The 60,948-nt window shown below is 46.1% G+C and overlaps 3 protein-coding genes across 3 annotated transcripts; 2 read left to right on the plus strand and 1 right to left on the minus strand.

The window, feature by feature from the left end:
• The first annotated feature begins 642 nt into the window (after nt 1-642).
• Nucleotides 643-24,425, plus strand: GLRA4 (glycine receptor alpha 4). The gene is made up of 9 exons (XM_027837348.1): nt 643-713; nt 4,673-4,806; nt 5,197-5,264; nt 5,885-6,108; nt 6,578-6,660; nt 7,701-7,841; nt 11,948-12,162; nt 17,202-17,351; nt 24,135-24,425. Exons 1-9 carry the CDS (start codon nt 643-645, stop codon nt 24,423-24,425), a joined length of 1,377 nt encoding a protein of 458 aa, XP_027693149.1.
• Nucleotides 24,426-47,723: 23,298 nt separating this feature from the next.
• Nucleotides 47,724-55,312, plus strand: GLA (galactosidase alpha). The gene is made up of 7 exons (XM_027837236.1): nt 47,724-48,001; nt 49,909-50,083; nt 51,176-51,353; nt 53,100-53,191; nt 53,873-54,034; nt 54,360-54,557; nt 54,939-55,312. Exons 1-7 carry the CDS (start codon nt 47,763-47,765, stop codon nt 55,221-55,223), a joined length of 1,329 nt encoding a protein of 442 aa, XP_027693037.1. The 5' UTR covers nt 47,724-47,762; the 3' UTR covers nt 55,224-55,312.
• A 376-nt stretch (nt 55,313-55,688) lies between these two features.
• Nucleotides 55,689-58,679, minus strand: RPL36A (ribosomal protein L36a). The gene is made up of 5 exons (XM_027837249.1): nt 58,485-58,679; nt 57,688-57,793; nt 57,411-57,478; nt 57,042-57,164; nt 55,689-56,587 (listed from the first exon to the last, which is right to left on the minus strand). Exons 1-5 carry the CDS (start codon nt 58,662-58,664, stop codon nt 56,567-56,569), a joined length of 498 nt encoding a protein of 165 aa, XP_027693050.1. The 5' UTR covers nt 58,665-58,679; the 3' UTR covers nt 55,689-56,566.
• Nucleotides 58,680-60,948: the final 2,269 nt, after the last annotated feature.

Below are 60,948 nucleotides of genomic sequence, written 5' to 3' on the forward strand. Positions count from 1 at the left end.
TGTTGAGAAAAGGGGAGAATAAACAGCTTGTTTGGATTTCTCAGGGCTGGAGAGTTGGAGATTGGATTGAAACACCTACCACACCTCCCCGAGCTAAGCCTTAGCAGTCCAAGCTCCTCCCCAACACAATGACATGCTCTGAGCCCTACTCCAGCTGCTGGCTACTGTGCCTTTAAATTGCTGCTTTCAGAGGGTGTATATGGGGGGAGGTAGGAGGGAGGGGAAAATCTTCCTCCCAATCTCCCTCCTCCCTCCCCTCCAAGATTCTCCAAGGTTTGGAGAGTGATCGCTGCCCAAAGAGGATTCCTCCCAGCTTCCCAGGCAGCCTGGGCCCTCCCTCCACAGCCTGGGAGTCCGAGGCATCGAAGCAGAGTCATCTATGACATGATCATCTAAATGAGGACAATTGTAGCCCCCAACCAGTGAGGACAGGGAAGGAGAGAAGAAAAACAAGGAGAAGAAAAGAAGAAGGAAGGAAGGAGAGGAGGAGGAGACGGCCCAACTCCCTGGGCTGGGGAAACAGGCTATGTCTAGGCAGCCCAAGTTGGAGGAGGGCTTCTGACTTCTGGCATTCCAAGGGGGGGTTTCCTCTCTTGCCTCCGAAGCGAGGGAAGAAGGTAAGGGCATCAGTTGCTCTAAGGAATGAAAACTCTTACTCCTGGAACCCTCTCCTTCCTCTTCTTCTGGACCCTACAAGAGCAGGTCCTACTCAGGTGAGCAGAGCACGGGTTAGAGCATGTGGCTGCATGAATAACAAAATCCCCAAACCCAATCTCACCAGAGGTTGCATTTCCAAGGGAGGTGAACCGGGGTCCCCTGGGGATTCTGGCCCCAGTGCTTTCATCTAAGTTGATGGGAAGCTGAGAGCCTAGTGGCTCCCTGAGGAATTTGAGCCCAAGAGACCCCAACAAGGCTGAATGAGCTCCCGAGTGGGATAGCACTGTCGAGGAAGCTACCGCATTTGGCTGAGAAACTTAGCTGTAACATTGGCTAGTCAGGGCAGTGAGTATGCTCCTGGACATCTCCCCTCAGTCTCTCCTCTCACACCCAGATACCCAGCAATACTCACTAAAGGCAAAAGGAAAATCATATATGCTAGATGGGCAAAGGGTTCCTTCCCTTCACCAAGGAACAGAGATTTGCCAAAAGCCTATATCTGGAGGAGTCTAAAATGAACAAACCATAGGACACCCCCCTCCTTGGCTTGGGGACTGCCTGTACATGACTGAGTACTGTCCCTGGGGCTGGAATAAACAGGACTCACTGCCTGAGAGGGGCCAAAATCCTTCCTAGAGTCTCCCAGTAAGTATCCTTGCTTGCTTGCCGAACGGGGTGCTGGATTACAACTGGGAGAAAGTCTGTGTTGTTAGGCAATGAGCAGCAGAAAGGGGATATGACTGGGGACAGAGTGGACTGGGTAAGGTCCCTCAGAAGCCAGACAGGGGCAGGACCAGGGCCCTCCCTCAAACCCTTGTCCGTGCTGTTCATTGCAATGACTGAGGGCCTGTTCGGAGATCCTTCCCTCCCTAAACACGTCTGCTGGCCCCTTGGGCAGCCAGGGAGTGTGGAAGAGCCAACTTCCCGAGGGGGTGAATGAGGACTGACGCTTCAGCGGGCATCCCGCTCCTAGCCTTGCTCCCTTCAATGAGGGGCTGGCAGCTTCCAAAATGGAGACTCCAGCTTCCTCTTGGAGGCATTTTTTTTAGAAATATAGAAAGTCACATTTGGCATCAGGGCCCTTAGAGGTCATTTAGTACAGCCCCCTTCTATTTACACAAGGAGGGAAACTGAAGCCCAGAGTGGGCAAGGGACTTGTCCAAGGCCACACGGTCAGCTAGCAAAAGAGCTAGTGCTTCCCAGGAGGCCTCGTCGGAGCATGAGCTTCTGCTACTTCCTAACCCTTCTCAGCAACAGGGCCTTTCTAGGAATAAAGGTGACTAGAATGCCTTAAGGACACTACCTCTGGTGAACTCTGGGCCTCCCTGCCCTATCCCACCACTTCTGCAGCAAGAAACCTGAGAGAAGGAAGCCAAGGTAGCCCTGCTAACAGTGTCAGGGAGAGCTCAGCCTGAAGCTGACGTGGAAGGTGACCTGAGTGGGGGCCAGTGTAGAGCTCTGGTGCACAGGAAGGCTCTGACTCAGTGTTCATGTGGTGGGCAGGTGACCATCAGCTGGCAATAGCACCTGGGAAGTAAGCAGGGACCTCCTTCTGCTTGGTTCTCACCTCTACCTTCTTCCCTGGGTTTTCAGAAGGAATCTCTGGCCACCTGCTCCAGCAACCCTGGCCCTCACTCCATCAGTGGTGTGTGGAGGGGTGGAGGTGGGGCCTAGACTTTTCTCACCTGAAGTAAGGGGTAGAGAGAGAAAGCAGTGCGATCTTCAGAGAAGGGCTCCCTCCAGGAAAGGGAAGACATTAGTGTCTCCCTCTGATACATCTTGCTGTACCCTAAGCTGATGACTGGAGTTGGTCACTGGTGCTGTTAGGTGCTGGACAGCTGGGGGTGAGGAGCTATTGGCTTTGAGAAACTGGGGCCCAGAAGAATGGCAATCCCTAGGACTCCCAGTCCCCTCCATGGTTGCTACCACGGTGATGGTGAGAAGCACCCATTGAGGCTAGCTGGCTGGCAGCCTTTTCTGCTGCCCAACTCCTTTGTACCTGAAGGTTTTGGTGAGCCCATGGACACTACTGAGAGGCAACATGATGTAGTGGGTAAAACACCAGATTTGGAGCCAAGAAGACCTGGGTTCAAATCCCACCTCAGATGCTTATTAGCTGTGTCATCCTGGGCAAGTCTCTTAAGGTGTTGGGCTTCATCCCTTGCCCCACCCCCATAAAATGAGGATGTGGATTCGCTGATCACTACCATCCTTCCAGCTCTAAATCTATGATACTATTCCATCTTAATTGGCAAGAATGAGGGCGGATTGAGGGGATTGCAATGCTCAGAGAGTAGGCTTGTCAGAAAAGGTAGATGTTAGATGGAAGAAGCCCCAGGTCCCCAGAGCAGCTGCTAGCACTGTGTCATCAGCCCCAGGCTGGAATGGAAGAGAATGCAAGGTAGGAATGCAAGGAACTGGGGCACCATCCCAGCAGAAAGCAAGTCAGAAAGCAACTGAATAGCTGCTGAACAGCCTTGGGGCTGGGGGCGGGGGTTGGCAATCTCTAGACTGGCTTTTGCATCGCATGGGCTATAGCTAACAAAGCAAAGCTAGTCTTTGTCTCACCATCCCCAAAACACCTCTGCTGCGTTTGGCCTAGGCACAGCCAGTCAATTGGGTGGCTTACCCAAATGCTTTAGACTGTGGCTCCTAGGCCCCATCTGACTTTGCCATACACAAATGCCAACATCCTAGGACCCTAGGCCAGAGGTTCCTGTTCAAGCCAAAACCGCTGAGGCTTTAAAAAATTACCCGACAGGGCACCCTATGGCGCTAGCACCCCAGCAATTCTGCCTTTTCTCTAACTGAGCCCAAGCCCTCAGCCTCTAGAAGGATGCTGTCCATGGGTTCTTTGGGAAGTCCCCACCCTTAGGCTTGAAGAATGAGAATTGGAAGGGATTAGAGAGGTCACCCGGTTTCCTTCAATCAGTCAGCCTGGAGTTTCTGTCTGAGCTCTGAGGCCAACATTCCATCTTCAGGAGGCCCAGTCCATCAATTGTTGGGAAGTGTTTCCAGCCACGCAGACTAACTTTGCCTCTGTGCAGTCAGCTTCCTCCCAATACTGCTTCTGATTCTGCTCTCTGGGACCACAAACCAGCTCTTCAGATATTTCCAGCTAGCCATCTTGCCCCCTCCAAAGCTTCTCTTCTCCAAGATAAACACCCCCACCCTCTTTAACAAATCCTAATGTGACAGGGTCACCAAGATTCTCTGTATCCTGGTCAACCTTCTCTGAGTATACTGCAGCTTACCAATGTTTTTCCTTAAATAACAAAGCTGGGAGGAGGGGAAGGTTTAAGGGGAAACATGAACTCAGTTTGGGACATGTCCCATTGACATCTCAAACTCAACATCAGGCATTTAGAGTCATGAGATTGGAGCTCCGAAGAGAGATTAGGGCTGGAGAGGTGGATTTAGGAGTCATCTGTGTAGAGATGATAATTGTACCTAATGGGAACATATGAGCTTACTAAAGGAAGCAATATGGAGAGAAGAGAAGAGTGCTTAGGACAGAGCCTTAAGGAACACCCACATGTGGGGGAAAGAGAAAGATGATAAATCAAGGAAAGAGAACAAGAAGGCATGATTAGAGAGGCAGAAGAATCAGAAGAGATCCCTGCTCAGGAATCCAAAGGAACCAGCATATCCAAGAGGCAACCGTGGTCAACAGTGGCCAAACTTGCAGAAAGGTCAGTGGATGAATCATGGTGTTGCATAATTAGGGGTTAGGGTCACCTTCGAGAGAACAGTTGCAGTAGAGGGGCAGAGTCAGAAGCTAAATGCAGAGAGACCGAGTGAATGGGTGGACAGAATGCAGAGGTGTGTTGTTATGAGTGAAATGTGCCTTTGCTTTGCATGATCCCAAAGCATTTTCAAGTGAGGTTTTGCTCTCTCCAGGTTGCAACCTGATGTACACATCGGCAGCTCACGGTTCACAACCTCAGGAGGAAGGCTGAGTAGAAGCAATGGGGAGGAACATTTAGCCCACCAATTTTCAACCTCCCTTCACTAGGTTGGCTTCAGGGAAAGAGGAAGTCAAATCTGCCTCCGAGAGCATTCCTCAGCCCATGTCACCCTCTGATTTCCTGGACAAGCTCATGGGACGAACTTCTGGGTATGATGCTAGGATTCGGCCCAATTTTAAAGGTAAATTGCCTTTGGTTTTTACAGGAGGCCTGGGGACACACTAGTGCCCAGCCAGGACCTCTGATTTCCAGCAACATCAAAGGGAATGATGGTAAAGGTAGTAAAAGGTGGGATCCTCTGTCTATCCTTGCTCTTACAAGCTCAATATTGCCCTCAGGCCCCTATGGATCCCACCCAGTCATTGCCATCTTCCCTAATCCTTTCCAGTTCCCATCACCGACCCTAGCCTTCTCTTCCCCTGCTCAGCTATCTATCCACCTTTGGGAGAAGAACCAGGAGGGCAAAGGAGAAAAGAAAAGGAAAGAGGGGAAAGAGGGAAAGGGAGCTCATTGGCTGACTCCATTGTCCCTTAGATGACCCAGTAATGACACTGTGGTTTGGTTTCCTCAGGGCCCCCCGTGAATGTGACCTGCAACATCTTCATCAACAGCTTCAGTTCTGTCACAGAAACCACGATGGTAAGTGACACTCCCCAACTGCCAGGACTCCTCATCCTCCTTTACTGCCAGGACTCTTCCTTCAGCTCCCAATTCCCCCACAACCCCCTCACTGGGTTTCTCCCTCCTACTGTAATACCAAGGCAAGAAAGTACTTTCTACTATCATGGACTCTCAGCTGAAAGAGACCAGAAGAATTATCTAATCCATCCCCTTGCTGAAGGCATGGATTCCCCCTTAGATGCCAAACCTTTCTTCGTTTCTCTTTTCTCTTTCTGACTTCACGGTCAGGAGCACAGGCTCTTTACCAAAAATGGCCTGTGGATTCCCCAAATTGAAAACTTACTATTCAAACCCTCGGAGACCTAAGGTCCTATGGCATGAGGCAGACACCACAGAGCCCTGGGCATCTAAGCATCAGGGGGCCAGAAATTCGGTGGGACAGCTCAGCTCAGCCCAATCCAGCTCACTTCTCCAGTGGGAAAGTCCCACTTTCTTGATGCTCTAAGCCCACTTCCACAAAGAGACTCGACTGCCCTTTAGAGGCCCGAGGGCACTGAAAGCTGACCCTGCAAGGCCATGTCAAGGTGTCCCAGTTGTATCTGACTCGACTGTTTCTTCCCCTTCCCCTTCCCCCTAAGGATTACAGAGTGAATGTCTTCCTTCGGCAGCAGTGGAATGACCCACGCCTAGCCTACCTGGAATACCCAGACGACTCCCTGGACCTAGACCCTTCCATGCTGGACTCCATTTGGAAGCCAGACCTATTCTTTGCCAATGAGAAGGGTGCCAGCTTCCACGAGGTGACTACTGACAACAAGCTGCTTCGGATATTCAAGAATGGGAGTGTGCTCTACAGCATCAGGTGTGGGCCAGAACGGGAGAGAAAAATGGGGGGAAGGGGGAAAACAAAGGATCAGCAATTCCTTTTTGTGTGTGTCCCAAGTAGGTCAGTCGAGGCTGTTGGCTTGAAGCTGGGTGGGGCACATAGCGTGAAGATGGTTGTACCAACATCACTGTTAATCCTCATTTGTCAGGGCAACATACACAAGCCAAAGGCGAGAAGGCATACCAGGGAGGTGGAGGTCGAAATAGTCAGGAAAATCTGGGTTCGAAGCTAGCCTCTGACATTACATAGTTGTGTGACACCGGGCAAGATATTTTACCAGTCAGCCTCAATTTCCTGATCTGTAAAATGAAAATAATACCTGCAGAGTTTACTTTACAAGGTTATCATTAGACTCAAATGACATACTGTATGACAGAGTCCCTTACAAACTTGAAATTGCTATATCAGCATTCATGATCATTATTATTATGTCTGGTTCTGTCAGGCTAACTCTTGTCTTGTCCTGCCCAATGGACCTCAAGAACTTCCCTATGGACATCCAGACGTGCACAATGCAGCTAGAAAGCTGTGAGTATTTGGGGAACAATGAGGTACAATGCGAGGGGTACCCCTAAGTATCTCCCCATCAGCCTGCTACCAGGCTTAAGATTCCCCTCCTTCACTCTTTGGATTAAGGTACAAGATCCCCTTTCAAATGCAAATGTGGTCTTCTGAGAAAGAGACTTGGGAAGACCTTAACAAACATTCCCCCAGGTGAGCTGTGACCTGAAGAGGAAGGGAGGGCAATGTCTAGTGCCTAAGACCCTGCCCAGCCCTGGTGGGGCATAGCAGTAGAGGAGCTCACTAAAGGGTAAGGGGGGAGGGGTAAGCCCCAATTGCATTTGCTTACAATTGTACCTCTAATGCAGACATTACACAGCTACAAGGTATGACCTCAAAATAGAATCCGAGCAGAGTTGAGACATGTGGATCACGAGATCTTCTCTGCTCCATTTATGTTGTATGCCTAGGATCCAAAGCATTGCCAAGTATGTGAGATGCTCGCTGCTTGTCTGTGCACCTTGTACCCACGTACAATGGAGCACTGAGGTCTTGTACCTATGCCCAACATGTTCTGTGAGGCTCTCCATGTGGTGTGATCAGGCATCAGCTATTTCTATGTCCCAGTGTGCCAGGCTCTATATGCATGCCTTGTTTTGTGGAAATTGGATCCCTAAGGATGGTGGGCTTTAGGAAATCCTAGCTCTGACGTTGATCCTCTGGAGTTTGCATGCGGTACTCGCCACACATGCTCACTCAGTCAGGTTCCAGATACCCAGGAGGATCCCATCTGCTCTCTTTGACATCCTTTCAAGAGGATATCTGCCATCTGGGCACCTCTCTGGAATGGAAAGGGCAAGCCAAAGAGCTGGGTGTTGCAGCTCTCTCCTCCAGAGGTCCTAGATATCAGATGGGACAGCTTCTCCTGGAAAGCCTTGATCAAGAGAGCAAGAAATGCCTAACCCTTATGCATCAGCCTCTTCCATGGCTACCTCCACTGTGTGTGCATGTACACACACACACACACACACTATGAAGCCCCTAACCCTGTGTCTCTCCTCTTTCAGTTGGTTACACTATGAACGACCTTGTGTTTGAGTGGTTGGAAGATGCCCCGGCTGTGCAAGTAGCTGAGGGGCTGACTCTGCCCCAGTTTATCCTGCGGGATGAAAAGGATCTCGGCTACTGCACCAAATATTATAACACAGGTAAAGCCCGGAACCCCTCACTAGCTCTGGACCAAATGGCCTGAGCTTGGCCACTGGAGCCCATGATGACTTCTCTGGCTTCGGGATAAACTGACCTTTAGAGTTAAGCAGCAGAGAATCATCTACCATGTTGTGGGGATCAACAAAATAGGAGGGATGGAAGTGATGTGGCCGATGGCCCAGTCATGCCCAGCTAAGACACAGGGATGCCCTTAAGAGTCAGTGTCTTTGTGCTATACTGAAGGCAAGGGGCAGGCTCTACCCAGCAGAAATGAAGGTTATGACTGTGGCCTCCCCATTGCTTTTTTAATTTTTTTATTAATTTATTTACTTTTAGTTTTCAACATTCACTTCCAAAAGATTTTGAGTTTTAAAATTTCTCCCCCTCCCACTTCTTCCCCCTCCCCAGACAGCATACAATCTGTTATAGGCTCTACATATACACTCATGCTAAGCATATTTTCCCATTAGTCATGATGTAAAGAACAATTAGAACTAATGGGAGGAACCATGAGAATGAAGCAATAAAACAAAACAACAAAGGAAAAGGAGAGGAAATAGTATGCTTCCATCTGCATTCAGACTCCATAGTTCTTTCTCTGGATGTGGATAGCAATATCCATCGTGAGTCTTTTGGAGTTGTCTTAGATTCTTGCATTGCTGTGAAGAGCCAAGTCTATCGAAGTCAGTTACTGTGTACAATGTTCTCCTGGTTCTGCTCATTTCAGTCTGCATCAGTTCATCTAAGTCTTTTCAGGTTTTTTTCAAGTCTGTCTGCTCATTTCTTATAGCACAGTAGTATTCCATTACATGAATATACCACAACTTCTTTAGCCACTCCCCAATGGATGGGCATCCTCTCAATTTCCAATTCTTGGCCACCACAAAAACAGCTGCTATAAATATTTTTGTACATGTGGGTCTTTTTCCCATTTTTATGATCTCTTTGGGATACAGTTCTAAAAGTGCTATGGCTGGGTCAAAGGGTGGCCTCCCCATTGCTGCCAATCATCTCCTCCTAATGGCTTCTTGACTGAGCTCTAAGGTGTAATCTCCAAAGCCAAGATACAAGAAGCACTCCCAACTAGACAGGTAAGAGATTCTAGAGGGAAAATGGAAAAGAGAGAGGGCCCAAGGTCAAGGAAGAGCTGAATAATTCATCATGGAAGGCTTTCCTTTCCATAAGCCCAGCATAAAATATGGCAAGGAGAATCTGGAAGAGTCTGTAAGAGTCTGTGATCAAAAAAATCTAGAGCTTAAGGGAAGGGTGGGCAGAGCCCAAGGAAAGAGTCTCCATTCCAGGGAGTAGATGGGATTGGCAAGAGTGTCTGGCACTTCCCAGGGACAGGGGAGTCCTGGCCACATCTCTACCAGAGCTAAAGAACAAATAGTGATCTCCCACCTCCTCTTCCATCCAGCCAACCACACTTTCCCACTAGGACTTGCTCTCCAAACTGCCATGGCAGCAAATTAAATCTATTGTCAAAACAAACAAAAACTAACAACCAGGGAAATACGTAAGGTTCCTATACAAGAGGTCTGCATCCTAGTGGGCCAGCTGTTGTTGGCAAATTGGACTGGGGAAGTCTAAGCCTCTGAAGAGACACATCTGGTATTTGAGTCGCATTACCTCATTGACCTGGGCTCATTAGTGTCCCCTCGTAGAATTTGAATTGCCTATGGGGAGCAGGCAGTCAACAAGCATTTACTAAGAAGTTACTATGTGCCAGGCAGGCACTGTGCTAAGCTCTGGGGATACAAAGAAAGGCAAAAACAAGGTCCCTGTCCTCAAAGAGCTCCCGGTCTAGTGGGGGAGACAATGTGCAGACAAGATATGTCTAATATGAACGGGAGGCCGTCAGAGAAGGGAAGGCACTAGAGAGAGGACGGGAAGACAAGAAGCAAAGGTGAGGAGGGAGAACGTTCCAGGCGTGGGCGACAGCCTGCAAAGAGGCATGGAGTCTAGAGATGCAGTGATGTAAGTAAAGAGCAGCAAAAAGGCCAGTGTTAGGGATCATAGTCTGTGGTGGAGAGTAAAGTGTCAGAAGACTGGAAAGGTAGGAAGGGGTTGGGTTGTGAAGGGCTTTCAAAGTCAGAGGATTTTCTATTTGATCCTGGAGGTCAGAGGGAGCCATTGAAGTTTGTTAAGTGGGACAGGGAGGAGGGGAGAGATGATGGGATCTGTGCTTTTTTTCATTCTGGCAGCTGAATGGAGGATGGATTTGAGTGGGGAGGGATCTGAGGCAGGGAAACCAGTTAGGAGGTTATTGTGATACTCCAGGCATGAGATGATGAGGGCCTATACCTGGATGGCAGATGTGACAAAGTTTGGCAACAGGTTGGATATGTGGTGTAAGTGAGGGCAAAGAGTTGGGATAACACTGAGGTTGTGAGCCTGGGTGACTGGGAGAATGGGAGAATAGAGTGATAGAGAGCCCTAAGGAGGAATGGGGAAGTGGAGGAGAGGGAAGGGGCTGAAGAGAAAGATGACAGTCCAGAAGCAGCTGGTGATGTGAGACAGGAGTGCAGGAGACAGATTAGAGTTGGGTTTTGAGATCTGGGAGTCACCTTCATGGAGACAGTAATGGAATCCACATGAGCAGATGAGATCATCAAGTGAAATAGTATAGAGGGAGAAGAAAAGAGGGCGCAGGACAGAGCCTCATAGGATACCCACAGTTAAGGGGCATGACTAAGAGGAATAGTTAGCAAAGAGACCGAAGCATGGGTCAGACTGGTAGGAGAAGCAAGAGGTTGCAGGGTCCCAAAAACCTAGGCAGAAAAGCAAAGAACGTCCAGGAGGAAAGACTGATTGCCAGTGTCAAAGGCCAAAGAGAGGTCAAGAAGGACGAAGGCTCATTAGATTTGGCAATTAAGAAATCATTGGTAACTTTTGAGAGAGCACTATCAGCTGAATAATGAGGTCAGAAGGCAGATCATAGGTGTAGAAGACAGGGAGAGGAAACAAAGTGGATGTGCCAACTATAGATGGCTTTCTTCTTACAGGAGCTGAGCTGAGAAGGTGAGGAGAAACACAAGACAATAGCTAGTGAGGATGGTTAGATCAAGTGAGGACATTTTAAGAATGGAAGAGAAATGGGCAAGTTTGTAGGCATCAGAGAAAGAGTCAATAGGTAAGGAGAGATTCAAAATGAAAGAGAGAGGAGGGGGAGAGAAGGAAAGAGTGGTGAGGGGGGATCTGCTGCAGAAGAGAGAATGGGACTGTATCAAGGGACATGTAGAAGGGTTTGCCTTGGCAAGGAAAAAGGCCACCTCTTCACAAGAGACAAGGATAGTGGAGAAAGTAGTGAGGGAAGATGTCTGGGTAATATGGGATGAGGAGAAAAAGAAAAGAAGGAGCTCTCAGAAGGTGGTCTTAGTGAAATATGAAGTAAGATCCTTGGCTGAGAGGATGAGGGTGTGGGGAAGAGTGACAGGAAGGGTTTGAGAAGGGATAAAAAGGTTTGGGGAAACTACTATGGTCAGATGGGTAGCAAGTTAATTACAGAGGAATTGCCTTTCAGTAATGAGGGCCCAATTGAGATTATGTAACATAAATTTGTAGTGGACCCAGTCAGCACAGCTTATAATTGTCTCCATCTCCCTTCAACAGCAACTCTCGGAGAGGTGGCAAAGAGGCCTCTGGTAGTCCTGAGATAGCAAATTAAATTGGGCTAGGGGCCTGAGTCACTGTCTACATGGCTCATTAGAGTCAAAGCAATAAGTCAGCAAACATTTATTAAGTGCTTACTATGTGCCAGGCACTAAGCTTCTTAGAGGACTCTAGGTCACCCCTGTGAGGGTGTGTATGTAGTGAGATTGGGGCAGAAGACACAGAATTGTGAAGGTCTCAGCCATACATGACATTTATCCACTAATATTCCAATGTCAGCCACCGAAGTAAACACTGACCCATAGGCCTACGACCTAAATTAACTCAGTGTGGTCACTTTTCTTTGATCTATTTGTAAGCCATGGGAGGGAGACAGAGATGGTATGGGAGTTACTATGTTGAGTCTGGCCCAAAGAGACACAAGGCTACTGCCAGCCAGCTATATATAGGCCCGAGAGGGCATCGGAGGGGCTAATCTTCTCTTTTCTGACAGGAAAGTTTACTTGCATAGAGGTGAAGTTCCACTTGGAGCGCCAGATGGGTTACTACCTGATCCAAATGTACATCCCTAGCCTGCTCATTGTCATCCTGTCTTGGGTCTCCTTCTGGATCAACATGGATGCCGCCCCTGCCCGGGTGGGCTTGGGTATCACGACGGTATTGACGATGACGACCCAGAGCTCAGGCTCCCGAGCTTCTTTACCTAAGGTGAAGGGATGCATTGGAACATAGCTTTGCACAGGATATGTCTCAGCTAGCTCTTATGTTGGCCCATGTTTGAATTCAACTCAATCCAGTTCCAATGAACAAACATTTACTGAGTACTTATCACATATGTGTATGAAGTAACTTGATGTAGTAGGTAGAGGGCCAGCCTTAGAGTCAGAAACACTGGGTTCAAATCCTATCTCTGAGACATATGGCTGTGTGACCCTAGACAAATCATTTTGCCTCTCCGTACTCTAAGCCAGTGGTGTCAAATTCAAATGGAAACCGATCCCTGTTGGTTGCATAGTGACTTAGAAAACCACAAATTAACATTACCTATGTTGAATCACATTTTATTTACTTTGTTGAATATTCCCAATTACATTGGAATCTGGTTCAGGCTGCACTGGGGAGTTTTGCTGGAGGTTTGATACCTCTGCTCCAAGGCTCTGAGTGGCAGAGAAGGTATTGATCTACATTGCTAGAAGGAGTTTGCCTGTACCAATGAGATCCTAGGTCCAGACAAAGATAAATAGGTATGTGCGTGATCCCATTCTTGGGGGGGGGGTTACTATTTAGGATTAAAAATGCTGGAGAGTTGGGTAGTAGAAAAGCTCAATGTTTGGGATCTTCCTGGTCCAGTCAAAGGAAGAAACTACAGGCATTACAGAATCCTAGACTTTTAGAACTAGAAGGGACCTTAGAGTTCATTGAATCCAAGCCACTCGCACCTTACTGATGAAGAAGCTAAGACCTAGAGAAGGGCAGTCACATCTTACAAGCAAAAGCGTTAGACCTAAAAGATTCCAGTTATTGCAATAGGCTTTGGAGTCACCTTTCACTAATCTCTCTGATCCATTTCTCTAAATCAAACCAAATTCCAACGGGATTGCCTAAATCCCGATGCTCTGCTGGCATTTTGTTGTCATAAATATTGCTTGAAGGAAGTGGGTCTCTGACTAGGGCTTGGAACATTTTTTTGTCACCCAAACGTTTATTGTCATGGGACCTGTTGCAATGACATTTACCTGATATCTCCACAATCCTTATGAAGAGAATTCAAGGACCCCCTCCCCAGCCCACCCCCAGAAAAAAACCTTACGGTCAGAAAACCAAGAGTAAATCTGGTGACTTGATCAGGTAGCTTATTCTTGTACCTGTCTATTAACACAGGCCCCAGACCCCTCCCAGTCCCCAGCTTTCCAATATCCAGAGGCAGGGAGAAGTGAGAGAGTCTCCCAGGGCCTCAGGTCAGTGACATTCTTTGATGAGCATAGAAAGTCACTCCCTAGAAATGCTCTCTTGGTTAATATAGGGAGAGGGGTTTCTGATATTTTAAAAATAAAACTATAGCCCTACTGTATAGGCCTAACAGAGTCAAGGAAATGCCCTGATGATTTTACAAAATAAATAACAAATGAAAAGTTCTAGGTGGAGGGAGTGGAGGGATACAGGCCAAAGTGCAATGGCAGGGAATAGAAAGGAGACCTGGGAGCTGTGAGATGAACTGATCAGGATTGTGCATGGCCCTCTTAATGAAACATCTGCTGGCCTTCCTGAACAGCTTCAGATTGAGTCATACAGAGCCCAAGGTGAAAATAATGGAAAAGGGGGTACAGAGCAGCCAGACTTCAGACATACGCAATTCATCTGCTCCCAGAAACCACTTACTTTGTTTTCTCATTTGGAAGGAAATGGATTTTTCTTCTTCTTCTTCTTCCTCTTCTCCTTTTTTCTGGTAGCATTTGGCATCTCCTGGTCAGATTCTAATGGCTTTTCTATGGCTCTGTTGGCCAGAAAGCAAGCCACAAATGTGCACCCCAACCCAAAAGTGTGAGGAGCCCCAGAGAGCCTTTTCTTCAGGTCATTCCTTACAAGTGACTATTTCCACTACTCTGGGACCGAAGAAAGCATCCTGCGCTCCATGCCCAGGTCCTGATGTAGTTTGTGAAGGACAGGACCACAGTCTCTCCCTAAAGGGCTCCAGGGACCTTTGCTTTGAATGAAGGGGCTTTGAGAAGATCATAGAGAAAAATGTGAATGGTGCTCCAGTGTTGGGGAAGGCTGGGGTTCAGAAAAGAAAAGGAGAGGGAATTTGCTCCTGGGATTCTTCTAATCTACCTAACACAGTCACTGGCTTTGGTCCCTCTGAGCCCTTAGCCCCTGGTAACTTTCATGGTTTCTGATCACAATAGCCCAGCTAAGAGCACCAGAGGCCTGGGATGTACTTTCCCTTCCCCCTCCCCCGGAGTCATAGAGCTGAAACAGGAGACTGGGTCAATGAAGGAGAGGGGCAGATAGCCTAGGATCTAGGTGATGAAGACACCTCCATCATCAGTCTGGCTCTGAGAATCAGGGAGGTTTATCTGCAAATGTATAGAGACGTAAATGAAAATAGATAGAGGAGAAGGATCTCCATGGCACAGAGAAAAAGACATGCGGATGTTCTGGAGTGTGCAATAAAAGAAATAAAGGGAACCAGGACTGGGAGAAGACAAGGTACAAAAGGAGAAGAGTGCTTCATAAGTACAGCAGAGGGGCCAGGGCATTGGTAACCCTAGATCTAGGCTGAGCACTAGAGTGTATACAGCTCCTTTCCTTCCAAGATTTTCCAGCACTTCCCAGATCTTGCCCAACACTAGCTCATTATTTGATCTCCATCAGCATTGACTGAGGCCCCACAGCAGTGCATGGCATTAAGATTAACTGCTGGTGACATCAGACAACATCACTACCTTTTAATAGATGGAAAAGTAGAGATAAAGTGAGATGCAGTACTATTCAGGGTCACACAGCAAATAGGTATCAAGGCTAAGACTCAAAGCAAGATCTAACTTTCTCATTTTAGAGATGATCTAATCCAATTTCCTCCTCTTACAAATGAAGAAACTGAGGCCCAGAAAGGTTAAGAAACTTGCCTAAAGTTGTACAGTAAGTAGTTACTAACTATATTACATGTCAGAGCCTGGCTTCAAGCCTGTTAAGCTAAATTCCCAAATGGGATCTTGAGTTTTGTGCTTTAGCTTCATTGACTGGAGTATAGAGTAAGTGAGGGGGAGTGATATGAAATAAGTCCAGAAAGGCAGAATGAAGCCAGACTATAAAAGAGTTTAGGTGCCAAACTGAAGAGTTTATATTTTATTCCAGAGGCCATAGGGAACCACTGAAAATTCTCGAACAAGGGAGTGACATGGTCCAACCTGTGCTTAAGGAAGATTCCATTTGTTGCCCAGGATAATTGTGAGATTAAGGGAAATTCAGGCTGGTAAAAGCTGGGGGAACCATGTAGTAGGGCCTAGGCTAGCAAGAGGTAGTATGGTGCAGTAGAAAGAAGCCTGGCTCTGGAGTCAAAGGTTGTTGTTATTCAATTGTTTCAGTCGTGTCTGACTCTTTGTGACCCCATTTGGGGTTTTCTTGGCAGAGATACTGGAGCGCTTTGCCATGTCCTTCTCCAGCTCATTTTACAGATGAGGAAACTGAGGCAAATAGGGTTAGTGATTTGCCTAGGGTCACATAGCTAGAAACTGTCTGAGGTCAGATTTGAACTCAGGAAGATTAGTCATCTTGACTCCAGGGCTAGCACTCTGTCCAGTACACCACCCAGCTACCCCAGACCAAGATACCTTTTCCTCTTAGAGAGCTTCTAATGGTAGAGGTGAAGTGTCAGATGCTAGGAATATTGGCAGGAGGGTGGGGGTGGGGTACTTCCTCCTTTGTTGAAATTAATAAAAGTCAGCACTCCCAACCACTACCCCAAGCTCTGCCTCTTCCCCAGGGAGAGCGAATATGCCCCAGATAAATTGCCAGTTTAATTCAATGAGGCAATAATTTCTGATGCACCTACTATGTGCTAGGCTCTGGGAATACAAAAACAAATTGAAAAACAATCCCTGCCTTCAAAGAACTTGCATTCTGCCAGGTGGAGGGGGGCAGGGTGGGGATGCATATGTAAATAGATAAATAAATAAAAATTTATGCAAATAGAAAGCAGTAGAGAGAGACTAACATTTGGGAGACGATCTAATGTAGGAATTAGCTTGAGCTGAGTCTTGAAGGGAGTTAGGGATCCCACGGGGGTGAAAGGAAGGAGGGAGTGCATTCCAGGCATGGGCACAGCCTGTGCAAAGGTACACTTGTCTTCTCAGGGGTGGGGATGGGAAAGGTCACATATGGGGAACATCAAATAGGCAAGTTTGACTGGAATATAGTATTTGTCAGAGGGATTAATGTGTAATCTGTCTGGAAATATAGGTCTTTTTAAAAGCTAAATGGAGCATTGCATCCTAGAGGCAATAGGGAGCCACTGAAACTTATTGAGGGAGAGAGAAATGTGATCAGGCAATTTCTTAGGGAGGAAAAAGGTGAGGAATGGGACCTGACTGAAAAAGCTTAGCTCAGTGCCTCCCGCATAGCAAGTGCCTAATAATTATTCAAGAGGGAAGGAAGGGAAGGGAGGTAGATAGGGAGGAAGAAGTAAAAGTGAGGAAATTAGAGAAAAATCAATACTAAAATGAAGTGGTCCATTAAAAGAACACGTTGAACGACCTTGATGTTCTACGGATCTGAGAGCTTTGTGGTGGGGTAGAAACAAGAGACTGGCAGGGAGGATTCTTGTCTTGGTTGTAACTAACCAGCTATGTGACCTGGAGTAAGCCATCTCCCTTTGGTGTGTCTTGATACAAGAGAGATGAGCTCCATGATTAGTTCTTTATTTCCTCATCTATAAGATGGGGGTCCCCATGTACCCCAAAGAGGTGTCATGGGGACCAGATGAAAGCATGGATATTCAATACTTTGAAAAGTGGCAAGCATCATGATGTTTTTGTGATGGTAATACTCTCAGTTAAGAAAAGGGCAGCAGGAACAAAGGGAAATAGGACGAGGAGAGATGTATGAACACCTGGGCAGTGATATGTGTCTTTGCAAACATCTTTTTAAAAAAAAAGAAACCAATGGAGAATGAAAGGGAGTGGCAGGACAGCTCAGATGGGGGCAAGGGGGGCAAGGAATCCCGATGGACCCAGCAGTTGGTGTTGCAGGTGTCCTATGTGAAGGCCATTGACATCTGGATGGCAGTCTGTCTGCTCTTTGTATTTGCTGCCTTGCTGGAGTATGCTGCTGTGAACTTTGTCTCCCGCCAACATAAGGAGTTCATGCGCCTTCGAAGGAGGCAGAGGCGCCAGCGCATGGTGAGTATTTCCGTTTGCAACCCGGCATGCTGTACCCCACTATCTCTGTCCTCTTCTGACTTTCGTCCCCCAGCTTCTGACACTGTTTTTTTCTTTTTCTGGTGAGGCAATTGATGTTAAGTGACATGGCCAGGGTCACAAAGCTAGTAAGTGTCAAGTATCTGAGGCTGAATTTGAACTCAGGTCCTCCTGACTCCAAGGCCAGAGCTCTAGCCACTGCACCACCTAGCTGCCCCCTGACACTTTCTTATCCACATGAGGGACTAGGATATTAGCTTGGGTGTTTTCCCACTGGAAGGACCCAGGCCATGTTAGCATCAGCTATCTCTGGTGTTAGTCAAAAGGGACAACTTCTTCCCTCCTTTAACGGTTAGCAGACCCAGCAGTCATACAGCATGCTCCTACCTCCTACTTGGCTAAATTTGTGACAGCCTCACATTCAAATGTCTTACTAACCTCGTTTATAAGCCATGGTGTTTAGTGGAAAGAACACAGGAGTTGAAATCAGGAGATCTATCATCTATGCCTAACTCCACCATTAGATAGCTATGTGACCCTGGGCAAGTCACTGTCTCTCAGACTGGTTTCTTTTATCAATACAACGCTTTCCAAGGTTGCTGGGAAGATTAAACTATAAAATGCTACACAAAATGTGTAAGGTTTTCTTGCTAGTATGTCATGTTGCCCCCAAGTGATTGTACAACTTATGGCTGTTCACTCCCCCCACCCCAGGCCCCTGGGGTGCTCCTGCTTGCTGCAGGCTATAGCTACTAGATGCTAATTCAAGGGCCAAAAAGCATCTTTAGAGGTGAAATGCTGCTGAAGGGACTCTATAACCCCCTTGGGTGTAAACTCTGCCAACTTGCCCTGCTCTGGATAAGAGCTTTCATTATGGCCCCTGGAGGAGAAACAGAAGCAGTTAGACTAGGGATCTTCTCCGGCATTTCTGTTCTTTGTTCCCTTTTCTCCCAAGAAAGAAAAAAAAGTTTCCACCTGGGAGAACCATTAGATGGACTGTGTTGTCATGACAACGGAGATGGCCTGTCTCCATGCCCTCTCTGGAAAGAGGCACTTGTGATCACCTGACAATCTGGTCCCCCTTTCCCCTTCCCTGCCCCAGAGCCAGGGTGTTGGGGGGGGGGGTTGTGTTGTCATGACAACAGAGATGGTCTCCCTCCTCTACTTTTGGAGAGCAGAATGTCAGGCATGTTGTTATGACAACAGATGCATTCCCGAGACACTCTTCTGGGAAGGAAGTGCAAAATGATGAACAAAGGAAGGAACCCTGGGTGTTTTGTGCAGAGGGGCAAAAAGATTTGGTTTCTTTGGAACTACCAGCCTGCTAAGAAGCACTGAGCTCTGCTTAGAGCTCACAGCTTCTCCGTCTGCCTGATCTCCAAACCTTGGAGCCTGAGGCAGCAAACCCAGAAGATCTGGGCTTTCAAACCCTGGAGATGTAATGACAAGTTAAGGATCCCAGTCCCTGTGCCTAACGTCTGCCTGGAGAAGGAGGCTGCATCTATGGTCTCATCGTGTCTGCACCAATTGCTTCCCCTCCAGCCACATGGGCTTTTCTCCTTCCTCCCTCTCGTCCTGCTCTTTGACTCTGATCTGTCCTCTACTAGAGCTGAGGAGCTCACAAACCAAATCTAAAGTTTCAAATTGCTTTGGGATTCACTGTAGACAGTACCCTCTCTCTCTCTCTCTCTCTCTCTCTCTCTCTCTCAGCCTTTCTCTTGTACTGTTTCTGGGTTCTTACCATCCATTGTCGCTTTCCTCCATTATCAGAGCCCTGGGTGGGGCTCCCTCTAGTGGTCAAATCCATTCTGGCACCTCCCCATAATTCATTGCATGCAGGAGTTAAAGCTGGCTCATAGGACCTCAGCTCTACAGCTGGGAGGGACCTCATCAGAGGCTATGAATCCACCTCCTCGTTTTCCAGAGGAGGAAACTGAGGCCCAGGGAAGGAAAGGGACTTGCTCAAGGTCACACAGCTGTGATTTGAAACTCCTGGAGTTAGGGGGCAGGGTGTGGGAAAAGGATAAGTGTTTATTAAGCACCTACTATGTGCCAGGCACTGTGGTAAGCACTTTACAAATACTATCTCATTTCATCCTCACAACACTGGGGGGTGGGGTAGGTGCTGTTATCACCCCCATTTTACAGTTGAGGAAACTGATGCACACAAAGGTTAAGTGACTTGCCCAGGGTCACACAGCTAGTATGTGTCTAAGGCCAGATTTGAATTCAGGTCTATCTGACTTGAGGCCCAGCACTCTAGCCACTGAACAACCTAGGTGCATTCTCTAGCATGTCACATTTCCTTTCCTAGTTTTCAATTCCACCCACCCACCACCACCACCTTGTAGACCTTCCCAGGCCAACCCCTGCTCCTCTAAGAAGATCTAGACTGGCCTAGTAAAAGGACAGGAAAGGAAGATGGTGGCAGAAGCTCTAGGCCTCCCTCTCTCATATCAAGCTATTTCTTCCAGAAAACCAAAGCATCTGGCAGAGCCCTGCATCACTCCTCTGTCCTGTTTTTGTTTGCTCCCCAACTGTTGGAGTGAAAAGGGGATGAGCATGGAAGGAGCAAGCTAGCCTGGAGTGCCTCTGGCAGCAGACTAGCCTGCCCTGCTATGACATGGCCTGCTGGAGCTCCAGGCCCAGGCAAGGCGGTATTAACTCATCTCTGCCCTCTCCTTTCCCAACCGCCCCCACTGCCAGGCACCCCAGGGTCACCCTTCCCAACAAACACCATTCCATCTGTCCCACGAAGCAAGCAGCCATGAAAAAGTCTTGAACCGTGGGCCTGGAAGTGTCCTGGCTATGGGTAAAGATTGTAACAAACACGACCAGGGCGGGCTGAGGTCTGGGCCTCTTCCTCTGGGGCAGCTCAAAGCAGGTGTGACTTTTCAGTGGTTGTCCTCTTCAGCCACAGCTTAGCTTCATTAGGCCGCTAGAGTGGAAGCTCCTTGAAGCAGAAACTTGTCTTTGTATTCCTGGCTCCCGGCACAGTGGACATAGTGATTGCTGAATGGAGTTGGTTGGAATTCTGGTTAGAAAGTGTTCTATTCCTGAAACCCGGTGGAACCTGCCAGACACGTGCTGTGCATGCATGGCACCACATCTATACCCTCTGATGTCCACCAATGTCCTTTACTTCTTCAAAAATCAGGCAGACTCTCCTCTTTCAGGAAACCTTTCAGGATTAACTCAAAATTCCCAGCATGCATGCCTTCTCTGTAGTCTCTTGCTCACTTTCAGGCTGCTTTCTGGCTTGTCTCTTTTAAAAGACAGTGAGTTCCTCGAGGACATCGATAATGTCCATATTTTTGTGACCTCTCCCCTCCCCCAATGCCTGATAACAGCAGCTGACATTCATATAGGGCCTTAAGGTCGACAAAATATTTTACATCCATTATCTCATTTTACCCTCTCAATAATTCTATAAGGTGAGAACCAATTATTATTCTCATTTTACAGATGGGGAAACTGAGGTTCAGGGAAGTCACCTGGCTTGCCTAAGGCCCCACAGCTAGAAAGCCTCCCTTGTGCTCTTTCTGCCTGCCCAAGACAAACAGATTGATTAGTTCATCAGAGAATGAGTCTGGTCATGCAGAGAAATCTAGTTGGGAGCTGTCAGGGACTTCCGTGACCCCGCCAACCTCCTCCAGAGCCTCAGTCCTCTCTGTCCACCTCCCCTTTCCCCCCACTCCCAGCAGCAACAGCTCACAGGGTACACTGAATTCTGTCTTCTCCTCCTCTTCCCACATTCTTACCCCAACATACACACATACACACACACACACACAGGAGGGCAAAAAAAAAAAAGGGGGAGGATGATGGTCAAAGCTGTCCAGGATTCACTCTCCCTCTCTTCCTCCTCCCTCCCTGACTTAGAGCCACCAGATCTCTGACTCTGGCTCGGCCTTTCAGCCCCTGCCCACTCTCCCACCTCTGAGGCTACAAGGGCAAATGGGATGAGGCTCCCATGGGCACCTTCACTCTCCATTCTGTGAACCATGCCCACTGCTTCACCTGTGACAAGGCAAAAGGAAACAATCGACTTTAAAGAAACAGCTCAAGCCCAGACCAGGAACGTTGAGCTGGGTTTTCCTCCTTCAAAGTGCTTTGCCAACAGACCCATTGTGGGTCTATCACAGCAACTCTCATTGTGAGGAATTGCTTCTCTTACTTCTTTCTTAACCTCCCAATGACTTCGGAGGGATCCAAGGTTTCTGGGCCTCAGTTTCCACATCTCTAAAATGGGAATCAATATTAACTTCATCATAATGTAAGGCTTTATTGGAGCAAGCTGTAAAGTGCTGGGAGGCCTCTAGTGTTACAGAAATTCAGGAAGTAGTCTGGTATTCCTCTGGGGCTTACCGTAGGAAACAAAAATATCTCCCTGCCTTCCCCCTGGAGAGCAGAGTCTGGGTACCATACAACAGCTCAGTAATCATGCAGATATTTTCTAGCTTCTCTCTAAGTAGGCTCTGGTTTGATCATGTCACACTCCCTTCCCCAAGAACTTTCAATGGCTCCCCGTTGCTCCTGGAATGAAATAGAGACTCCTTGACCCTTCACCACATGGCTCCACTCTCCCTTTCCACCCTGATTCCATAGGACTTCCCTTACTATACTCCACATTCCAGCCAAACTGACCTGTGCACTGTTCACTGAACTCAGCATTTAATCAGCATGTTTTTGCATGGGTATCTCTCTTCTTAATTTTTAAACAGAGAATACTGAATGTCATGTAACCTTTTGTGCATCACCCAGGGGCACAGGATGGCAGATTTCGGGCTGGAAGTGCCCTTAGTCCCTTCTAGTCCATCTAGTCCAAACCTCTTCCTTCATATACGAGGCAACGCTGGCTCAAGGTCATACAGGTAGCAAGTGACAGAAGCACGATTTGAACTCAGGTCCTCAGATGCCAAAGCCAGTAAGTGATCTTTTCACTTCTCCATAATGAGAATCAACTGTTGTACTGGGCTTTGTGTAATACAGATCATTGAGGCATGGAGGACTGTCCTTCCACCCTTCCCCTCCCAGACAACTGGGCTTTAAGAGTGCTTCTGTCTGGGGCAGCTAGGCAGTGCAGTGGGTAGAGCTCCAGCCTTGGAGTCAGGAGGACTTGAGTTCAAATCTATCTCAGACATATGACACTTACTAGCTGTGTGACCCTGGGCAAGTCACTTAACCCCAATTGCCTCACCAAAAAAGGCAAAAAAAAAAGAGTGCTTGTGTCTGCTTTTTGTAGTTTTTCTGTTTCAATCAATCAATATGTATTAAGTAACTACTATGTGCCAGGCACTCTACTAAGCTCTCCTCCCTCTGTGTCAAACTGGCAGCTGTCATTTCTTCCCCCTTTCATCTACTCACACATTTCGAGCTGAAAAGGCTATAGGAGACCATCTAGTTTATACACACACACACACACACACACACACATCCTTTTTTATTGTTAGGAAACTGAGGCTCAGAGAGGTTAGGTAATTTGCCCAAGCTCATGCTGGTAGTATACACAGCCAGGATTCGAATTCAGACCCTCTGACTCCAAATTCACCATCATCATCACTATATCACTCTTGCCTCTATCAAGCAGATTGAATGTCTCGCTCTATGGTGCCCCCTCTCCCACCCACCCAATTTGCTCCTTCTATTCTGCTGTGAGCCAGGAAACCAGACAACCAAACTTGTTCCAAGTATCATGGTGTTGCAATGAGCGTCATCGTGACCTGAGAGGGGGACTGAGCACCTCTTTTTCAGTGTGGGGATCCTGGGAACCTTTTTGCTGCTGTCATGTTTATCGCTCCCCGCTAAATTTGTGGCAGGCTTCCAGAGAATTGTATTGTGTGGGTTTTGTAGATACCATGGCCACATGTCCATAATGATGATGGTGATGATTACGTCCATGGCAATGGACAGAAGTCTAGTTGAGTTAATAATGTACGTATTGCTTAGGCTGTGGGCTCTCTGAGGGAATTAGCTGACATCCATCTGGGGCTACCCGACCGACCCCACTGATCTCATTGGATGGCCGTTGGGAGGTATTCACATCCCTTAAGTATAGGAGGCTCATAGGACAGTGGAGCACAGAGTTACAAGGGAGGGAACCTCGCAGCCCAACCTCACCTTACTCCACAGATGAAAAACCTGAAGCCCAGAATCAACAGTCAGGAAGTGTCTGGGCTGGGGTTAGAATCCAGGCATTCCTGACTCCAAGTCCAGTAGGCCATCCATGCTGCCTTCCCTTGGAGGTTTGCTTTTTAGATAGAGAGCAAATAAGCCCCCGCCCAGGTAGACTTCTACTTCCTTTCTTGGCCTACAAGTCATGAAAACCACGTTCTCAAAAACCTAAATGTTTCCCAAGAAACATCACCCAATAGGTTTCATCATTCTGCTTATCACAAATTAGAGGAACCTGGGGATTTATATTACTCTCAGACATCTTTCCAAGTGGCTCAACACTTCCATTAGTTTTGAATGTCCCTAATTATCTCTTGGTAATTATTGTGATTATTATTATTAACTTTGTAAGGGGGAGACCTGCAAATAGGAGCATAGCATAGGCTACGCTAATGATGGAGAAATGCATAGACTATGTACCATCCAACCCAAGTGCTTGGATGTATGTTCCTAAGTAAACTGCAGACATAGAGATCTATATCTTGACGTGCTATGCATATGGCTTCACAAGAGGAACAGATGTATGCAGTCTGGTCTCTGTCCCTATTGTGATTTCAAACTCTGCCTGCCTTTTCTCACTTGCTCCTGCAGGAAGAAGAAGTCATTCGAGAGAGTCGATTCTACTTCCGGGGCTATGGCCTGGGCCACTGCCTGCAGGTCAGGGATAGAGGTCCCATGGAAGGCCCAGGTATTTATAGCACCCCACCCCCAGTCCCTCTCCTGAGGGAGGGGGACACTGCACGGAAGCACTATGTGGACAGGGCCAAACGAATCGATACCATCTCCCGTGCAATCTTCCCTTTCACGTTCCTCATCTTCAACATCTTTTACTGGGTTGTCTACAAAGTTCTTCTATCAGAGGACATCCACCAAGCACCATAATGAGGGCAGGTCACTTCCGGCTAAGCCTCCAGGAGGAGGCGGGGCTGTCACCTTCCTTCACCCTGCATCAGAACTTGGGACAGTTCCTTGACCTCCCATCCAGAGTACTCAACTACCAACCTACCAGCTATGTGGGTATATGCTGCTGCTGCTGCTGCATGGTGACAAAAGTGGTTGTACTTCTAGAGAAGGCTAATCTATCCAAATCCAACCAAACTCCAACCTCACTCATTCTCTCCTAAAGTTAGGGTCTGCCATTTTCCTGGGGCTAGCTAATAAGGTCTTCTTTCTCTTCCAAAGGCTCTTCTTCCAACACTCCATTAAGGGGGTACCCAGGTCCCTAATGCTAAAAACCATAGACTCTGTCCTCTCATCCCAGTGCACCTTCACCTCAGCATGGCCTTACAGGGATGCTGGGCCCTCTTCCCTTAGCATCTGAACATGGTGCATCCTACCCATTCTAAAGCATGGAAACTAACAGTGTGCCCATCCATACCCGCTGCCCTTCATGGCCAGTCATGTATATATACTCAAAGGACCAGAGAGCCTCCATTTGGGACTATAGAAGGAAGGGAAGCTGACAGCCTTTCCACCACCCATTTACCACAGAGCATGACTAAAAAGCCCTGTATTGAACTAGGGGAATCAGTTGAGAGATTTTCACAAGCATTAGAGAACCCAACACTGGGCATGGATGGAGGTGGTGCTCTAGACTTCTGGAAAAATCTGATCTTGACAACCCAGATAGGCCTCATTATTTAACACTCCTGGAGTCTCCTAGCCATGGGAACACTCACTCTGCTGTTCCGGAAGGCCTTTATCCCTTCAGAACTAGCATGGCAACAGTAGCTTTGGGTTGCCTAAAAAGAAACAATATTTTTTAAAGGATCTGCCTGATCTTACTCAGTGGCACTTGTAACCTTGCATAAGACACCAGGCCTGAGCCAATGTGTGCCTGAAACCCTAGGAGTTGTGGGAAACAGAGAATGTCCTTGGGTAATTTTGGGTTTGCTCTTTTTATTCCAAACCCCAAACTCTTTGATATCCAAAACTCTCCTCCCTTGTGCTTGCATCACCAAAAGATGCACCTGGCCTCTTGGCTGCTGACTTCATCTCCTGCTGTTGGCGATGAGTTAAGACCTTGAGAGATCATGCACTCCTTTTGGCAAATTGTTCACAGCAACACTCCAGCCCTGTCCTGGACAGGGTGGCATCCAAGGCTCTGGAGCAGGAATGGCATGTAATGGTTGCTATGCTGTGCCTACAGGATCATGTCTACCTGCAGGGGGTGGTGTCATTGGTAGGAGCATTTGGGGGTCCACTAATCTAGTGGCCATGTTTCCTATTCTCCACCTCCCAAAACACACACACACACACACACACACACACACAGAGTGGCAGCTGAGAACAGTACCAGAGCTAGGAGGATGAGGTATACAGTACACACTTCAGGGTTCTATTTCTGCTGCCTTCCTATCAGCCCACATGGCAGCATGGGTCCAGCACCTTGGAGTCTACAGCATGTGCAAAACTGTGAGCTAGAAAGGCTGAATATGATAGAAAGTGCTGAGACACTGGCTGAAAGAGGTGAACTCAATAAATCTTCCTTGGCGTTTTTTTGGGCATAATCAATCTGGTTTTTTGGAATGACACATATACCCTCTCTTTTACTACCATGTTCAAATTCCAAAGTCAATAAACCCCAAAGTCAATCCAGTGCTGGGCTCACATTCTCCCCTGGTCAAATGAGGTTGTCTGTTTCTTCTCATGTGTTGCTATGGGGGCCTCTCTGCCAGCATGGCAGCAACTCATGGGTGACAGGGTTCTGGACTTGGTTGGAGTCTGGAAGACCTGAGTTTGAATCCTACTACACTAGTTCTATGACTACGGGCAAGTCACTTAGCTCATCTTAGCCTCAGTTTCCCCATCTGTAAAGTGGAGATAATAATAAACCTTACCTTCCAAGCTGTTACCAAGAACAATGGAGGTCATTTATGCATGGCACTTTGAAAACACTAAAGTGAGCTATTATCATTCCTTCTCTCAGTTCTCTGCCATCCAGGATGGCTGGCTCAGAACTCACTGGTCAGTGGGAAAGTAGAGAGTAATCCATGGGATTTCTACTTCGGCATACAAGGGACAATGAGCCAGCAGGAAGGGGTTGAATTGGGAGGGAAAGAAGGAGCTTGCCCATTTCTGCCCAGGTAGTGGAAGTCAATGAGACCACACAAGGAAAATCTCTTTTGAAAAGAATCAGAGACCACCCCTTTGATAATCTTCACGATGGGTCTGACGGGGTGTCAGGCTGCCACGGCCCGAGGGCAGGGGGAGAGGAGGGGCACTATGGAGATGAGCTGATTCAACAGAGCATTACTTGTTAGCGATCTGCTCCAGATGGGCCAACTGCACAAATCTGCCCTGTTGCAAGTCTTGGAGAACAATGCTCTGGAGACAGCAATAGCCCTGAGCCATGGCGCCTGCCCAACTGGGACCCAGCTCGAGCAATCAGCTGGTACTAGGAGGCCAGAGAAGTCAAAGTACGGGCCAGCAGAATGACCTGAGGGAGTTAACAAAGTGACACAGAGGCTAGCCTCCCGCAGAGGGCAGTTGCGGAGGGAGTGGGGAACAAACGGTCTTAATTGTGATCACTGCCACACCCCCCATCCCCACCCCTTCACCCAGAAGCACTCTAGAGGAGCCACATGGTGGAAGAATCTAGGCCATATGGCTTTCACTCCCCTCCCCCACCCCACTCCCCTCCACACACATACTGAAGTTTTCCGTGGCTCCTTGGGCCTTTTCCTTCCCTTTGGGCAAATCTGACACCTGGCCATCAGGTCTGGCACACCGTCCTTGGACTCCCTTAGCCTCCCAGTGGCCACTTACATGATGAAGTGGCCAAGTGATATAAGAGCCCTCCATGATGTCATTGCTACCCATGTACGTGCACTATTTACTCCTCTGAAGGGAGTGCACATGGAGACACTTTGAGTTTTAAAAGAATGTCTTTTTAAAGGGGGTGGGGGGAAACTTCCTACACCAATAAAGTGTTTCTGGTGTTTTCATTAATTCAATGTTAATATTTAATGCCAGTTTAATATTTCATATTTTCCCTTCCCCAAGAGAGAGTTTACCTCTTGCAGTCGTCAGGGCTGGCAGCATCTCCACCCCCCTCTCCAGATTCACTCGGCTCCTTAGAAGAGGGATGTGCTTCCCCTCACTCTACTCTTCTTCATCCAGAGTGCCAGTGAAGTCAAGGGAACGTTTTAAGTGGAAGATAGAACTAGAGAATGGGAGCCACATACCCCCACCCCACCCCTCAAGTCTTCCTTTTCCCTAGTCACTAAAGCGCTGAGACTCTTTAAGGTAAGAAGCCAAATACAGTCTCCAGGAGACACCCCAGCCCCCTTGCTAAGTCACTTTAAGGCTGAAATCTTGCCCAGAAGTGGCTATTCTAACTGCCCAGAGACCCTGGCCCCACAATGCACTAGCTTGCCTGCCCCCATGATCACTCCAAGGACACTGGAGGTCCTTAATTTCTATTTCAGTCTAAGCCCCCCAATGAGAGGTCTACTCAAGCTGCTGACAGATAGAGAAATCAGCCTCAGCATCCTCAAAAGGGTTCATAAAGCAAGCACCAGAGCCCTGCCTTAACATAGAAGATTTGTCTTGTGAGCTCCCTGATGGCAACAATGGTCTTGTACATTTTATGCGCCCCCTTCCCACAGTTCCAATGACAGGGTTTTGGATATAAGGAGCATGAAATTATTTTAATTGAAGGAACATTGGATGTGTTCCAACTAAGTTTGCTATAAAGGCAATTTCTGTTAAATGGATCCTTCTTTTCCCTCCCTCCCCTACTTACATAGTCAGTCAGCTGTTTTTTCCAGGAGGAACTATACATACATACATATATATGTATGTATGTATGTATATGATATAATGAAATCATATGCGAAAAGGCTGAGAATCAAATACTTCAAGGAAAAGAGTAACTTTTTTCATAAGATGTCAATGACGTGCAAAACAACAACGCTCCTTCACTGTATTCCAAATCAATCAAAAACATTATAACTCTGGCAATGACAATTTAGCTCAGTACCAGAAAGAAATTCTGGCAGTCTGACCAGCTGCCTCCCCCCCCCCACCTTCCAGACTGTTCACGCTGTAAAGGAATCAATCCGTAAAGCATTAACAATTTGGCTGATTTTCACCTGCCTTAAACCAACTTCTAACTTTGGCACCAATGTACTTTTGACTTTAAGGCAAAAACTTCTCCAAGTCATTTTGGTACATTTCGTCGGAATGTGTTAGGACAGAGGTGTGGACTGCACCACGTAAGATCACTTTCCATACGGGAACAATGCATTCCTGGAGCCACAGAGCCTCTCACAGATGGCACAGCCACCTGTTGGTGGTTTTTGTATGGGCCCTTCATGGCTACTGCTTTCAATAGGCAATGTTCTTCAAACAGCCTGGCTATGCTGTGGAAGGTCATACCTTCCCCTCCCACCAATTCTCAGTATGTAGTGTAGTTCTCAGAGGCCTTGGGGTCTCATTTAATGAGATGGCCTCAGCATACTTTCCACTGAAGAAAAAATTGCTAAAAATTGCTCTTTGGGGGATTGGAACAGCCTCTATCCACGTGTGGCACATGCCCAGTCCAGCCACACTATGCTAATAAGGACTCCATTCCATGGATACCTCCTCTTTTAAGCATTGGCATTACATGGAATCTTGGTTTGTTATTTCTGATAAATAAAAGCTACCTGCAGTCACTTGACTGGCCGAAAGTTGAGGCTACTTCTCTAAGGTGACCCCGGGGGACCCTTAATTTATCATTGTCACCCTTCTCTGAACAGTTCTGTCCCTATTACACTGCTGCCTTGGCCATCCTATCTCTTTACAGAACCCAAAGTGACTTGGATGGGCCCTCCCCACCTGAGACCTGCTAAAAGAGGAAAGGTACGATGGACCAGGGGAACAGGGCCTCCCCCACCCACCCTGGGGCTGGCTACTACAGCTTTCTCTGGCAGGCTCCAAAGGCCTGGCAGTGGAAACATGAGACAAGGTATAGAGGATTTTAAATGTTGGCATCATAGACAATGGATGTGCCTTGAAAATATTATTGATAATTGAGTCTGTCCACCTTCAGCCAAGCAAATAAAGCCTCTCATCTAGCCAGCCCAGCTTGGGAATAGCAACAATAATTTCTTCTTTCCCATCTCCCCCTCCCCTTCCTCCATTCAATAAACTCCAGTAACTCCTTATGGCCTCCAGGATCAAATAGAAAATTCTCAGTTTGGTATTCAAAGCCCTTCACAACCTGGCCTGCTTCTAGTCTTCTTATTTATACCTTCCGTCCCCCCACAGATTCCGCCATCCAGTGACACAAGACAGCCTTACACAAGACACTCCATCTCTCAACTCCATGCTTTTTCATTGGCAGTCCTCCAGGCCTGGAACTCTCTCCTTCTTCAGCTCTACTTCCTGACTTCCTTCAAGTCCTAGCTCAAATCCCATCTTCGACAGGAAGCTTTTTCGGATCTCCCTTAATGCGAATGTCTTCCTTTTGTTGATTCTTTCTGTCCAGTTTATCCTTTTTGTACATAGTTGTGTGCATGTTGTCCCCCCCCATTAGAATGGGAGCTCTTTGAGGCTAGGTATCGGTCTTTGACTTTCTTTGTATCCCTAGTGCTTAGCATAGTGCCTGGCTCATAGCAGACACTGAATAAATAAATGCTTATTGACTAACTGATTTTTGAGGGGGAGAGGGGTTACCCTCTTTGTGATCTCCCCATGCATTGCCTTCCCAACAACCCAGAGAACAAATGCCAGACCTAAGTGTTCAGTTAACACTGGTCTAGATGGGCCTGATTGGGCCAAGACAGCTGCTGCCTGTCTCCTCTGGGTGACCAGTTGTTTCCAGGATCTGCTTTGGGACTTTGAGTCTTCTTGGGGGTCACATGCTTTGCTTCAGCTCTCTTGGGGAAGGGCAGGGAAGCTCCTCTTTTATTCATTAAGAAACCAAGTTAACATTCTTCCTCATTCTTTAGAAAAGTCTCTTTTGCTTCTCCCCACAGCCATCCAACAGAGGCATACTCCATAGTCCAATTTTTAACTTTCAGGAACCCTTTCCCAAGCTCCAACACTGACAATACTTTTCCTTTGTCATTATCGTCACTTTCCAGTAACTCCTCAATACCTTCTTTTCCACCATGACAAAGAAATACAGTTAAATGGGGGGGGGGGGACCACATTTGCCATGTCTGATAACACAAGCTTTATTCCATACCTATAATCCTGACTTCTTTGCTAAGAGGAGAAAGGGATGTATCAGCATCTATCCTCTGGAATCAAGATTGGCCATTGCATTAATCCAAGTTCTTATGGTTCACTTTACATCACTATAGTCACTGTATGTATTGTTCTGTTTACTTTGCTCTGCAACTGTTCAAACGTGTTTTCGCAAGTTCTTTAAATCTGTCATGTGAAGAATGAGCCATTCCTCAACTGCTGGTCACCCACTGTTTCCCCTTTTTTAGCTACCATGAAAAGCTACTATAAATATCTGTATATACATAGGTCCTTTCCTTCTGTTCTTGCCCTCCTTGGGATACATGCCCATCAGTGGTATTGCTGGGTCAAAGGTATGTATACTTTTGTGACTTTTCTAGTATAATTGTAAATCACTTCCCAGAATGGCTGGACCAATTGCCAGTATCACCAACAATGCATTAGCGTGCCTGCCTTCCCACAGCCCCTCTAACATTTTGAGGGGTGAAGGTTACCCCCTTTGTGATTTCCCCATGTGCTGCCTTCCCAGAAACTCAGAAAACAAATGCCAGACCTGAGACTTCAATGAATAAGAATAGCTAAAATACAATGAGATATGTAGTGCTTCCTGTGTGCCAGGCACTACGCTAAACACTTTACCATGATTATCTCATTTGATGGTCTGAATGGGTCTGCTTCAACAAGGATGTCATTGCCATCTTCGTCCCTTTTTCAGATGTTAACTTCTCCCTAGAATGAGTTTAAGGAATTGCTGCCATTGGATCTCCTTTTTCCAATCCTCACACTACCTACCAACCAGTGACCCCCCAATTAGAGGGCATGATGGCAGGGTAGCAATAAGGAAGGAGAGATACTTTCATCCAAAAGCTGCCTGGCTTAGTGCAGGGTGGCATGAGTTTCAGTCCCAAGGCAAAGCCCCTCTGCAGGCTCCCCACAATGAACTACCTGAGATTTAGACAAAAGCAACCAAACAAAAGTGGTAAGAGGTATAAGGGTAGGAATTTGGCACGGGTAGAGGTGAGAGAGGAAATCATTCCAGGCCTACACAGAGTCCACAGATAGAATTCCAAACCTTAACCTAACCCTAATTCCATTGCAATCACATATCACAATTTGTTCAGCCACTCCCCAGCCGATCGGCAGCCACGGGAATCTGAATGAGAGAGAAAATGAAGTTGGGGGGTGGGGAGAGGATGGTATAGGTACAGATTAGACTAGATAGCCTCTGTCATCCCTTCCACCTCACATGCTATGGCATGGCCCAAGATCTCTGGTTCTAGAGGGATCCGTGAGTAGACTTTGTGTTTGTGCTCTTGGGCAGTCTGCCTGATCCCGATCAATGGAGAGAATGGGCTTAGCGGCTGACCCTAAAACATTTCCCTCATGTTACACTCCCTTAAATGGCTTCTCATTGCCTGCAGAATGAAGCTAACACTCCTCAGCTTGCCAGTAAATGCCCTGGTCCCACCCTGCTGATTTAACTGAATCTCCCCCTACTCAGCAAAGCTTGACATCTACCCCATCGAGGCCACTCTAACCACTGGCTAACGAACAGTCCTTGTTGTTCCTGGGCCTCTGGCCTGTGTCTTCCCTTTTCTCCACATCTCCAAATCTTGCCTGTTCTTCAAAGCCCATCTTAAATCTTATCTTTTTTTTCTAAAATCAAGTGTTTTATTAATAACTTAACATTTGCCATCAATACTACCAGCTGAAGTTGCTTAGAAACTATTGGCATTTGAATTCATTTTTATATCTACACAACAATTTCAGTCACTCCTAAGTCCTTATCAGGATTCTTCATTTATCCATTCAAAATATTCCATTCATTCTACTCATTTTTCCTCTTATCCATTCAATGATAGCTACTCTACACTCTCTTTCTCTGGTTATGTATTTGTTTTTTGCATTACATTATTTCATAAAAATTTCTTTTTTAGATTTTTAAAAAATAATTCTTCATACTTGTCTGTCTTAATTGCATTAGAGTATTCCACTACCTCCATGCAGGCCCCACAATCTGAGACATTCTATTGGTTTCTGGATTTTTTGCAAGTTCAAACACGTTCATGAAAAGCTATGGAAAGAGAGAGGGTTTGGGGTTTTCTGGGTTTTTGGGTTTTTTTTTGGTTCAGTCAAGTCTGTGCCCCACAGTAGAATTACCGGGTCAAAGGCTATGACCAGTTGGGCAACCTTTACCACGTAGCGCCAGATTGCTGCTATTCAAAGACATTCTACAAGCTTGTAATTCTACCAGCAGTGAACGAACATACCTGTTCCTCCATACCAACACCACCCCACGCCAGTGTTGAGTTCCATTGCTTTGAACTACTTTTGCCAGTTTGATGGGTGCAAAGTTGTACCTCAGACTTGTGCTAAATTGCATTTCTTCGATCAGCCCAGTGCCAAGTAATCTCTCCCTTCTCATTGCTCCCTCATCATACCCTGTGTTGTGTTGTTAGTTATCTTTCCATGCACGCCTATCTTGTCTTACCAACTAGACTGTGAGGTCCATAAGGATAGGTACTGTGTCATACTTCTCTGCATCCTCAATTGTACCTAACACAGTGCCAAGCACAGACACACACACACACACATATTAAGACAATCACAAAATAGATTAAGGCATTCACTAAATGTCAGTAAAGCACTCAGTAAGACAATCAGTAAATGAATGAATGAGACCCCAGAATCAAATCTGGCTCAGTTTAGGGACTCGAGAGGGAAGAGCAATGTTTTCCTCAAAATATTTTTGCCACTTTGTACCCAAAGACCTGGGAATTCAAAATGATGCTTCCTTCCCACTGGTCGCAGCTCCTTCCCACTGTCCTAACTCCTCCCTTATCCTGCTCCCCGCCTCAACCCCCTCATTGTCTCCCATCCACGCTGGGCGCTGGGTGGGAGCCAGGATTAGAAAATGGTCCAGCTGTCCCCAGTGACTTACGCCAGCCTGGACTGCTCTGCAGTGCCACGAAGGGCCAGGACTTTTGTTTACAGCTGGTATCAGGGAGAGGCAGAGAGCACAGCTGACAGCCCCACTATGGAGCAAATATCAATCTCCCTCTGTCCTCCCAGCCAAGTTTCACAAACCAGCTCTATTGAGGACTGGCCTGCACCCGCCTGGGGCCCCACCAACCTTCCATTTACAGTTTTGGCCTGGGAGCTGCCGGGTAAATCGCTGCTTTGTACCTCTTAGGAACCTCCCTTCCTCTCTCCCCCATGTACCCAGACTCCATCCTTTCCTCAAACATTAGTTCTTCCTCAGACCTCAGCCCGTTAGAGGAAATATCTCACCCTAGTTCTCAGGTCCCTAACCCTGTTACACCTATCCCCAAGGAGCATCTGAAGGCATCCCACTCTTTCATCCCCAGATTACTAATTTGGAGGGGGAGAGGGGAGGAAGAAAAAAATCCAGTATTACCACTGAAGCAAGGTAAAACAGCCGGGTTTGCCCGGCCTTATAACCCCTCACTTCTGTGCCTTCACTCACTCATGATGCCCCCGATGCCTGCTCTCCCTCTTGAGCTGATCAATGAGATGTAAATTAAAATGAGTCAGAGGTACCACTTCACTGCCATCAGCTGCCTTGACAGCTGGAGTGCTCTCTCCTGCTATCACGAGCCCCTTTGGCAGTCAGGCTGTGAAGCCTATCGAATCCTGCACAGAATTGTATTTTTAAGTGCATCAAATAAGATACATGGGATTATAGAGGAAATGAATTTTATTGAAATACAGTTACCAAAACCTTTTTTTTTTTTACAAACAAATTCATGAACCACAGGTTAAGAAGCCTTGCTCCACAGGGTGAAATAAAGATGTCTTCTTTCCAATCTCACCTTGAATGCTTAATGTAGAAGGTGGCGAGCCTTTAACCCACATTTGGGGAAATCTAGCCACAAGCATATTTGGAGACATCACCTAGTAAACTCGGGGTGGTGACATAACAAGCCAAAGACGAAATGACCTCTTTTCAGTCAGTCTCGAGAGACAGGACTTGACCTGTTCGCCAAGAGCTTGAGGGAGTCTGGGTCACTGGTTATATATCAGAATTTATGAGACGATGATGACGATGATGATAAAGACTCCCTGTTTTTGAAACAGTAGCTATAAGGTTCTGGTCTGGCCTATACCAGAACAAAGGCTTCATCAGAGAGACAAAGCAGAGTCAAGGTGGAAAAAAAATGTATACCTTTCCTAGAAAATTCATACTTTATCAAGGAAATACAAGAAGGAAGAAGGTCTTATCCAACTCTTCCATGGCTCTGTCACCAAATGATCTTAGTTGATCCTCACAATGATCTGATGGGCAAGGCAAATGTTATCTCTATTTCACAGATGGGAACACTAAGGCACAGAGATGGTAGCTGACTTTCCCAAAGCCACTCAGCTAGTTAGGGCTAGAATCAGGACTAGAACTCAGGTCTTCTGTGCTCTTTCCATTACATATCATACAGCTTCTCTTGCCAGTGCAACAAATCACTGCATGTAAGTGCATGTAGCTCTTGGAAATAGAAGTTAACTCTACCTTAGTAGGAAGGAGACAAGTTATATTGTTATGCCTATGCTATAGAAAGGGAAACAAAGGCTGATACCACACAGGGCCTCTGCCACATTAGGGTCAAGTTAGCCATTTGCTTCCCCTCTGACTTCATGTCCCAGAAGTGACAGAGGGCACTGGCACCCTCTTTCTCTATATGGGATGGGTGGAGGGCATTGGGGTTAGTTAGGAAGGCCCACAGATTCTCCAAGGGGACTGAAGTGGTACTTAACGTGGTCACTCTTCCTCTTTTCTGTCTGCCAGGGCTACAAGACAACCCTGCATTTTCTTATAAACTGGGCTTGCTCTGCCTTCCCAGGCCCAGCCCAGCCCAGCCCAGCCAAGACTGCCTTGGTGCTACCCGACAAACAGCATGGCCATTCCTATAGCTTTTCCAGAGTTACACCTATTCCCTTCCACTCCCTTGACATCTCAAATCTCCACAAGTGCAGGTAACCATGACAACCACCAGTCTGCCAGAGACAGGATGCAGCCTGGTGCCACCACCCAGGAAAAAAAAATCACATTTACTTCTTTTCTCTTAGCAGCTGCTGTATCTCTGGGAGGGGGGGGATGTTCCTGACAGTCTGAGAGGTTCTATACCCTACCCGCCCCTCTCTAACCAACATGGCACAAAAGGATGCAGCCTATTCAGCTATACCCCCAGGTCACTTAGCAGGGCCCTCAGACTAGGGGGATGGGCTGGGGAAGGGAAGCCCTAGCCCCATGCATTCAACAAGAATTTATGAAGCATCTACCGCAAAGTGTAAAACATTTTGCTCAACATTGGTGATACAAAAGCAACCCCCCCCCACAAAAATCCCTGCTCCCACAGAGCTCAAGTTCTGCTGGGGGAAGGAACAAAAATTAGAGTCGATGGCACTATTTGGAGCTTTAGTGAACATAAAATGTGGTACTTGGCTCCAGCCCAATAGAGAGGTGCAAGAGAAATTCGAATAACAGGACCACTGCCAGGATTCTTTGTGCACACTGATCGAGACTGAGCTGTACACAGATCTGTAAAGGCAAGACTACCAGAGGAGAGAGAGTGTTAACAGTTAGAGGGATCAGGAAAAGGCTCCCCATGAGAGGCAGGGCTTAGCCCTTCAGCTAAGGATTCTAGGAGGCAGAGGTGAGGAAGGACAGCTTGCACAAAGACAGAATCCAGAGAAAGAAGGCCAAATTTGGAGAACAGCAAATAGGCCAATGGGGTTGCAATGTAGGGTATGTGAAGGGAAATAATATGAAATAAGTCTGAAAAGGTAGGGTGGCGGCAGACTGGGAGGGACTTTAAACATCAAACTGAAGAGTCTGTATTTTATCCCAGAAGCAGTAGGGAGCCACCGAAGGCTCTTGAGCAAGGAAATAAGCTGGCCAGTTGTGTAGATCACTTTGGCATACATGTGGAGGACAGACGGGAGAGCAGAGGCATTTTGCTCATATCACACCACCAGCTCAGTCTGCTAAACCTTCCAGATCTTTTTCAGGTGGACTACCTCCTCCATTTTGTGAAGGTCTGGGAACTTGGAGGACTTTACATTTATCCCCACTAAATTTCATCAGGCAATTCTCTAAGTCCACAAGTTACACAACATATACACACATACGTGAATATAAATACATATATAAAGATAGATTCATCTTATTAGAGCCATACTGGGCTAACCTTGGACTTGGCCTGGGCTCTGTGGCATATTTAAAACCCAAGTGGCCAAAGTGAGGGTGTGAAGGCGCCCGATTCCTAATAGGATGGACTTACCACCATCCCAGGCAGCTACAACACACTAATTTCACTGTTGCTTAAAAAGGTCCTCTAGTGTCACATCCTGCCTGCCTCTCGGAGAATCAAAAGTCTGAATATTATCAAAAATCAGCCCATTCTGCCCCAGAAGCTCCTCCCTGGGAGATCTCAGCAGCTCTTGGTTACATGGGGATTCTGAAGCCCAAAGCATCCCTTCTGTTCCCTGGACTGGGCTGCCCATTCAGAGTGAGCTGTGGGCAAAGAAGGGGACCCAGGGTAAAGCTGCAGGCAGGGCCAAGAGGTCTGTGGCCACTTCTACTGGCCACACGAGCTAAAGCTCCATGTGGGCAATATGGATAACAGAGCAACAAAGCTTTCCCTTCTCTCCTTTTTAGCCCTTGGGCTGCTCATACCTGCTGGAGTCATTTTAGCAATAAAAACCAGGGAGGCTGAACAGTCATTTGGAGATGGCTGTGGGAATACAGGCCATTTACATTTATCCCCATTCCATTTACACATCCCCAAGAGGGGCCTGCTCCATCCTGCCCCTCTCATCTGATTTGAAGTGCAAGGAAATATGCATAATTTCATGCTGGCTATTTTAAAATATTCATACCTTTCTACAAGCACTCTAATTCTATGTAGTAACCAGTGTATCTTCTCCATCTTTCCAAGTCACCTGTCCACACACACACACACACACACACACACATATTCCACCCCATTCCCTTCCCTTTCCCCCAGGGATGCTTCTGTTCATTTTTCTGATTTGACTGGTTAAAGGTAGTTTTTGTGGGGTTGGAAGGCAGGATTTAAAACATGACATCCTAGATTTCTAGGAAGCACAGCTGAGTAGAGACAACTAAAGACACTTTTCATTCCAACCTAGAACATCCTCAACCCTGTCTGAAAGGGATCCTTTACCCTATTGGAATTTAAACAATCAATCAATATTTATTAAGCAGCTACTATGTGCCAGGCACTATGCTAAGTGCTAGGGATACAGAAAGGGGCAAAAGACAGCCCTTGCCCTCAAAGGAGCTTACAATCTAATGGGGGAGACAACATGCAAATCAATAGATACAAAGCAAGCTCTATACAAGATAAATAGGAGATAATTAACAGAGGGAAGGCACTAGAATTAAGAGGGGTCCTGGAAGGCTTCCTGTAGAAGGTGGGCCTTTAGTTGGGACTCAAAGGAAGCCAGGGAAGTCAGTAGTCCGAGCAGAGGAGGGAGAGCATTCCAGGCATGGGAGGCAGCCAGAGAAAATGCCCAGAACCAAGAGATGAGTGTCTTGTTCATGAAACAGCCAGGATGCCAGCATCACAGTGGGTTGAAGAGTACAGACATGTCAGAGGGTAAGGTATAAGACTGAAAATGTAAGAGGGGGCTTTGAATGTATGTATGTATGAAGGGCTTTGAATGACAGAGCATTTTGTATTTGATCCTGAAGGCGATAGGGAGCCACTGGAATTTTTTCAGGAGGTTAACATGGGTGAATCTGTGCTAAATTTAGGAAAATCACTTTGGTGGCTGAATGGAGAATGGACTGAAGTGCGGAGAGACTTGAGGCAGGCTACTGCAACAGTCCAGGCATGAGGTCAAGAGGGTCTGCACCAGAGTGGTGACAGTGTCAAGAGGAGAGAAGGGGGCATATTAAAGAGAGGTTACAAAAGTGAAATCAGCAGGTCTTGGCAACAGCTTATATGTGTGTGTGTGTGTGTGTGTGTGTGTGTGTGTGTGTGTGTGTTGGGGAGATAGTGAGGAATTGAGGATTACACCTAGGTTGCCAGCCTAGGACTAGGGACTAGGAAGATGGTGTTGCCCTCCATGATAATAGAGAAATGCAGGGTGGAGTGTTAGGGATATGGATAATAAGTTCTGTTTTAGAAATGTTGAATTTAAGATGTCTACTGGACAGTTTAAGATGTCTGAAATGCTGTTGGAGAAGGGAGATTGGAGGTCAAAAGAAAGGTGGGGACAGGACAGGTAGATTTGAGAGTCATCAGCATAGACATGGTAATTAAATCCATGGGATCACCAAATGAAGTAGTATAGAAGAAGAGAAGAGGGCCCAGCACAGAGCCCTGTGGGACACCTAGGGTTAGAGGGTGTGAGGAGACAGAGGAGCAGTCAGATAAATAAGATGAAAACCAGGAGAGAGAGGTGTCCTGAAAACCTAGAGAGAAGAGTGTATCAAGGAGTGATCAACAGTGTCAAAGGCTGCAGAGAGGTCAAAGAGAACAAGGATTGAGAAAAGGCCATTGGATTTGACGACTGAGAGATCATGGGTCACTTTGGAGAGAGCAGTTTCAGTGGAATGATGAGGTCAGAAGCCCAACCGTAAGGGGTTAAGAAGAGAGTGGGAGAAGAGAAAGTAGCAGAAGGCAACTGAGTGAAAAGAGATGAAGAAGAGGGGAGGAGAGGTCATGGCAAATTTATGTTATAATCTAGTCCTCTTACAAGTCTAGAGCTAATCAGAAGGCAGTCTTTCTATATCAGTCTGTCACTCACCCACAGTATAGAGAAGCCAGGTTGCATACTGGGAATTATGTAAATGAGACAGTCACCCAAGAAATGTGTTACTGTACATGAATCTAACACCGTTAAAGGCATCGATTGACAGTCCTGCTGACTAGAGGCAAAAATTAATTCCCCAAACGTGTCCAGTTTGGGCCACTAGCTGGGGGGAGCGGCCCAAACTCCTTGCCTCAGGCCTAACCTGGACAAAAAAGAGAGAGTACATCATGTGGCATTAAGGGACTCTGGAAAGCATACATCAGCAATCACGATTAATATGAAATTCACAGGAGAAGGCCAAGTCAGGCTGCCATCATCCTTGCTTCTCTCTCTGTCAGACTGACAATGAAATGGGAGAGGGACAAAGAAAAGGAACGGCAGCAGTTTTATACAGCACACAGCACAATCCTCCAGAGACTAGAGAGAGAACCTTTAGTCCTAGGCTAAACTATAAAATTAAAATGAAATGTTTGCATTTCCATTTTTTTAAGAAGAAAAGAAAAAACAATGAAGGAAAACAGAAGCAGAGACCTAAACCAAACCAAGCTATGAATCCTAAACAGGGATGGATAGCACTCATTTGCTGAATGCTGAACAAAATGTAAATTGTTTTTCTTTTAATGAGCCAAATCAGATCCCACACTGCCCCCATCCCGAGCACAGGGTGGAAAAATCACTTAGTGGCCAGTTTTAACTGAAACCGAAATTTTCTTTTTCTAAAGCTATTGGCCCCATGCAGACAGATCCCCTCCAAACCACACTGATCCTTTCTTACGTGCAAGCAACCATCCCCTCCAAGAGAAAATGCTTATTGGTCCTTAGAGTACTTTAGAGTTGGACAAGAACATGAGGAAGATGTGTGCCAATCCTCTGAGTCTCAGAACAAACCCACCATAACTGCTGAGCTTTCTGAGCCACTACTTAAGACAGATCCCCAGCATCTGGATTACCAAGGAGAGACAGTATGGCCTAGAGAACAGAGAAGTGCCCTGGAAGTCAGGAGGATTCAGCTTCGAGTCCTTTGACTTTGTTGGGTGACCACTGGCAGGCCACAACCGATTTGAGCTTTAGATAACTCACTATAAATCAGAGGGCCATTCCAATCTCTGTTATTTCATATTAGGGAATTGCCTCCACCAAAAAGATCACAAGTCTTTGAGGTACTGACATAGCAATCCTAAGGACAGGCTCTATCTAATCTGGGAACCCCTGAAACTGGAGCAGGACATCAGACAATTTCAAAATTCAAAGAGATCTCCAAGGTCAACTAGTTCAATCTCTTCTTAAAGCATGAATCCCATTTCACAACTCCCCAAGGAGTCATCCAGCCTTCTCTGGACACTCTCTGGTAAATGAGAACTCACCACCTCAAGAAGCAACCATTTTTGGACAACTCTAATTATTAAAAAAAAATAAAAGCCTTCCTTTGGGGAATAATGGAAGAAAAAACTATAGTATATTAACATAATGGAATGTTATCATGTAATAAGAAATCACAAATGAGGAAATCTGAGAAACATGGGACTATTAATATGAACTGATACAGAATGAAACAAACAGAACCAGGAGAATAATAATCAAAATACTACAACAATGAGCACTAAATTGCAGCTGAACTTAGAGTTACTAAAAAAAACAAACAATGAAGGCTTTGGGGAACAGATAATGAAACAGAAAGGAGGGGAAACTACACCACAAAAGACAGAATAGTATATACTTTGTCAAATATAGTCACTGTATTGGTTGTTTTTGCTTAACTGTTTTTCTGGGTTGCAAGGGAGAAATGGGGAAGGAGGGTGAAATAACTGATGTAAAAGGCAAAAAGTATCAATTTTTTAAAAGTTCTTTCTTTTACCATTCTGAAATTACCAAAATAGGAAGGAGAAAAGTCTGGTTTCTAGCTGAATTGCAGCCAGTGAAGATAATGACTGAGAGCACCAAGCCTTGGGAACTAGTTGTCCCATGTGACTCCAAAACCTAGGCCTCAGCCTAAGAAAAAGCACATCATTTCCATCATCAAAGGGTCTATGACGATGCGTGAGCACTATACCAAGCAAGATGAGAATGAATAGTCCCTGCTGCCCTAGAAGACCACAGTCTTTCACATCAACATGAATAAGCACCTACTATGCTTCTGAGCACCTTGCCCTGAGTCAAATTGGTCGAATCGGGCAAATTAGTGTCTACTACACGGTAGGCATTGTGCCAGATTCCAGCAGACACAGAAAAACTACAGAAGCCATGATGCCTGCCTTCATGAAGGTGAATGACAAATTTAGCATCATAACTGGGCCACAAATACCATTGCACTGGTGAACGTAATGGCAGGACCAGAAGTAGACAGTCATGCATTCACATTAAGTATGAACTTCAGTGCTACTTCTGTTATGAAAAACAAGTTTTCTTTTGGAGTTGGTGGTAGGGAAGAAAATCTGTCTGTAGCTTAAAATGGGAGGAATATGTATTGGTTAGCTAATGAATGTCCTTTTCAGGATCCCATAGACAAGACAGGAGGGGAAATCATGGATCTGGTATCTCTGGCTAGGGTCTGATACTCAAAATATATATGTACAGCTAACAGAATTACATCAGATCAAAAGCCATTCCCCAAGTAGTTATTAATGTGGTTAAAGGATATGAACAAATAGGTCTCTCTCAAAAGAACTTCAAACTATTAATAGCCAGATGAAAGAACTAGGTGGTATAGCGGATAGAACGCTAGAGTTGGAGTCTGAAAGAACCATCTGGGTGACCCCCAGCAAGTCATTTAACCTCTGTCTACCTCAGTTTCCTCATCTGCAAAATGAGGATAAATGCACTTGCTTCCCAGGGCTGTTGGCAGGATTAAATGAGATAATGTATGTAAATGCTTTACAAACCTGAAAAGTGATATAGAAATTGTTAGCTATTATTAAAGTAATCTTCCCTCCTCCCTCCTTTGCAGAGGTGGGGGACCAGGGAATGGAACACCACACACAAAGTTGGACTTTTTGGATAGGTTGGTTAATTTAATGTAACTTTTTCTCTTTTTTATAAGGGATGGTTATCTGGAAAGGGGTGGGGGAAGGATACAATGGGAAATGGAGATTGTGTAAAAACAAAAGATAATAAAAATTTCATTTGAAAAAAAATCATGGGTCAAATAGGTAGAACACCGGTGTGAGGTCCAGTAGCACATCTGTCTGTCAGTATATGATTTTGAATAAGCCAAATGACCTCTCATGACCTCATTTTCTCAATTATCCAGATATATTTCAAAGATTAAAGAGATGCTATTTGTGAAATCACTTTGAGTTCTCCTCTGCTTGCCTCAGTTTCCTCAAGTGTAAATTGGGGATTATAATAGCACCTACCTCCCAGGGTTGTTGTGAATATAAAATGAGATAATATTTGTGCTTGGTACAGTGCCTGGTACTTAATAGGTGCTATAAAATGCTAGCTATTATCATTATTATTATTATTATTCATCAAAAGAAAAGAAGGAGTCATGGAAATCCAAGGCATTTACAGTTGAACTGCAGTAACAACAGAACGCTATGGCTTATATGTCCTATTGTACTGGGGTGAGGTAGTTCGCCAGATGAAATGCAAAAGTTAGCCCCAAAATACATGGGCCCTGTCCTAGAAGGGTTTACTTTCCTAAAGGACAGACATAAATATGGTCACCCACACAAATTCTATTCAAAGGCAAAGGAAATGTATTCTCACATCAAGTTCCCCATTTTAGTCATCAAATTGCTATCTCAAGTCTCTTAATGATTTCCCCTCTAGATCAGAGGTTCTTAACCTGGGGTCCATTGGCTTTTTAAAAATATTTTTATAACTATTTCAATAGAATTGGTTTTTCTTGGTGATCCTGTGCATTTTGTTTGATGCATTTAAAAACTAAGAAAAGGCTCATAGGTTTCACTCCACTGCCGGGGGTGGTGGTGGTGGAGAGCAGTCCATGAAAAAATGAAGAAATCCTGCTCTAGAGGTCAAGCATTTGAGGGAGAAAATGAAATTCAAGTCTGTCAGAAGAGGAAGGATCACTAACTGCACCTTGGGCAGAACTCAACTTCTTTCTACGAGGGAACAGGAAAAGAAGGAGAAGAGAAAGGAAATGGAGACTCAAGAGAAGGAAGGATGAAAGGAGTGAATCTAAACCAGCCTCTGTTGAACAGTCTCAAGGGAACCTTCTGCCCACCCGTGTCCCTTTCCACACCCAGGATTTGGTGACATCTAGTGGGCAAATAGGAGACCACACATAGGGCTTTCTTGGGAAATGAAAAGAAGAAAGAAGAGATTTCTGAATACACAAAGAAACTGTATGCAAGACCCAAGAATTCCTTGGGCTTTGAAGGACATTCATTCTGGATAAGGATTTTTGTAAATGTTGAGCAAAGCAAGTTCATGTTTCCTCCCAACTTTCTTAAGATTTCTCACAGAAGAGGGGCAGCTAGGTGGCGCAGTGGATAGAGCACCGGCCATGGATTCAGGAGGACCTGAGTTCAAATCTGGCCTCAGACACATAACACTTACTAGCTGTGTGACCCTGGGCAAGTCACTTAACCCCATTGCCTAGCAAAAAAAAAAAAAAAAAAAAAAAAGATTTCTCACAGAAGCAAGGAGAAGGGGAATGTCTCTCTCAAGGCAGCTAAAATGATGTTGCCATCAGTATTGCTTTAAATCACATTCCAGTTCTCAACAAGGACAATTGTCATTGAATAGAATTAAAGAGGGAGAGTGTTAATTGACTTTTCTGCCTAGCCTTTCTTTGCCCCAAATTCTAAAAGCCAGCAGATTTTTATCAAGTTCTAGGGATGTGAGTCCATCCCAGTAAGGATCCAGGGGATCTAATAGGGTCTATAGTGTTCTAAAAGAGTCATGCCTGAATCCGTTGTGATCCGAAAAACCCTGGGAGAAAAGGAGTGATTCTGGGGCCATGGCGGGGGAGTTTAGCTCTTCCCTCTAGAATGATCTTTAAGGCTGATAAGCAAATTGGAGGAGCATGAAAGAAATTCCTTGGCACATCTGTGGATAGGGGAAGAGTTCATGATCAAACAAGAGGCAGAAAGGATCACAGGACGTGAAATGGATAATTTTGATTATATAAAATTAAAAAGGTTTTATACAAACAAATCAATGCAGCTAAAAGTAGAAGAAAAGCAGGAAACCAAAGGAAAAATCTTTGCAAGAAGTTTTCTTTGGTAAAAGTCTCATTTCTAAAATACGTTCGGAACTGAGTCAAATTTACAAGAATAAGCACCATTATGAATACTTTTCAGAGGAAGAAATCAAAGCCATCAATAGCCATATAAAAATGCTCTAAGTCACTAGTAATTAGAGAATTGCAAATTAAATAACTCTGAGGTACCACCTCACACCCATCAAATTGGCTAAGATGGCCAAAGAGGAGGAAAAAAGGAAAATTACAAATGCTGGAGGTGATGTGGGAAAACAGGTACACTAACGCACTGCTTGTGAAGCCGTGAGCTTGTCCAACCATTTTAGACAGCAATTTAGAACTATGCCCCCAAAGCTATTAAAATGTGCATACCCTTTGACTCAGCAATACTGCTACTTGGGTCTATACTCCAAAGAGATCAGAGAAATAGGGAAAGAACCCACATGTACAGAAATATTTATAGTTGCTCTTTTTATGGTGGCAAAGAATTGGAAACTGAGGGGATGTCCATCATTTGGGGGAATAGCTGAGTAAATTATGGTTCATGAATGAGGTGGAATACTATTGTGCTATAAGGAATGACGGAGGTGGCTTCGGAAAAACTTGGGAAGGATTTTATGAACTGATGCAAAGCGAAGTGAGCAAAAACAGGAGAACAATTTACGCAGTAAGAGCAATATTGTAGATAGTCAACTTTGAAAGATTTAGTAACTCTGATCAACACAATGACACATAATTTTAAAGGACTCGTGATGAAACAAGGTATCTGCCTCCAGATTGAGAGCTGATAGACTCAGAGCACAGATTGAAACATATTTTCTTCTTTTTCTTGCTTAAAAAAAATTGGAACATGGCTAATGCAGAAATGTGTTTTGCATGACTAGCCTCTTCGTAATGAGTTTTGCTTTTAATGTCTTTTTAATGGGTAGAGGAGAGGAAGGGAGAAGGTGAGGACTTGGAACTGAAAATAATATAAAACAATTTAAATTTTAGAAAACTTAAAAAAGAATTACCCCTAAGCCTACCCTTAGGATCAAATGTGGGGCAAGGCTAGGTTGTTTTGTGGGCCTTTAAAGAAATTCGTCACTGTTCCAGTCACTATTGCACCCCTTCTTCTTAACATATCACTGCTCTACATTTGTTCATCTATCAGTTTGTTTTTTAAATATGGGGCTGGCAGAAAAATAGTAACAGCCTTATTAGCTATATGACCATCACTGTGTTGGGAGTTGAAAATATAAAAAGTCTAAAGCAGGATATCAGCCTCCAAGGAACTTACTGGCTCAGAAAACATTAATTAGCACACAAGAAATAATTACATAACAATTAATAGCTAAAACAATAGAAGCTGACCAAAGGAAGAGACCTAGCTCCCAGTGGGCTAGAATAGCCTGGGAAGGCTTCCTGGAGAAGTGAAACTTGAACTGGGCCTCATAGGTTGGATAGCATTTAAATAGATAGTGGGGAAGAACAGAGGCATTCCAAGTTGTTTAGTTTTTTCTTGGGGGGGGGGAGAAGGAGGGAGAGAGAAAAAGCATGATAAAGGCACAGAGATAAAATTATGCATTGCTTTGGAGAGTGGAAAGGAGATAAACTAGTTTAATTGGATCAGAGATATATACCCGTGAAGTAAACAAATGCAGGGCAAAGAACCTTAGGAGATTGTTAAATGTTTGTAGAATGAATGAAAAGTAAAACAACCCCTAACTGAAAACCCCTCTGGCCCCCAAGATAGGACAGATCTAGGTGGTGCAGTGGATAGAGTTCTGGGCCTGGAGTCAGGAAGACTCCTCTCCTAGTGTTCAAGTCTGATCTGACAGTTAACTCCTTGTGTGACCTTGGGCAAGTCACTTCACCCTGCCTCGGTTTCTTCATCTGTAAAATGAGCTGGAGAAGGAAATGGCAAACCACTCCAGTATCTTTACCAAGAAAACCCCAAATGGGGTGTCCACTTAAGATGACTGAACTAATGAATCCATTAGTTGAGAAGTACAGGATAGAAGTGCAGACGATAGAGGGCTGGCCTTGGAGTCAGGAATAATGATAATAATAATAATAATAATAACTAGCATTTATATAGTACTTTGTGGTTTACAACATTATCCCAATATTACCATTATATTGTTAAGTCTTTTTAATAGACCCTTCTATTAAATCTTTTCTCAACAGGCTTGGTGCAGTGCCCAAAAGCTGCCAGATAAGGAGAGAAGACTGAAGCCTAAGAGAGGGGAGAGGCACTGACGGATGGGAAAAAAAAAAAGGAAAAGAAAAAAGTGTTAAAAGAATACTCAGAAGAAAGCAGGAAGAAGCTCCGAGGGGTCCAGGGCAAAAGCAGTCTATCTCTCTTTTTAATTAATAAATTAAAAAAAAAAAAAAAAAACCACAGCAAAGGCAGCCTCCATTCAAAGGGCCCAGCCAATGGAGGTTCTCATGGCTAAAGAGGAAATACGTTTTTCATGACTTCGTATGTATAATATGGATAATATTTCTTGCCTTCCTAATGGATGGGGGAGGGGGTGGAGGGCGAGAATTTGTAACTAAAACTAACAATTAAAATAAAAAAAAGTAACTGGAAAACTTTTAACAAGTAAATAAAAACACAACGGAGAAGGGGAGCCTGAGGCCCACAGAAGCAAGGCGCCCGGACTGGGCAGCCCGCGTGGCCCGCCCAGTCCCCATGCCGCTCTGAGGCCGGGCCGCCTCGCGGCCGGGTCCCGTCCCGCCCCACCACTCCCAGGTTCCCGCGCTCCCGTCGTCCCCCTCGGCTCTCCTCAGGCCCGAGGCGGACCGCGACAAGATCGCGATAAGATTCCCGACAAGAGCCCAGCACCGGCTTCCCGTCACATGAACCCTGCGTCACGTGAGCGCCGTCCCTCGGCCACATGACCGGCAATGGCCCAGGGTTTTGCTGGTAATCCTTCCCGAGAACCTCCCGCCCACCGTTCCAGGAATAGCCGCTGATAGGCGGAGGCCCGCCGTGCCTCAAGTGCTGATTGGTCCTTTCCTGCATTTAACCCGGGTGAGCCGGGAGCGTAGGACCGCGGAGTTTGAGTTGTGGGCTCGGGGTCCAGACGGAAATGGGCAGATCGAGGGCGGCCGAGCTCAGGCGGGAGCAGGGCCGGGCGTTTGCCTTCGGGTGCCTGAGCCTGAGCCTGGCCCTGGCCCTGGCCCTGGCCCTGGTCCTGACTCTGGTGGGCGTGCCTGGGGTCACTGCCCTGGACAACGGGCTGGCCCTGACCCCGACCATGGGCTGGCTGCACTGGGAGCGCTTCACGTGTAACGTGGACTGCATCGAAGACCCGGAGAACTGCATCAGGTAGGTGAGGGACAGGGCCGGCCCCAGAGGTCCAGCCAGGGGCCATCAGGCTGCCGTCATTGGAGGAGTGTCGGGGGTCTTCTGGGCCAGTGTGACAGAGGAGGTCGCTGAGGCTCCGAGAAGGATTGTAGTTCCAGAGCTCGGAGGGCTCTCGGAGGGCTTTGGGGCCATTTGGGGACTTCGTTTGATAGACAAGGAAAAAGGAACCTTAAAGTGTAGTTTCCTCTTCTAAAATCTTAACGCTCTCCTTCCCCTCCCCTCCCTCTCAAAGCCCCTAGACAAAACAAAATGTTTTCCTTCCTAACTTCCCTATTTCTTTGGAGGGCACCAGTGCCCCAGACTCAAGCTTGGAGTCAGCTTCCTCTCTCTTTCCCTCACCCCTCCAACCCCACAGTCCACATCCCGTCATTTGCCACCTCTTGTCATTTCTATACCACCTCTGCCCTTCTCCCCTTCCCTCATGTTGCACATCCATCATCCAAATTCAGCCCTTTGTCACCCCTTACCTGGATGATAGCCTCAGGTTTCTCCCCATTCCAATCCAGCTTCCACATTGCTGCCGGAATGATTTTTCCCATCACTCTCCTGCCAAGACAGTCCGAGGTAAAATCAAAACTCCTTGTTTGAAATTTCAAAGTCTTCACAGTCCGACTCCAGGCTCATTGCACAGTGATGGCTCCAGCCAAACTGGCTTGTGTAATGCCTTCCCTCCTCACCCCTGCCTCACACAATCCCCAGTGTCCTTCAAAGCTCAGTTCACAGAAGGTTATCCTGATTCCCTCCTCCAGAAATTACATTGCAGATATTTTATACTTAATTATCTGTGTACAGTGGGAGACAGTATGCTACATGGAAAGAATGATGGATATAGAGTCAGGACTTCAGTTCAAATCCCAGCTCTGTCTCTGACGATCAGTGTGACCTTGGACAAGTCACTTAACCTTTCTAGGCCTCAGTTTCTTCATCTGTAAAATGAGGAGTTTGGGCTCCAAAGGCCCTTCCAGCTCTAAATCACTGCTCCAAGGATCCCATGTTGTTTTCCTCCAGTAAAATGTTAGCTGCTTTTGAGGCTAGATGCTGGTTCCTTTTAGTCTTTATATCCTAGAGCTTAGCACAGTGTAGGTGTTTGACAAATGAGTGAGGCCAATGGACCAGCTGACTTCAGAGGTCCCTCCTAGGTCAAGCATCCTATAAACTAGTCCATCCCTCATTTTAGAGAGGAACAACTTGAGGGCCAGGGAAAGCAAGTGACTTACGTAAGGGTGACCCACCTCAGAAGGGGCAGTGCCACAAATTGAGAAACAGCCTGGCCTAATAAATAACAGGTGGAACCTGGAAGACCTGGGTTCAAATTCCACTTCTGACACTAGCTGTGTTACCACAGGTAAGTCATTTCACTTTTTTCTGTCTCAGTTTCTACATCTGTAAAATGGAGATAATATTACCTCTGTTTTCTACTCACAGGGTTGTTAGAGTTAAATGAAATGATGTATATAAAATGTTTTACAAGCCTTAATGAGCTATGTAAATGTAGCTCATCTTTTCTTCTTCATACAACAAACAGATCAGTATGTACTGTGCTCACTAAAGGAAGTCAGATCTCATCCCTGGAAAAACAAACCTACAAAGGCAACTGTCCTAGGGCATCTCTTAAAGGCAGTTTACAGATCATTGTCTGTAGAGAAATCATTCCAGAAGTCTCTTAATGGCACATGGCAGCAGTAACTGCCCCCAGGTTCTAGTCATTGTGGTAAATGAATTTGTGCTGACTGTCCTAGTGCACGTTCAGTTTCTTGTTTGGTGTTGATCTTTCTGTTATCTGGGGTGGAAGAAGGTCCTGATATCTTCTGTGAAGCTATTCCTGATTGCCATTGGCTGTCATGGTAACTCTGATTTTCATCCCTCAGTGAACAGCTCTTCATGCAGATGGCTGACCTTATGGTATCGGAAGGCTGGAAGGATGTAGGCTATGAGTATGTCTGCATCGACGACTGTTGGTTGGCCTCCAAACGAGACGAGAATGGTAGGCTCAAGGCAGACCCCAAACGCTTCCCCAGTGGAATCCGTCACCTGGCAAACTATGTAAGTTCATAGATAAGAAGCCTGCCTCCCATTCAGGGAGGTTGCATTTTATTGGTTTAAAAAAAAAAAAAGCATGTTGCAAAATAGTCCTTGTGACACTATGAAATACCCAGAAAACATAGATGCTGCTGTTATCTGATCATAGAGAAGAGTTTATCTTCATTCCATCAAAGATAGCAGTTTTACAGTAGTCCTTGTGTCTAATCTTTGCCGAAAGCGCTCTATTTGCCAACAGGATAAAGCACCTTGGTCTTTGACATTTATTTACAAGTATTTCCTTATCAATGTTTTGTAGATATACTACCAATAGTACAGATCGTAGATTTGGAAATATACTCTCAATTATAGAATGTTAGAAAAAGAGATTCCTCTCAAGGACATTTTTCAAGGCAAAGATATACTTGTTAGTGATTTTCTTCTTTCTGCTATTAATCTAGTTCCAAACTAAATAACTTTGGTTTCACCTGGCTAAAATTGTTTTGGGACAAATCCCACAATTCAGCTAAGGCACATTAGATCAGTGGTGTGAAACTCATAAAGCAGTGGGGGCTACTAAACGCTATCTAAGTATCCTTATGATTGCATATTGACTTAGAAAACCTCAAATTAGGGGCAGCTAGGTGGCGCAGTGGGTAGAGTACCAGCCCTGGAGTCAGGAGGACCTGAGTTCAAATTCGGCCTTAGACAGATAACACTCACTAGCTGTGTGACTCTGGGCAAGTCACTTAATCCCAGTTGCCCTCACCAAAAAAAAAAAGAAAGAAAGAAAACCTCAAATTAACTTTATCTATATTTTATTGTATTTGTATTTATTTTGTTAAATATTTTCCGATTACATTTTATTCTGCTTCAGCCATACTCAGGAATGTTGCGGGCCATAGCTTTGCCTTAGAGGAATAGACCTAAAGGAAGGGGAAAGGGTAGAGGAGGCCACTGATGGGTTCTGTCTCTTCCCACCCAAGGCACAAGGCTGTCTTTGTTTCAGTCTTTCCCTTCATTGCTTTCTGTGGTGTGTATGTGTGTGTGTGTGTATGTCTGTCTGTCTGTCTGTCTCTCTCTCTCTCTCTCTCTCTCTCTCTCTCTCTCTTCCAGGTACATTCCAAGGGCCTGAAGCTAGGTATTTATCAAGATGTGGGAACTCTCACCTGTGCTGGGTACCCAGGCAGCTATGGGTACTATGATATCGATGCCAAAACCTTTGCTGACTGGGGAGTGGACCTGCTGAAATTTGACGGATGTAACTCTAAAGATCTGGAAAGTTTGGTAGAAGGTATGCTTGGGCTCAGAGATTCCACTGAAGTCAGATATCTTGCAACCAAGAGAGCTTGGGTATATTCAGAGCCTGAAGTACTTTCCCCACCCCCACCTCAGCTCTTATTTTTATCCCTCATATCTCAGACTCTCTTGGCCCCTTCATTCAACAAATCCTCTCTGAGCACCTACTCACCTCCAGGTACATTGGACTTACCCAAGCTTCGATATGCCCTGGTAGACAAAAATGTTGGTTTGTGAAATATTAGCAAACTAGAAATAGTTTAATGACTCAACAGTTTCCATTCTCACTGGAAAAAAGTCCCAAAGCAGTAGAGAGGAGGAGTGGCTAGTATTCAGTCATTTTCATTTGAGGTGGGTTTGGGGGGTGGGAGGTTGTTTTTTGGTTTTGTTTGAGGATTTTTAGGGGGCAGGCAGAGAGAAATAGTTCTGTGTGTTTAGATTAGTTTGGAGGAAACTTCCTTCCCTGAACTCTGTCTTGGAAAATTACATTAGGTACAGGAGTTAACCAGCATGGCTGACTCCATGTCACACAGTGAGTGTCAGAAGCATTTAAATCCTGGTCTTGACTCCCAAGTCCAGCACTATCCACTACCCCAATAGTGTCAAACTCAGATAGAAACCCTAAACCATACATAGTGACTTAGAAAACCACATACTAACATTATCTATGTTCTATTGTATTTTTTAAATTTGTTTTGTTAAATATTGCCCACATTTTAATGGTAGGGGTCCCACTCAGTGTTGTAGGCCATATATGTGCTTGACATCTGTGTGCCATATGACCCTGCCTCTTAATATTCCTCTCCCCTGCTATCACTAATTTTGAATCACTATCCCTTCACAGAAGAAAGGGAAAGGTAGAGGACACCAAATGATCACAGGAGTAAGGAAAAAAAAAAAGAAGTTGAGGTGATGTGCTCCAATGATGAGAAGACTGGATTTGGAACCAGATGACCTGGTTCAAATCCCAGCTCTGCTCCTTACGACCTAGGGGACCTGAGGGCAAGCCACTTAACATCTGCCACTATAAAATGAATGGATTGAATTTGATCTCTGTGAATGTTTCCAACTCTTAGCCCTCTAGCATCCTCTGAATTTTGTGGTGGCACGGTGGGTGGAATGCTGGGCCTGAAGTTAGGAAGACTTGAGTTGAAATCCAGCCTCCCGATACTTACTAGCTAGGTGACCCTGGGCAAGTTATTTCACCTCGGTCTGCCCCAGTTAACTGTAAAATGGAGATAATAAGAGCACCTCCCCCCCCCCAGGGCCCTGGTGAAGATTAGATGAGATCATATTTGTAAAGCACTTTTCAACCTTAAAGCACTATGTAAATTCGAGTCTCTAGAAATAGTTTTCCTTACTTCCTCCTCTAATTACGCTGCTGCTCAGTCAGGAGAAGCTATTTTGGAGGAATCTTTTTTTTTTTTAAAGGCAATTGGGGTTAAGTGACTTGCCCAGGGTCACACAGCTAGTAAGTGTCAAGTGTTTGGTCTGAGGCTGGATTTGAACTCAGGTCCTCCTGACTTCAGGGCCAGTGCTTTATCCACTGCACCCCCTAGCTGCCCCTAGGAGAAGCTAGTTAGAAGTAAGTCAGGTCCCAGGCTTTCTCCTGCGTCTGCTTGCTGGTGCTCCCAAATCTGACCAAGGAGCCTTACTTTTGTCCGAGAATTCCCCCTTGATGGGATCCATCCAAGTTGAGAAGTGGCCTTTTCTGCCTCTTACCAGTGCTCTTCTTTTACAGGCTATAAGTACATGTCCTTTGCCCTAAACAAAACTGGCCGGAGCATTCTTTATTCCTGTGAGTGGCCCCTGTATACAAGGCACTTCCAGGAGGTAAGCCAGCTTCCAGAAGTCTTGTCCTGGACTTGACCAGTAGTATGTCCAGTTCTTCCGGACACCTCCTGTGCAAAGCACCCCCGACGGCTTGTTTCTGTTAAGATGCTCTTAGGCCACGTCCTGGCAGAAAGCTTGACTCTTCATGGGCCTGCTGCTGGACCTCGTTTGTAAATTCCCCACTTACACATTGAGGCTGGGTGGGTGCTGCTCACAGCACAGACAGGAGCTACTCGGCTCTCCCTTGTAAGTTCCTAGCTACTCATCTGTATCTTATTTAAAGTGTATTAGAGTGAGGTGGGACCCCTGGCTGCCCTGAGAAGGGCCTGTGTCTGATCATGGCCCTAATTTCACCCTGGCCAAGCTTGATTAAGCAAATGGTAGTTGTCAGTAAGGCCAAAAGCATGAGGTAGTTAAAAGTAATAAACTGGAAGTCTTTAGCCACCAATGGGCAGTCTTGCCCAGAATTGAGTGGAATCCTAGTTTAGACCTGGTATCCCAACTTGGCCGTTATGATGGTAGGAGTTATTGAGAGCAAAAAGCTGACTTCTTCCGGTACACAATAGTCACATGACATCCCTACTATCTACGATTATTGTCTTCTTTTCCCTCTCCTGCATGTCCCCCCCCCCATCATGCTTTACTCAAGAATCATTAATTAAATTGTTATTGGCCTCCTAGCCCAATTACACAGAAATTAGACAGTACTGTAACCACTGGAGGAACTATGGTGATATCTTCGATTCCTGGAGTAGTGTGAAGAGTATTCTGGCCTGGACTGCTTCTAAGCAAGAGAGCCTTGTTCCTGCTGCTGGACCAGGGGGATGGAATGATCCTGACATGGTAAGCACACGAGACCACGAGGCGTGGAAGTCACTACATGGAGTACTTGGAGCGTAACTGAGTCATGTGGCATCCCGGGGTTGATAAAGTGCTCTCATCACAAATACTGGGGGATGTGGGCGGCATATTACTTCACGTGGTGCTGGAGTCATACATAATCTCAGATTTGGAAGGATCTGTAGGTGATCCGTGTAGGCTAACCCCTACCGAAAACAGTCAGGCCAATTGGAAGCTTTAGGTGGCTGAACACTGCTTTTCCGCCCCTGTCAATCTCACCAAGAATCAGACGTGGTTTTCACTTATTTCTGTAACATTTTTGTCTCAGTTAGTGATCGGCAACTTTGGACTCAGCTGGGATCAACAGGTGACTCAGATGGTGCTCTGGGCTATCATGGCAGCCCCGCTCTTTATGTCTAATGACCTCCGACACATCAGTCCCCAATCCAAGTCCCTGCTGCAGAATGAAGATGTGATTGCCATCAACCAGGATCCTTTGGGCAAGCAGGGCTACCGGCTGAGGAAGGTACATAGCAAGATGGTGGCCCGTGGGAGAAAATGGGACTGAGGAATTTCAGAAAGGGCACTTCCACTGACAGTTTTTCAAGGTTGTCACTAAGTGAGAAATCCATTCGTTTTACAGATATTAGAGGTATGCACTTTATAGAAGCAATGGCACTACACTCATGCCCTGCCCTAGACAGTGGCTTTTCTCTTTGGCCCTTATCTGCACATATTGAATAGCAGTTGCAGACCTTTAGAATCCCAATGAATGACCTGTCAAACTTGTTTTGACAGCTTCAGAGCGAGATAAGGTGGCTACAGCTTCTACTCCTAACACTGTAGGACTACATTTATGGCTACGAGTAATTGCCTCCTAATGCTGAAACTGTCTTTGTTTTGCTAGGACGAGGACTTTGAAGTATGGGAACGGCCCCTGTCAAATTTAGCCTGGGCCGTGGCTGTGTTTAACCAGAAAGAGATTGGGGGACCTCAGAATTATGCTTTTTCCACTGCTGCCTTGGGTGAGGGACTAGGGTGTGCCCCAGCCTGCCTCATCACACAAATCCTTCCTGTTAAAGAAGAGCTGGGACTTTACGAATGGACATCTCAATTGAAGGTTCGAGTAAACCCCACAGGCACGGTCCTACTGAAGTTACAGACTTTCCAGCAACACAAAAGTTTCCATTAATACTAACCAGGATAACTTTGTTTCCTGCTACCCCACTTCTAATGACTTGGATCATTCCATTTCCAGTAATGTCACTTCTGATGAATTAATTTCCGTTACTGTCAGACAACTTATAATTTATAACGTCTTTAAAATCACCTTTTATGATTTCTTCCCTTCTGGCACAACAATGAAGTATGGGCTCCTTTCATTTGCTGCTGGGCATTAAACTATTTTACTCCTTAAAAAGCTCCCTCTAGGCCACTTATGATCCTTTTAATGATTTGTAAATAACCTACCCCCCCCCCAACTATAAATCTAGAGCAGCATCCCAGTTCTAAGGTCTAAATGTGTGATTTGCAATCCAACTACCCCCCAGGGCAAGTATGGGGGAGTACTCTCAAGGTGACGTGACAGTTTCCTTCTTTCTCTCCCCCCACCCCCAAAGCATAGTTCCCCCTCAACAAAAGAGTCTGGCAAACACTATTAGGAAGACTCAACATTTATTAAGCACCTTTAGTGTGAAAGGCACGATGCTGGCACCGTGCCAAGATACAAAAATCGACACAGACAAACATTCTGCCCTCAAGAGGGCTTAAAGCCTAACATGGGTTTATGTAATACAAAAAACGATGTAAAATAAAGAAACAATGACCTCCATTCTTTACTGTTCCAAGTCTTGACCAGCTGTCATTCCCACCCACCCCTACACATAACTAATATCAGTTTTCAATTAACAGGCCATCCCTTTAATGATCAGATTATTTCAGTCACTATTAGTTCTCCATAGAGGATTAATTCAACCCAAATAGATATGGGAAGTCACTTAACACTTTGAAAACAAGGTACAAATGAGTTTTCAATTAATAGGCCATCCTTTTAATGACCAGGCAATTCAATCATTAGTTCTCTACAAAGAACCCTAACCCAAATAGATATGGGAACCCACTTTGTTAATGTTTTGAAAACAAGGCAATCCCTGAAGGTGATGAATTGGATTTGCTGAAAGCCTATAAAATTGGGGCTAGCTATCCTTATCTTTATTACTTTGTATCCCTAATTTGCCTGGGAATCCAGGCTATCAGTAACTATTTTAGCCATAGTGCTAATAACCAAGGACCCTAGGCCCCCCCCCCCCCAGAAATGTCCAGCTGGGCTTTCTCTCCACAATACAAATCTCATTAAGTAGATGATTAAAGTTACAACACTCAGCCACATCCTCAAGAACTTTTCCTACGTGGGGAAAAGCTTCACATAGTATGAGACTTGGTTTTACTCAAGCCTCTTCCTTTCCAAGACAGAAAACACAAAACCAAGGAATGGAATGGAATGGTTTTTTCCTATTAAGACGAAAACAATGAAACTCAGAACTGGATCACTTGGCCCTGTAACAGAACAGAAGAAATAGATTAGTATATAATTTAAGAATGCTGCTGATGCCCAAACCAAGCATGGACTCCTGAAACTCCATTGTTTTGGAATAGCTGAGAAAACCCTTTTATAGGAACAGGCCATCTACCAATGAAGATCTGCTAAGTCCCAGGGAGTTACTTGAGGTAAACAGTATAAGTGCCTGTACCTAGGGCACTGTTATTAAATGTTCAGCATTTGAACTCAGGTCTCTGGGGTGCCACGCCTAGCACTATTCCACACTGTGGGGTATTACAGATTTTAAAAACTCCATTTGTTTGTAAACCAACATGATCCCTCACCTGACAAGAACAAACGATTCCCCAATGGTAAGGTTTTGCAGGTTAACACATAGCTTCTATCCCCAAATAAGGCTGCAAGTTCAAAGAAAATATACACAACAGCTTAAATTCCCAGTCACATACATACCTTTCTCTTCTTATCTCCTCCCAGTTCAAAATGCTTACACCTCTTAATGGCAAGCATCCTCTTAGACCTGCAGTTGGGTTCCACACATTCAAGCCTCAGTACAATCTTTTTTGTGGTCTTTGCCTGGAAACAAAGATTAAATTAAAGCAAACCTTTTTGTCATAAAGAAAACTATGGTACACAAACCAGCTCTCTTCTAGTACTACTAGGAGCAGAGGCTTTGCCACAAATGGTGGACTGCTCCAAGATTAAAACAAAAGGCACCATGAGGATGTCTGTAAGGGTCAACAGCTGGGTTGCTGAGATATGTGAGATTCCCTTTTTCCTTAGCAGGGGAGCCTAGCTACTTCTGCCCCATGCGATGCTCACCTTTTTCCGGAAAATTGGTTTTGTTTGACCACCATAACCACTCTGCTTCCGATCGTATTGCCTTTTTCCTAGGAAAAGTAAAGAAAACTTACTAAACAAGTCCATACTGCAAGCCACAGGAGGTACGAACATCTACTTGGATAACTTTTTTCTTTACTGAGCTGCTTTTTAGGCAAGAATACCAGTATCTAAAGCATAGATTCTTCTATGAGCATTTCCACCTGTCAAGACACAAGGGTCACCACTCCTCCTCCCCAGCAGCGACCACTGCTCTTACCCTGAGTATACAGGGAATCTTTGCCTTTCTTGTACCGCGTCACTTTGTGAAGCTGATGCTTGCCGCACTTTTTGCAGAAAGTTCTGCGGGTTTTAGGGACCTTCACCTGGAAAAAAATATAAAGTTGGGAGGCCGGAATCAAAGACTTCACCAACGCCTTACAAGGAGAGCGCCCACTAGCGGCCAGAGCTTGCGAGTCACCGCGAGCCTGCGGTTCACACCCTGCTTCTCCTGTCTCCACCCCCCAGCCTGGGCCCTGGCTGCCTGGCTCAGCCCTCGATAGGCTGGGTCCGGAAGGCTGGCCACGGCCACGGCCACGGCCACACCCAACCCTCCCCCCGCGGCCGCCATGTTGCCTTTGTTCTTGCCCACCACCCCCAGCCGGAGCCCCGGGCGAGCCCATCTTCGAGCGCTTCCCGGCCAGAACGGACTCCTCGGGAGTGCAAAGCTCCGCTGTGGCCCAGCGGACCTCCAGGCCCACGCGCAAGAGGTAGGATTAAACCAGATTACTGCGCCTCCCTACACGCCCACCATGGCTGCCGCAGCGTCGTCATCCGAAAAAAAGGCGACGTGGCCGGAAGTGGAGGTATAAAGAGGCTGCGGGCCGCATGGCCTCACGGGAGACGCCCTACGAGTCCAATGGGGGGGGGCGGAAGCTGCACCATGCCGCCCTCTGGCGGTCCAGGCCGAAATTGCGGCTCTGCATTGCGCAGAACGCCATGACAGGTGAGGAGACAAAGACTGGGTAGACAAAAGGGCAACGGGAATGTGCTGGGCAGAGGACGCTGGGGACTCACCGAAGGGCTGCGCTGCGCTTCCGACTGGGCTTCGCTGATGTCCAGGCCCCTGGGATCCCTCGGCCGAGCGCTCACAAGGGAGCGCTCGGCCGAGGACGACGACGAGCTAAAGAACACGACCGACTTCGAAGGATGACGGCTGAAGACTGCGGCTTGCCTGAAAAGGTGGCTCATGCGCATGCCCTGACGTCAGAGGGAAGGGCTGCACGAGAGGCCCGCCCCTGACGCGCACTGTCTAGTAGGAGGGGCCTCGTCCCTTTTCCCCTGGCCCGCCCCCTCCCCTTCACCCCGCCCCCTAGCCCTCGCCCCGCCCCTTCTCCCACCTCCCCCACTCCGGGGCCTCGCCGGACAGACGCCTTAACAGCATTTAGATAAGACTAGATCCTTAGGAAGTGATGTTTTTGCATGACTTCTCCAAGTTCCCTGCCAGCTCTAAACCATGATCAACCCCCTCCTATGACAAATGAGTAAACTGAGGCCCACAGAAAGAAAAGCACTTGTCCAAAGTCACAGAGCTAGTAAAGACCAGGCCCTCTGACCCCAAGTCCAGTTGAAAGGATTCTAGATATCCCTGGTTTTACAGTTGAGGAAACTACCGTCTCAGAACTCTTCTCCAAGGAAAACTGTGTCTCTACCATAGCTTAAGGGTCTTCCTGCTCCTTCCTGCAAATTGTTGCTGGTCAGTCATTTCAGTTGCATCTGACTCTTTGTGACCCCATTTGGGGTTTTCTTGGCAGAGATGCACTGGAGAGGTTTGCTGTTTCCTTCTCCAGCTTATTTAACAGGTGAGGAAACTGAGGCAAACAGGGTGAAGTGACTTACCCAGGGTCACACAGCTAGGAAATGTCTGCACCAGATTTGAAGTCTGGTCTTCCTGACCACAGGCCCACCTAGCTGCCCTTCCTGCAAATTATCATCACTATTATAATATACACAGTCCATCATTTGCCACACACTCAAAGCCTTTCCAACTTGGTAGGGCTTGTCAGAGCTTGACGTGATTGGCAGCTTGCAGACGCAGTGCTGACAAAGCCCCAGTCCCCTCTGTGGCATGATGAGGCATCAAATACATAGGGTCCTAGGGATGAGATGCAGAGCTGGAAGGGGTCTTAGAGATCATCTAGTCAAAACTCATTTCACAGAAAAGGGATCTGAGACCCAGGGAGGTCAAACAAACTTGCTCAAGGTCACATAGATAGGAAGTAGCAAAGCTGAGATTTGCACTCTGACACCAATTCCAGTTTTCTTTCCACTAGGGTGGGGGATAATTACTATTATAAGACATTATTTATTCATTATTCTGAAGTGCACAATGCCATGTTGAGCCAACCAAATGAAAGCTAATGTCTGAGGACTTTGGGCAATAAGTATATGGAGTCAGAGGCCTTGGGATCAAATCTTGACCTGACCCCTTACTACTTCCACGACCTTGGGTAAATCACCCTCCCTGGGCCTCCATTTCTCTATCTGTAAAATGAAGGAGTTAGACTATACAATTAACAGGGGCCCTCCTAGCCCTAAATCCTGTGTTCCCTGGGATTGCTCACGAGGAGTGGCCCTCCTCTTCCTTGGTCTAGTACAGAAGGATCTGAAGGTCACAAGACCTTTTTTTTTTTTTTTCCCCTCAATAGGATGCTGCTGAAATACCCAATTGATAGGATTAGCCAGGATGGTGGTCACTTCCATTTCATTCCTCAGGCTTTTGGCTAACTACCGGAATTTATGGAATTGGTTTTGTAAGAGTAAATAAATGAGATCCCTCCAGTTCATGGTTGTCCTGATTTCGTGGAGCATCTGTAAGCTGCAAATCGCCCCCATTCAAGAGAAAGTCCCCATTACCTTTTCCCCCTGTCTCCCCATAAAGCTGAAAGCTAGCACCCACTAACCCAACAGAATATCCCAGGAGCCAAACGTCTATTTGGCCTTGCTCCCATGTTGTGGCTGCTTCAAGTTTAATGTGAAGAAATCCAGCAACACAACAGACAAACCAATCTCTGGCACCGTGTCTAGAAAACACGGACAATGGATGGGACCGGGAAACAAAAGTTGAACTTCCCAAACCTTTATCTAATTAGATGCATCGTTACTGAGATAAGTATTTTACTTATTACATTTGACATTGTGGAATTCAGGGGACACAAGTATGGAGCAGACTTCTGAAGCTCCGAGCTGAAATACAATTTCTGCTGCTTACTGGCTACATAGCCAGTTTCCTCAACTGTAAAATGAGTATAATAAATGCGCGCTGTTGTAACTACACTGACTCTTTGCAAACTTTAAAGCACCATATAAAGGTTAGTTATTTTTACTTTTCTGTCCACCTTGAGCAAATGTGAGAATTAACCAGGCCGATACTTGACCAACAAAAAGGCTTTAAAAAAAAATACGTACCCAGTTAAGACAACTTTGTTGCTTTGAGAATCTTGACAGGCATAAGAAGGTTTCAGAGACACTAGGGACTGAG

The sequence above is a fragment of the Vombatus ursinus genome, unplaced genomic scaffold (assembly GCF_900497805.2).
Source record: "Vombatus ursinus unplaced genomic scaffold, bare-nosed wombat genome assembly UNPS02004533.1, whole genome shotgun sequence".
Taxonomy (NCBI): Eukaryota; Metazoa; Chordata; class Mammalia; order Diprotodontia; family Vombatidae; genus Vombatus; species Vombatus ursinus.

Excerpts from the sequence above, each read along its gene's own strand:
- GLA (XM_027837236.1), top strand. The coding sequence starts at position 47,763 with ATGGGCAGATCGAGGGCGGCCGAGCTCAGGCGGGAGCAGGGCCGGGCG. Across the intron at positions 54,035-54,359 it reads GATGGAATGATCCTGACATG|TTAGTGATCGGCAACTTTGG; the intron begins GTAAGCACACGA and ends TTTTTGTCTCAG. Across the intron at positions 54,558-54,938 it reads AGGGCTACCGGCTGAGGAAG|GACGAGGACTTTGAAGTATG; the intron begins GTACATAGCAAG and ends TTGTTTTGCTAG.
- GLRA4 (XM_027837348.1), top strand. The coding sequence starts at position 643 with ATGAAAACTCTTACTCCTGGAACCCTCTCCTTCCTCTTCTTCTGGACC. Across the intron at positions 714-4,672 it reads CAAGAGCAGGTCCTACTCAG|GTTGGCTTCAGGGAAAGAGG; the intron begins GTGAGCAGAGCA and ends TCCCTTCACTAG. Across the intron at positions 12,163-17,201 it reads CCCGAGCTTCTTTACCTAAG|GTGTCCTATGTGAAGGCCAT; the intron begins GTGAAGGGATGC and ends TTGGTGTTGCAG.
- RPL36A (XM_027837249.1), bottom strand. The coding sequence starts at position 58,664 with ATGCGCATGAGCCACCTTTTCAGGCAAGCCGCAGTCTTCAGCCGTCAT. Across the intron at positions 57,794-58,484 it reads AAGCGCAGCGCAGCCCTTCG|GTGAAGGTCCCTAAAACCCG; the intron begins GTGAGTCCCCAG and ends ATTTTTTTCCAG. Across the intron at positions 56,588-57,041 it reads GAGGAGATAAGAAGAGAAAG|GGCCAAGTGATCCAGTTCTG; the intron begins GTATGTATGTGA and ends GTTCTGTTACAG.